Source organism: Melanotaenia boesemani, chromosome 21 (genome assembly GCF_017639745.1).
Source record: "Melanotaenia boesemani isolate fMelBoe1 chromosome 21, fMelBoe1.pri, whole genome shotgun sequence".
Taxonomy (NCBI): domain Eukaryota; kingdom Metazoa; phylum Chordata; class Actinopteri; order Atheriniformes; family Melanotaeniidae; genus Melanotaenia; species Melanotaenia boesemani.
In genome coordinates this window covers 26,695,876-26,767,717 of record NC_055702.1, presented here as the reverse complement: position 1 = coordinate 26,767,717, position 71,842 = coordinate 26,695,876, and the positions used below count along the sequence as shown (strand labels likewise).

General features: G+C 39.8%; 3 protein-coding genes and 1 long non-coding RNA gene across 11 annotated transcripts in view; 2 read left to right on the top strand and 2 right to left on the bottom strand.

Moving 5' to 3' along the window:
* Positions 1 to 7,501, top strand: part of adprm (ADP-ribose/CDP-alcohol diphosphatase, manganese-dependent) — an 11,872-nt gene extending 4,371 nt beyond the window's left edge. The window contains exon 3 of the mRNA XM_041974716.1: positions 6,594 to 7,501. Coding sequence (XP_041830650.1) covers positions 6,594 to 6,886 — 293 coding nt within the window. The 3' untranslated portion in view covers positions 6,887 to 7,501. The remainder of the gene's footprint in view (positions 1 to 6,593) is intronic.
* The window catches only part of LOC121632906, an 8,663-nt gene extending 57 nt beyond the window's left edge, over positions 1 to 8,606 (bottom strand). Inside the window, exons 1-3 of the long non-coding RNA XR_006008978.1 lie at positions 8,594 to 8,606; positions 2,828 to 2,832; positions 1 to 272 (exon numbers count right to left, since the gene is read on the bottom strand). The exon at positions 1 to 272 is cut by the window's left edge and continues 57 nt beyond it. This is a non-coding gene — a long non-coding RNA (uncharacterized LOC121632906). The remainder of the gene's footprint in view (positions 273 to 2,827; positions 2,833 to 8,593) is intronic.
* A 4,478-nt stretch (positions 8,607 to 13,084) lies between these two features.
* Positions 13,085 to 30,815, top strand: map2k4b (mitogen-activated protein kinase kinase 4b). Of its 4 annotated transcripts, XM_041973433.1 has the most exons (13): positions 13,085 to 13,266; positions 14,542 to 14,577; positions 15,839 to 15,871; positions 16,928 to 17,030; positions 19,345 to 19,519; positions 21,234 to 21,353; positions 21,436 to 21,555; positions 21,646 to 21,697; positions 21,798 to 21,925; positions 24,529 to 24,606; positions 24,718 to 24,866; positions 25,046 to 25,091; positions 27,185 to 30,815. In XM_041973433.1, exons 1-13 carry the CDS (start codon positions 13,164 to 13,166, stop codon positions 27,296 to 27,298), a joined length of 1,257 nt encoding a protein of 418 aa, XP_041829367.1. In that variant the 5' UTR covers positions 13,085 to 13,163; the 3' UTR covers positions 27,299 to 30,815. The 4 variants fall into 4 exon arrangements, with proteins under 4 accessions (XP_041829367.1, XP_041829370.1, XP_041829368.1 ...); XM_041973436.1 differs by lacking the exon at positions 14,542 to 14,577; XM_041973434.1 differs by lacking the exon at positions 15,839 to 15,871.
* Positions 30,816 to 31,296: 481 nt separating this feature from the next.
* myocd (myocardin) lies at positions 31,297 to 67,424 on the bottom strand. Of its 5 annotated transcripts, none has more exons than XM_041974902.1 (11): positions 66,624 to 67,424; positions 45,348 to 45,529; positions 43,728 to 43,829; positions 43,323 to 43,630; positions 41,657 to 41,813; positions 41,030 to 41,578; positions 40,464 to 40,952; positions 39,569 to 39,715; positions 39,149 to 39,277; positions 35,762 to 35,819; positions 31,297 to 35,096 (listed from the first exon to the last, which is right to left on the bottom strand). In XM_041974902.1, exons 1-11 carry the CDS (start codon positions 66,676 to 66,678, stop codon positions 34,480 to 34,482), a joined length of 2,793 nt encoding a protein of 930 aa, XP_041830836.1. In that variant the 5' UTR covers positions 66,679 to 67,424; the 3' UTR covers positions 31,297 to 34,479. The 5 variants fall into 5 exon arrangements, with proteins under 5 accessions (XP_041830836.1, XP_041830839.1, XP_041830838.1 ...); XM_041974905.1 differs by having other exon boundaries at positions 31,297 to 35,018; XM_041974904.1 differs by lacking the exon at positions 66,624 to 67,424 and adding an exon at positions 61,169 to 61,210.
* Between the last annotated feature and the right edge of the window lie 4,418 nt (positions 67,425 to 71,842).

Sequence of the window (71,842 nt, the reverse complement as noted above, 5' to 3'; positions counted from 1 at the left end):
TCTCCAATCAATTAGAGAGATAATTTACAAGAGGAGAACCTTCCAGCCAGTTGCCATTTTAGCTGGAGTGGACATCCCAGCAAGTTCAGGCCAAGATCAGACCAAACGGCAACACCTCAGACTCTCCAGGCTTCAGTTAGCATGTTAAATGTTAAAGTTCATAACGGTACAACTTGAAAAAAGCTGAACAAGTATGGCTTGTTTGGAATGGTTCCTGGAGAAAACCTCTTCGCTCTAAAAAGGACATGTCAGCACAGCTTAGGTTGGCAAAGCTGCCACTGAAAACAATGTCCTTTGGACACACAAGACCAAAGTGGACATAATTGGTCAGAATATGTGCTGTGCCACGTTTGATTAAAACCACACACAACTGATCAGCACAAACACCTCGTACCAAATATCCAGCACAGTGGTGATCTGGACTTGTTCTGCTGCTACAAGACCTGGACACTGTGTATTCATTGACTGACCTTGAACTACTCTGGATTCCAAAATGTTCTAGGGTCAAATAGTGCATCTATCAGAACTAAAACTTGAATAAAATTGGGTCAGACAACAGGGCAACTAATGGTTAAACTGAACAAGAATAAAGATGGTGCAGTGGTCCATTCAGTCTGGTTCAGTATATGATCTTGTAGATTTTCAAAATAAGTTCAAACTTAATACCTATAATTAAAAAAGCACATTTGGGAAAGTGTTATGCATTGATGACAAGTCCAAAAACTGTCATTTTTCTTCTGTACCAATGAATTAAACTGGTAATGAATGCATGTATAAACAAAAACAATAAGACCCGTTCTTGAAGCTACAGAGCAGGACGGTCATCGGTCAGAAATAGGGATGTGCACGACTAATTGACTAATCACTTAGCAGAAATGGCAAGCAAAGTCGACAGCTTTTTTTAAAAGTCACCGTTTTGTTTGGAGTTGTCTTAGTTGTGCAGAGAGATGGTGGCGTTCACAGCACTGAGTTTAAAGAACATTGAGGCCCCTTTGAGAATGGTCGAGCTGGAGAGGAGAGACACTCCGCTAAGGATGTCACGATTACAGATTTTCTTGGTACGATTATTGTCAAAAAAATAATCACGATTTTTATCATTATCACGATTATTATGCGTAAATCAATTTAACATGAATATATTGTGTAAAATCACCTAAATGCTCCTTATAGGTCTCTTAGTTTTATTTGTTTATATCTTTTCATGCCAAAAAAACTAACTTGTAAGTAAAGTAAAGTAACTAAGAAGTCTCAATCCAGCTAAATCTCTTCTCCTGTGTAAAGAATAAATAAATCCTACACATTAATTCTGGATTTCTCTCAGATGGAAAAGACTACAGGACCTCTTCCTGAATGTGGAAGGCTTTTTTTGTAAACCATCTTATCCCTTTTTTTTTCTTTAACATTTCTTTTCAATCTCAGTAAAGAGTTTAAAAACACAGGAAAAACATCTTGCTGGGTTTGGCTTCTAGCTGTCTTTTAGCAGAGTAGCTGCTGTTTGTTTGGGACATAAATAAAACTACAATAGTGAAAATAAATAAGTCTGTATATCTGGAATTACATGCTGTTTCTTCTTTTTTTTTTTTTTTTTTTTTTTTTTTTTTAAACTTGTCCTGTCCAGCATCATAGCAGCAAAATGATAATCTGGTTGCTGTATCGTGCTGAACAAATTTGCTCTGCCAAGGGGAGGCCTATGGGTAAGGCTCCTCTTGATAATGTGATTAATTTATTTATTTATTTACTTTGAATCACGGAATCTATGTAATCTTGCTGGACCTGACCGGAGGGGAAAGAAAAAGATGGAAAATAGCAAAAAGAGCAAAAGGGAAAGAAGAAAGGAGACAAAAAGATCACAGACAGAAGGAAACGACCCTTCAATCCACACCATCACCAGACAACAAACTGTTACACCTGTACATGAACACACCAGAAAATTTCCTACAACTTTTACAAAAACAAAAACACACACACAGAAAAAAAACAAACAACAAAACAAAACAAAAACAAACAAACAAAAAAAAAAAACAGGGCTGCCAGTCATTAAGAGTTTTTAAATAATAACCAAATCAAATCAAAAAGACATAACAGCGACCAGATACTAACTCAGGAAAAATACAAAAATTTTTTTTTTTTTTTTTATAATTATCGCTTAATATTAAAAACCCACTAGACAACTCAGTGACTGTGTCAGCATGCAGAGCATGAGAAACAAGGAGTGATCAGTGATGAAGAGTGACGAGTGAGATCATGCAAATGCGACCACGCCTCCACGGAGGCCAGATGCAGACCAGGGCCTGGGCCGGGCCCTCAGCAGCAGACCCGGAGCACCAACCCATGCCACCCCACCACAAAGATGACTCCAGCCCCACCCGAAGGGCGGCATCTTTTTACTTTAACCCAAAAACAAAATAAAAAGTAAATCCAACAAGGATGTCTTTATCCATTTGTTTGGAGGGAAACACTCTTTCTCTGCCATAGTGTCCCACTCAGGCAGCCTCTTCTGCAACACTCACAGAACAAAACAAAGCAACACAAGTGGAAACACGTGGGAGTGGTGGAACGTTTGTTTTGTTCCGTGCGGAAGTTGCGCTGATCTGCTGATATAATTAATACATAATTTATATAAAGTGAAGATTCTGAGGGATGTTTATGATTAATTGATTGTAGTGTTAAATACTATGATTAATTGTAAAATGAAATAGTTGTAACATCCCTACACACAGCACAGGGAAGGGGAGAGGGAACATTTGAGCAGAGAAAGTCACTATGTGAAACTGCTTGTTTAGCAGTGAATGTTGTGCTACTAGCTTTAGCTATAAACACCACACACCTCTGCTAGTTCCAGCAGAGTCTCATGTCTGTTTCATCACTGCTGAGCAAAGTGAAGGAAGCTAACCCTGAAGCTAGCTGCTGAGCAAAGTGAAGGGAGCTAACCTTGAAGCTAGCTGCTGAGCAAAGTGAAGGGAGCTAACCCTGAAGCTAGCTGCTGAGCAAAGTGAAGGGAGCTAATCCTGAAGCTAGCTGCTGAGCAAAGTGAAGGGAGCTAATCCTGAAGCTAGCTGCTGAGCAAAGTGAAGGGAGCTAACCCTGAAGCTAGCTGCTGAGCAAAGTGAAGGAAGCTCACCCTGAAGCTAGCTGCAGCTTCACCCAGGAATATTCACCTCTCCTTCGCCTCCCAACCTCAGTGCGGAAGTGGAAAGTTTAGGAGCTGTTTCTGTCTGAGTTTTCATCGCTAGTGGAGGCAACAGACCAGGGCTATACCCAGGCATGACCCAGGCATACGCACAGAATCTAGGAAAACTGGAAACTGCGACACCAATGGTACAGAATAAAAATTGGGAAATGCTGTGAAATGTGAGACATTTGTGCACAATCCACTATTACCTTTCACACCACGTGATATTAAAGCTGTTCGCAGAAATTAATAAAGACGCACATTTGATATAAATTCTCCTAAGAGTGCCCGCTCAGGGGGAAAAAACAGGATTTTCAGGAAAAAGGGAGATGATATTAATAAGAACCTCAACCACTAAAATATGTTCTGTCATTGTGAAACAAAAGTTCCATGTTATTAAACACATCCAGTGTTAGATGGACAGTCTGCTGCCAGCATGTAGCAGTCAGTAAAAGAAAATGTGAAAAAGTAGCTTCAGTCATTTTAAGACCCAGCAGAGCGGGATGCAGACTGGAGGCTGGAGGTCTAGAAGTGATTCTACGCCAATGAAACACACAAGAGAAGGATATCCTTTTCTTTATTTATTCTTACACAATTTTTTAAATTGTTGTCCCAATTTCTGTCCAGGCGGTCTTTATTTCACGCAACTCCTTGTCCACGTTGTTAATAGCGGTGATTGTGTCCCTCTGCACCGCCCACCCAGCTGGAGCACCCAGGGAGAAAGAAATATCAGATGTATCTGTACATATTTATTTTATAAGTTAAAACAAATCACAGGTAGCATTACTGTAATTTAGCAGACGGTTTTCACCTGTCTGGGAATCAAACTTCGGCCTCCCGCATGGGAGACGGATGTTCTACCGACTGAGATATCCAGCTGTGTGTTCTGACTTCTCTGGAATGTCTTGTGTTCTGACACTGTGATGACAGCATCTGTCACCTGCTGCCACTATTCTGCCTTTCTGACACCAGTAATGCCCACGCCTTGCCTCCCAATTAAACATTTTTACCTTTGTCAACGTGGTCCATCAGGATCTCAGTCTTACACCCCAAAAAATTACACTTCTTAACTACTTTTCACTCCAGAGCCATCATGCAAACGATGTGATGAATATATTACAGGTGTCCACCTGACCCTTTATAGCCACCATGTGGGCGTTGGAAGGCGGTCCCTCACGTGCTCTCGCTTTAGAGTTGATTCTGATTTATGAACGGAAACAAGTGTAGGACGTGCGCAGCATTTGCCTTTTGCTCGTCAGACGCCACCTGTAGTTTGCTTTGCTGTGCACAGTTTGATAAATAAGGCCCCAGAGCAGCACGGTTATTAAACCCTCAGAAATGTTGCTTCAGGAGCAAAAAGATCAGATGGAAAGACAAGGAAAATAACTGGTTTTGTTGATGCTGAACGGTCCTGTGGGTGTAGTGTTTAGCTCACTTTGCATAGCAGCCGGCCCTTAAAGCAATCCCCACCTCCCCGACCCAGTTTCTCATCTACCTTAAACAATAAAGGACACTAGAGCCCACACAATGTTAAAAATATAACAATGTCATAAAAAACACTTGTTTATGGAACACACACAATATACAAATAACATACATGTTTTACAATTTCCATTTGGAAATAAGTATTTTTTATTTCATTATTGATGATGTCATGATATCATAACTAATAGATTAATCGTTTTTGAAAGGCCTGACTAGTCGATGTCAAAAATCGTCACTCACTCACTCCGACCTGACCAAGAGGCAGCAGCCAAGGGCAACATATACACAGATGATGCATTCTCATTAAATCATTTAAAAGCAGTTCAAAACATGGCCCAGCTAACATAATATACACATTATATGAGGGAAATCCAAAACCAAATTAGAAGCAGGTACACTGATCAGAAACTATTGTTTGTAATATTTATTGGCGGTAAATAGTGGGATGTCTTTATGATATAGATAAATGAAAAGCAGCTTTCTGGTTTAGACACAAGTTGCCAACATTTCCACTTCTGGCCAGTCAGTTAACTGCACGGGCTCATCAGTGACCAAATTACCAGTTGGTTTTGGCAAAGTTTTGGTCTGTTCTGTCTTCTCAGTGATCAGAGAAGTTCAGCTTGTTGAACTCGAGTCACAAAAACTGAAAGAGGGCCCATCAGAGTAGCTGTCCATAAATTAACCTCTTTAGGAACGGCAACAAGATGGATTAAAAGTTACCTGACAGACAATTTGCGGTGTGTAGAAAAGGCCGTAAAGAAGCAGAGGACACACAACTCCAAGAGCTGGCGTCAAAACAACCTCACATAGTTGTGTCTCCACCAGAGCCAGTCTAACTAAGGGTCTGGGGCAGGACCAGATAAAGGTCATCTTACCCTCATAGTGAACTTTTAACAGAGCATGTATATGAAGAGAATAAACCTTAAAAGTGAATAAAAGCATGAGTAAAAATGTACAATGTAAAAAAGTGTAATATAGTAACAATCAGTGTAAATACAATTTATAAATGAATATAGTAAAGGAAGTAATTATAGTTGTGATTATAATATTATATATAGAGCATAATAAGTAAAATCTCTTCCACAAACTGTCAGTTTATGAGGCTAAAATGATGTAAAATGAATGTATGAATAGATATAGCAGCATAAAGGTCGACCAGAAGAAGAAAGCAGAATTTATTACTAACAGAACTTTGTAGAAATAACACACAGATAAACAGTGACCAAACCTTTTCTCATCTGCAGCATCCTCTCAAGTCTTGGCTTTCAGGAGAAAAAATATTGTTATTGAAACAAACACACAACAGAAACTATTTCCATGTTTCCACTTTTTCCTCATTTCCAGTTATTCCTGCTACTATTTACCTGCTATCCTCACTAAACCAACTCCAGCTCAGCTGCTTTGTGGCGCCACCGTGCATCAGAAACGTCTTCTTGGCTTTATTCCAGCCATAGAGGAGCATTATTTTTCTTCTTTTCACACACACATAGAACTTTCTGCTCACTGGTTGATCTTTGGCTGCTCCTGATTGGACGTTACCGTCAATCTAAGCTCTCTGATTGGTGGAAAGTCTGACAGGAAGTGGCTTCATCACCATGTCCAGGTCTAAATAGAGGTCTCTTAGCAACATAGTAGTGATAGTGGTCTTTTTATGATGACAATGCGATGAATAATGGTGTTGTCATGGATAACTCAGTCTCACGGCTGGATTGAAAAACTCCTGGACGGGATATAAATGCTTCCCTGCAAGCCCCTTAAGAGTAGGATATCAATCAGAACTTATCCACAGTTACCCACTACCATTTATGAGAAACTGTTGATAATATAAGTGACATTGCTGGTGATCTAACAGAGATTTAAGGTTTAAAATAATGCTGAAGACTGAACCAAAAGCCAGGCAGCCACTAATAACTGATTATTTTTACTCCTTGCCCAGGTCACCTCCCTGTCCACCCCAACTCCACAGATCCGGTTTGCCTCGCATGGAATTTCAACGAGCTCCTGGCTATCCTACGCTCCCACAGCAGCGTTGTGTGTTACATGGCTGGACACGCCCATGACGGTGGGTACTGCCTAGATAAAGACACGGGAGTGCACTACCTGACTCTGGACGGGGTCATTGAGACTCCACCCAACAGCGACGCCTACGGCACAGTCTCAGTCTACACGGACAGGATGGTGCTGGAAGGGTACGGGCGGGTCATGAACAGAGTGTTTATGTTTTCTTGATCCTGACACAAATATGACGGCTTATGAAATCTGATTTGTGATGCAAAAATGGATGTGATAGCAATCTGTAGGACTGGTACATACTCCTAGGAAGTCAGGGAATTTTGAGTCACTTTATAAGAAGAAATGCTTCTATTTTCCATTTTTTCCTTATTTTCATCTTAAAAAAACCCATTAAATTACACTTTAAATTATTTTAATTAAACCAGCTGTATAAATGAATACTTTCTTGGTTATATTGAAAGGCCAAAGGGAGAATACAACTTCATTACATAGAATATTTATTACACTTTTTCTATTGTAAATTTATTGCAATGAGTGATATGAAAGGCTAAATGATCATATAAAGAAAGAAATAAAAAACATTTTAAAAAAGATTATTTCTATTGGAAATGCTGCCTTTTGGATTTATTTTATTGCACATAACTGATGTTCTTATGCTGTATTTATGCTCAGCAGTGTATCATGCAGTGCTACGAGGAACAGTTCAGGGGATTTGATTATTTTACATATCTACTGCAGCTGTTGGGTGATAAGATGACGACCTCATTTGGTCCGATATGTTTGGTTTGCATTGTAAACTCAGAAACATGATTAATAAACCCCTTACATGAACTTTTATGTCCAGTTGATTGTTACGCTCACTCTAGGACATTTTACGATGCAGTCACATGGGAGACCAGATGAATATGCTGGATAATCTCTGACAATGTACACTTCTTGGCCCAACAAAAAAAAAAATTGCCACCTGGATTTAACTAAGCAAATGGGTAAGAGCCTCCTATTGGATAATGACTGCATGGATGATTGTCTTTCAGCTGCAACGAGTTGTTTAACCCCAACTGATGCAATGAGTAGCTTCTCATTTCTTAAACAACCATGTGGAAAGACACATCCTGTGGTCATGGAAAAGATGTTGGTCTGTTTAAGAAGGGGCAGATCACTGGTATCAAGCAGAGAAACATATAAGGAGATATTTATACTGAAACTTGATTAAGAACATATTAAAAACTGAAAGGACAGTGTGGAACCATCGTCTTCCAGGGACAAATGTGGTTGGAAAAAAATATGGAGAAAATCCAGTGGAAAAAGGCTTCAATTTGCTAGGGAGCATAAAGACTGGACTCTGGAGCAATGGAAGAATGTCATGTGGTCTGATGAGTCCAGATTTACCCTGTTCCAGAGTAATGGAAGCATCAGGGTAAGGGGCAGATGAAATGATGCAGTCAGTGCCTACTGTACAAACCTGTGGGGGCAGTCTGTGATCTGGGGTTACTGCAGATGGTCAGGTCTAGGTTCAGGTCTACGTTCAGCAATGGTGCTCAGATTGTGAAAGATGTTCAGGGAACAGGAGACATCATTTTCACACATGGATTGGCCACCACAGAGTCCAGACCTGAACCACGTTGATAATCTTTGGGATGTGTAGAAGGCTTTGCACAGTGGTTGGACTCTCATCTCATCAATACAAGATCTTGAGGAAAAATTATGCAACACTGGATGAGAATAAATCTTGGGACATTGCAGAAGCTTATTGAAACAATGACACAAGTGGTGCTGGAATCCCAGCTAAAGGAGGTCCAACCAAATATTAGTGTGTGACCTTTTTCTTTTTTGTAATGACTTGTTTGGGCAGGCAGTGTATTTGTGTTATGTTGCAAAATAATGTTAATTCACGATCAATTGATCAGCTCTGTGTTGTCAAACAACAAAAACACAAACAACACAAACAAACACAAAAAGAAATTGTGGCATTTATATTGAACATATGTATGAAGGCAAGGACTTGCAGAGGTAAAAAAAATGCTTCACAGTCTCTGAAATACTGGTTTATCTTTAACAAATCATCCAACAGTGATTACAACACAACCTGAAGATAAATAACACAACGAATCAATAGTTGTTAGGGAGCTGAAAGGAGACTAGCTCTGTGTTAAGGACTGCTTTGAAACCACCAACTCTGACTGTACAGAGACAAAAGCTGCTCAACATAATGGACAATAATCATTTTTACTTTTTTTAATCCCTATTTGGAAATCAGGCTCTTCATTTTACCCATCACTAGTAGATTTACCAGAGAGCAGTGGGCTGCATGTTTCAGCGTCTGGGGTGCACTTCAGAGATTAAGGGCCTTGCTCAAGGACCCACAGTGGTTCACCTTTGTAACCACACCTGGGACTTGAATCCAGGTCCTCCATACCTAAGCTAACCTCCACATAGTGATTGTGGAACTGAGTATGTTCAGTCGAGGCCTCCTCAATTTTTCTGTGATTTTCCTGCTCTCTACTGTGACAATATACTGTACCTCTTGGCAAAATATTAAAATATCTTTAATTTTTTTTTCATTCTGATAACATAAAAACCAGGACTGCTTCTAGCTATGTGGGGACCTATGCAAGATGCTGTTTAGGGGCCCCTAGTTTGCCCAGCTAGAGAGAAGCCTAACCCCCAAAAATGATCCAGGAACATGTTGCAATCTATTACGCAATATCGTTAAACAGGCTATACTCGAAACAGTGATCCATTGCCACAAAGTCTCAAATAATCAATAAAACGCCAAATATTTACTAGTCACATAATAAATAACTAGTGTTTTTTTTTCTTGTATTAAAGTAGTTGCACACTTCCAATTTAGAGGTCTATAGAACACAAAGTAAACTTAATAAATTGATGATGTGATCCTAAAGCCTGGTACACACATAACGATTTTTGTTTTTGTGCTGATTTTGCCTCTTTCCGACCTCGGATGGCAAACACCCGATCATCGTGAGATTTCCCTGTCCAACCATCATTTGGTCTGAGGTGTGTTACAAGCTGATTTGTCCCGATAATCCGCTCCGAAACGGCAATTGGGAATACTGAACATGTTCAATATTTCAGAGCTGATTTCTGAGGAACGCCGATGACTCGTGCATTCTGACTGCGTGGATGGGGACGTAATACAGAATGTAGCCAATCAGAGAGCAAGCTGACTGGGGAACAAGGAAGTAAATAAAGTTTGTGTTCACGCCGTCTCCAGTCTGTTATTTTTTTTTCAGTTCTGTATTTGTCTGTTAACAATAGGTCTAAGACCACCATCATTCCCTCGTCTTATATATCCTCTTTCATGCTGTGTGTTGTGTTTTCCGATTGTTACTATGATTCTTCTTCGTTTTTTGCCGGTTGTTGCTATGGTTCTTCTTCTACATTCCGACATTTGTCCGGCTCAGAGGACTAGATTGTAGATGAGTTGCAGGACAGCATCGTTATGTGTGTGTTGTTCTCTGATTAGCACACCACACACAATACGATCAAAACAGATTTTTTTATCTTCACGTGTGAGGTCTCGACCAGATAAAAAAATCTCATAAGATTAAAAAAATCAATGTGTACCAGACCTTAGTCACGTTAAGAGCCATTCAGTCCATGCAAAACTGAAATGGTAATTTAATTTTAGTCAATTCTCATGAAGCAGTGGATTTCCTTTTATTTATTTATTCTCACACAATGCTTTTTTATTGTTGTCCTAATTTCTGTCCAGACCGTCTTTATCTCCCTCAACACCTTGTCTACCTCGTTAATAGTTGTGATTGTGTCCCTCTGCACCGCCCACCCAGCTGGAGCACCGCCCACCCAGCTGGAGCAACCAGCAACTAGAAAGAAATATTATTTAACACTAAATAAACTGCTACCAATCTCAGATGTATCTGTACATGTTTATTTTATAAATGAAAAGAAAGGACTAAATTACAGGCATCATTATTGTCATTTAGCAGATGCTTTTCTCCAAAGCGATCCACCGCTGTGGGATTTGAACTTTGGCTTCCCACATGGCAGACAGATGCTCTACCGACTGAAATATCCAGTCACATCCTCCGATGCCTCTGGCATGTCTTCTCTTCTGACACTGTGATGAGAGCATTTGCTTCCTGCTGCCACTGTTCTGCCTTTCTGACACAAGTAATGTCCATGCCGTGCCCACCAATTAAACATTTTTACCTTTGTCAGTGTGGTCCATCGAGTTCCAGCCTCATACCCTGAAAAATTCCACTTCTTTCCTCATTTTCACTTCTGAGACATAATGCAAATGATGTGATGAATATGTATTACTGACCATTTCTAGCGTTCCCTCACCTGCGCCCGCTTTAGAGTTGATTCTGATTTATAAATGGAAACAGGTGTAGGACGTGCATGCGCACACTTTGATAAATATGAAAGTTGAAGTGCGCAGCATTTCCTTTTTGCGCCGCAGACGCCACCTGTAGTTTGCTTTGCTACGCACAGGTTGATAAATGAGGGCCCTGGAGATGTTATCTCAACCAGGTTCAACCAAAGACTGAATGGAGATCTTTCTCTCTCTCTCTCTTTTTTATGTAATGATGCAGTCAGATCCAGAATGATTGGATTCTCTGATAAAGAGACAAACAGCTGCACTAATCACATTTAATTTTTTTTCATTATTGACAAAAATGAAAAAAAAAAAAAAAAATAGACAATCTTATTTATTATCCATAATCATCTCTAACACATTTAGACCCAAAAGTATCCAACTATCAGCCCACAACCAATAACAGATAAGCGGATAAAGGAAATCCAAAATCTGCTGACTCATTGTTAATGTTGATGAATGATGTTTAAAAATTATGTTCTCACTTTCAGTCAGATGATTTTCTTATATAGCTTCCTGATTTAGTTTAGGAAGATATAACACAACAAAATTTAAGATTGGCTGTTTTAATCAGCAAAAACAGTTAACCAGTCAACACAACCAGTTAACCAGATGCTTGGCTGGAGACACTGACATCATCAACTAATTTAATAAATGTAAGGAGACAAAAATAAGGTGGTGATAAAACAGCTGTTTGGTGTTTTCATTACTGGGTTAACTGGGTCCCTTTACTCAGAACAGAAGCTCATCAGAAGCTTACCACAACTTCTACCATCCTCATCATCATCCATGGCAGCTGATAATAATAATAATAATGGATTAGATTTATATAGCGCTTTTCAAGGCACCCAAAGCACTTTACATAGTGTATCCATTATTCATCCACTCCTCACTCATACCTGGTGATGGTAAGCTACGGGTGTAGCCACAGCTGCCCTGGGGCAGGCTGATGGAGACATGGCTGCCAGTCCGCGCCTACAGCCTCTCCGACCATCTGAACATTCATTCACCAGTAATGCCGACACTGGAGGCAAGGAGGGTTAAGTGTCTTACCCAAAGATACAATGACAGTTGACTGCAGGAGTGGGAATCGAACCGCCAACCTTCCGGTCATTGGACGACCTGCTCTACTGCCTGAGCCACCGCCCCGGTGATAAAGGTCCTGCTAAGTTTCTCTACACCAATGTATACCGTTGGAAAGCCAGTTTACTTACTTTTTAAATGGAGACACATTAGTAAGGAGAAATCATTTGTGGAATGAGGAGTAGAGTTGAGTATGTGGGTTGTGCTCATTAAAAACTTGCTATATCTTCTCTGCCAATGGCGAACAGACTAAGCTGTTTGGCATTGTCAGAGAAGTTTTTGCATGTTTTTGCTTGCAGGTCATTTAGTTATTTGTTTAGTCATTTCATATTTATTCTTGGTCTTGTATTAAGTGAAATCATAAACAAATTTAAAGGACTATTTAAAATAGTATACTGAATAAATACAGTATGGAAACATAATATAGACTTCCATTTGTATCAATACCAATTCTGATCACCCCCACTTCTTTACTGGTCAGTTCCATTTAAAAATTTGAAGCAAAATGAAGAAATCATGTTGAAAAACCATGTTTAAAAATATGTTTCCCTAAACAATCATATGAATGGGAAATGTCCATTGTAAGCACTTGTGAATAGAAAACTATAATATATTCAGATCTTAACTGTGAACACATTTGTGGAATGAGTAATGGAACTGACTATGTGGGTTGTGCCCATGAAAATTTTCTTTGCCAATGCTAAACAGAATAAGCAGCTGCTCATCCCACATATACAAGTTTCTTACAAATGTGGAGCTATTAAAATGGAAATAAACAGGCATTCAGACGGTATAAAATTTATTGCCAAGAAACATAATTTACAACAAATAATTAATCCACCACACATATATTCTCTAACTTTTTTCTACTAAGTTTATATTTAGATGAGTTAAGAATTTCGGCGGCCCCTGAAGGCAGCAGCGGCACAGACGTGGCCGTGGTGCAGCTGCTGCGTTCAAGTGGCGCAGTGTCCCGTCTGGAGGCAGAGTGCGAAGTTTCACTCTGCATTGCAGCCTGAGCGCTGCTGCTGCTGCTGGAAGATAACAATGGCGACTCCCAGTCCTAACAGCAACTCCACAAGCTCCGGCAACATCGTAGGATCCACGTCGCACCAGCTTTACCAACAGACACAAAGCAGCAGCATGCAAGGTAGGCGACGGCGGCCTCTATCTCACAGTTTCCTATTTCAACTGGACCCATTAGAGTTAGTAGGAAAACAGCTTGTGGCTTCCTTGAGGCATAAACACAATAATCAGTTTAGATCGATTTACTCAGCGTTTCCGGTTGTAGCTTTTAAAATATAATACGAGTATTACACATTTGTTTATAAAGTGTAAATTCTAATTAGTACGTTTTTGCAAAAAAAATTATTTCAATTTATATTTACTACTAAGGAACATTTCTGTTCCCTAATAACAAATTAAACATAACTGAACATCTTAAATGAGACGTTACAACTTCCAAGTTCATTATTTTGAAGAGGCATTTGCGTAGCTTCCGCTGATACTAGACCGTTCTGTAGTTAGCTTTAAATAACTGAAGTGTACATGGCTACTGAGTTAGCGGGGATGCAGAAGCTCCAGCTGATTTGGTGAACCAATGGGCCTGTATTTGCTTATTCTAACGTTTTCATATCTACAGGTGGTCACCTGTTAACCGTCTCCAAAGTACATAAATACCGAAGCGCTGTCTAATACATGCACCTGATATGATTAGCATAGGGCTGCTACAAGAAGCACAAGGCCTTACCCCGAAACTAGTTTCTCTCCCAAACCAGGCCACCCTTATACCGCACCGCTGTCAGAGGCAAAGTCAAGCATTACATTTTAATAAATCTAAAGTTGGCACTTAGAATCGTCTTAAAGTCCACATTTAAATGTTAGCTCGAATCGTAGTGTTGTTAATATCAGTCAAGATGTCAGTGCTGTTTTGTAATGTGCTAGCTAAAACTACACTGTTACTATTTTTAAACAAAATGATTATTTTCGTTTTAGGCGTGTTTTACGTTTAAATCTTGGGGAAGTTGAATGTTTGGGGATTTAAGTAAGCCTCCAACGCTGAAATCCATTATCAGACAGGAAGCCAATCTTTGTTGCGGACAAAGTAATTATGTCACAGACATTGATAAGATGCTAGAACACCAGATGACAGCTTAATCATACTATTTTTATTTTTATAATAACTGGTTTTCATAGAGTTGGCTGTGGTCGTGTGATATGTTGTCATCTAACTGGGAAAAGCACGTCCTGTCCGATAATGGATGTGTGGATGGTATCTGCTGGATAACAGACATCTTTACCACTTAATGATTGCTGGAAACTTTAATTTAATAAAGTCCTGTATCTCGGGGTCAGCAGATCTGAGTTGCATTTTTTTACTCTGTGACAGATGGCTAGTATCAAATGTTTTATCTAAACCTTACAGAAACCAACACCTGCTGGAGATGTCAAAATGAAACAGGTATTCATTCTTATTATACAAGGTTTTAGTCTTCCTAAAGTTTTTTTTTATTATTATTTTCTGTTTGTTTGGGCCATATCTTGACCACATTCCTAAAATTGTTCCATATCTACCATCTTTTTTTGTCCTTTTTTGTTGTTGTTTCAGGAAGTTTCTGTTTGTTTTCATTATGTAAAAACCTGCCTTTTATTCTCTTCTCTGCATGTTTTTATGTTGTTGTTGTTTTTCTCTTCCCTAATTCCATGGGAACGACCTGATGTTGACACGGTAGACAGACCCCATTTAATGAGACACCATGGGGCAAACCCCAGTCTGGAAGTGTGCTGTACAGAAGCACAAATATAAAATGTGACTGGTTTTGAAATACTGAACAGTCCTCAGCAAGGTGTTTTAATGACTTAGCAAAGCATATAAACACAAAATCTTAGTTATGTTCCACTGTCATATATCACCTCTCATCAGCAGAGGCCCATAGCCACTTATAAACAGTCTAATCTTTTTCCTGCAATTTCAGTTTTTCTGGTCTCATACCCAGACATTATACAATGCAACAAAATAGTGTTGTACCATGTGAGATATGAGGAAATGATGGGAAATGGAGGGAAGAGTTGAATATATTCTCTCCACTGCCATAATTTAAGAAATATACTAATATCCCTGTTTTAAAGGCCCCATTAAGATGCTCACTCATAAAACACTGCTGTGTATTTCTTTTAAATAAGCCATTGAAGTGGCCAATATGAGAGATTTTCTGTAAGTTGGAGCATTATGTCCATAACTTTGAATATGTCCATGGGATGATGCATTAACTTGTTTATCCAATTTTTAGTTGCTGGTGACCAATCTGAAAAGCCTCAATGCTCATCAGTGCTTCCATAGTATTAAGAAAAGGAAAGTTTTCCTTTAGTAAACAGATTTTTAAAGTAATTACCTGCAGTTCCTTAAACCTGCAACAGACAACTGTTGGTGCACTCTCAGTTAAAGAAAGTGAGGAATTATTCTAATGGGAGAGATAAACTTGAATTGACTAAACCTCATAAAATGGATCCAGTCCTCATTCAACTGGAAATACAACGTTTCAAAAGTTGCATGGCTATGCACAAACCCACAAAAATGGGGCACTTGTTTTAGTAGCTAAATCCCAGTCGCAGTATTCTGCCCTTTATCCCATTTTCAGCTCTGTTTTCTGCTGGGATGTGTCATGTTAAATCAGACAGACCCTAAGAAAATGTAGTAAAATGTTTTTTTTTCTTTACTTCAGGGTTTCAGATAAGCCTGTCTGGAGTGCCCCAAAGTAAGCATTAGACCGGCACATGAAGCACACTGACCTCTACTCTTTGTGGGTACACTTCAGTAGTCTAAAGTGGTTTCCTTCCCTCGCTGTAGCTCAGTGAGCCATGCTTTTGTCCAGGTGTTGGTTTAATGCGTTGCATACTGCTGCAACGTGACTGATCTGCACTGATAATGAGGTCCAGATTCTTGTTTCGTGCTCAGGTATTATTGGGTAAACCAGGTGAGTGGGGGGCCACTGTATACTACTGAAACAGCCTGTGTGGTGTTCTGGTAGTTGGGGAGTCTGTCCACTGTTCACTGCTATTAACTGTCACATGATTTAGTCATGGCCAGAAAAGATTCCTTTGCACCGGGGCTTAAAGGTTGAGGGCTATGTTTGCATTTAGGAGCTGTTGGGCAGGTCATGGAGGACTCAACACTCAACGTCAGCATCTTAAAAAAGACCCAAACCTGAACTGAATCCTAATGAATTCAGCTGAACTCATTCATCTCTGAGTTTAATCAATCTGATTTGATTCTGTTTTGAATCGGAATGAAGAGCTGTCCGAGTGTTGGGTTGCTTTGACACCTGAAGGGAACTGGAAAGGTTTGAACTGACTTTGATGAAGATTTTTGCAGGGATTCCCAGTGTCGTCCTTCTTATTGCTCACCATTCTTTTCTAATAACATGAACACATGTTGCATGTCATTTGTTTGGGAGCATACAGCTATAAGAATTATCTGTTGGGAACCTCTGTATCAGGGCACTTTGCTTGTATTCAAAATGCATTTTGTGCTTTTGATTTCCAGAAGAGCTTGAGATAACCCCCAAATTTTATTTCCCTTTGTAGTTCCATTTAATTGCACATTGCTGGAAAACAAATCCTAATAGAAGACACTAGTTAAGACATAAATCTGTTAATATTGCTCATTGCTCACATGAAGGCTTATCTCAAGTGTGTACAGACGTATCCCACTGAGGCCTCTTGTGTTTAGCTTGTTTACACCAGCTGGGTGAGCCCACATTGTGGCCTGCCTCTTCTGGCATCTGGATCTCTTCCTTTCTTTGTTCCACCAGGTAAACGCAAAGCTCTGAAGCTAAATTTTGCCAACCCTCCAGTGAAACCGACCTCCAGGCTTCCGATCCATCCCACGGCTCCCTCGTTCCAGAACCCTCACATGTGAGTAAAGACTGGCAGGATGTCATAGCAGCAGTTTTAACCTTTTATATGAAGGCTTTTTTCTTGTTTGTTACACACTTGCAGCAGCCTTCAGTAACATAAAGGTTATATTGTGCTTTTTGGTTTTTCCCTCGTGTCTTTCAGAGCTTTTTTTTTTTTTTTTTTGAGCTCATGAAGGATCTGCAATTCTACAAAAACTAAAGTCCACCCCAAAGGGAGTCATTCCCTGCAGCACAAAACACCCTGTTTGCAGCCCAGGCTTTTCTCCTTCATCTAACTGCATCACCATGAACGACGTGAAGCATGTCGAGCGGCTAGTTTGACAAACGTCAGGCAAATAATTAGTTTTAATGAACGATTTCCAAGTTAAAGAAATGTGAATGAAATGGCTAAATTTACTCATACGAATTGAGACATGAGTTATGTTTCTTGTTAATAAACAATACTCACTGTTATAGAGGGAACAAGAGGCGTAGCTATACATCGACACATCGATTTATTCATCCATACAATAATGACCTGGATACAAAAATAACTTTTAAGATGCATGTTTGCTGTAATTTCCCTTTTATTTTAGCTATGATGAAGTTACACTATACTACCTTGGTTATTATAACTTGTATAAACGGTAGAAATTTGGTCTGGGTCTCTAAATGATAAGGTTTATACTATATCCTGATTTAATGTCTACAAATAGATTTTTATTCTTTTAGTTTTCCATGATGTGGAAATTTTAAAGGTCGTTATCCAGAATGCGTTGTAGACTGATTTTTGTTCAAAGAGCAGATTGTTTTTTATTTAAATACCTGATTGAGCTCAAGAAAAAATGTATATTTGGATATTTTAGTTGCTTCTTGTTATTTGACATGAATGGAAGTGATTGTGTTTGTGGTCTCTGCAAACATCCAATCCTTGTCCACTAAACTGATACTGAATATTGTATCGTGATCAAATTTCTGATTTACACCCCTAGCGAATGGCCAAAGCAACAGCTGTCTCTTAGGCTTTCAGTCACTACTGTTCATTCAGGCATGCTTCCAGTCTAATCTAGCTTTATTTATAAAGCACTTTAAAACAAACTACACTGGACCAAAGTACAGAAAAATAAAATAAAAGCCACAAATAACACTCATAAGAGAAGACACGACATAAAAGAAGTAAGATGCTTAACATGGCCCTTACCATCAACTTCTAATAACAAATACATTTGCTTTAAATCAGGTATGCCCAATGTTCACTTTCTTTTTAAAGGAATAATATTCCCTTCAGCTTTGCTGCCGTATTTAACCAGTCAGGACTTTGAAGGTGTCAGACTACACCTCTCCTGATCACTTTTAAAACTGAGAATTTTTGCTTAATTTCCAAATAAAAACTAAATTGATTTGACCTTAATTTTCTAAAATATCTGCAGAAATCTCTACAAATGCTGCAATAAGCATGTATGTTGTTACTGATCAGCACACAGAGATTCCTTCTGATTCTCTGTATCTTTTGATATTATACACTGTAGATGGTGGGATCTTCAAAGTCATCACTTTTTATGTTGAGGAACTTTCTTTCTTTAATTTTCCACAATTTTTAGACCCAGTTAATCTCAGATTGGTGAACCTCGGTCCATCTTTACATCTGAGAGACTTTCTGAAATGCTCCTTTTATACCCAGTCATGTAACTTGATGCAAATTTAACTTAGTACCAGTCAAACGCTCCTCCAGTTGTTTTTGATTTGTACCAGTTAATTTTCAAAACTTTTGTTGCTCCTGTTCCAACTTTTTCCAGATTTGTTGCTGGCATCAGATTAAAAATGATAAAATGTCTCACTTTCAACACCTGATATGTTGTTTAAGTTCAGTAAAATATGGGTTGATAGGATTTGTTTGACGGGATTGGGATTATGTAAACCACCTCTGGAAGCACCGGAAGATTCATTCAGCAAAGGAAACAAACTTGCTAAATGCATTTCCTCAGACACTAAAGGCTTGTTTGATTTTGGACTAGTTGGACATTGTTCACGTCCTCTTTTGCTTAATGAGAATCCTGTTTTGATGACAGATTGCTGCTTATTTAAGTTTGTTGTGGCACATAAGGAAATAACTGAAGACAGTATATGATGCTTAAATGAAAACGAATCCCATTCAAAAGCCCCAGCAGTGTTCCTGATGGAGTCTGTAAATGTTTCCTGCTCACAGAAGCCATTAAATATTTATCCTGTCTTTATTTATGCATGTTCCTATCTCGGTTCCACACTTTCTGTAACTTTTCTCCTCCTTGCCTGTCCCGTGGCCTCTTTCTCCCACTGCACTCTGGGTTCTGTAGAGAACGTCTGCGGACACACAGTATCGAGTCGTCGGGGAAGCTAAAGATCTCCCCGGAGCAGCACTGCGACTTCACTGCAGAGGATCTGAGAGACCTCGGGGAGATCGGCCGTGGGGCGTACGGCTCCGTCAACAAGATGGTCCACAAACCCACAGGCCAGATCATGGCTGTCAAGGTGACCCGCTGGAAACACTTAAATAAGCTGAAATCCAAACATGGCTTTCCAGAATTTCTGCACTAATTCTGTGTTTAAATGCAGATTTTTAATTTTGCTTATTTTTTGTTTTATTTGTCTTATTTTGGTTTTGTTTTTCTATAATTAATTTTTTAAGTTATTGATAATTATTTAAATGAAAATTTCTAGTTGGATGCTTTTTTTTTCAAAAGTATAAATTTAAAGCAGCCAGATTTATTTGTCCTCTAAAATACGTTTGCACATATATAATAATGGGGAAAGACTCACTGAAGGGACATGCCTGTGTTTAGCCAGATCTCTTACTGTACGTATAACGGTGCTTATTTTAAACCTTTTATGTACTGTATGAACACTAGCATGTTTGAGGTGTCTTAAGGTTTTTGCTAGAGTTGATCATTGCAAGCAAAATAACACAATTCAAAATAACTGAGAATTATTTAGCCATTCCCTGACTACCACTGACAGGTGCTTGGTGTTGGTGCACATGCGTTTACGTTTCTGTCCAGCAGCTGTGGAAAACACGTTGGTGAGGTTTTCAGCAGTTTCTCTGTCATGACTTCAGCCTGCTCTATGTATTCGCCAGCTGACTACATAATGATGTGACTTCTGTATATGACTCTGTTGTAAACTCTGTCCATGAATATGTGGTGAGAAACAGCTTTTAAGCACTGAGCCTGCACCTCTCCTACAGGATCCTCAGAATTTCATCAGTCTTGTGTTGATGGTTTTTCTTGATGGGACTGGAAACTCAGGATCAACACATTTTTTTTAAACTTCAAAAACCTTCAACCAAATTGATAGAAAACATGACTTTAGCTATCATCTTTGAAATGACATTTGAACATTACTTGAACACAAACTGGTGGACCTTCTGCTGGATGCTTCTCTCTAATGTCTCTGCATGGTGGTGGTAGACTGGTGATCTGCTAGCTTTACCTACTGAGGTTGAACTAAGGCTCATTTTTTCTTTTTTCTTTTCAAGTGTTTCTACACAGAACTTTTTGTGGTGGTTGTGTTGTTTTTATCCCTTGTTGGTCTGCAGACAGTTTAGTAAATTGGCGCCACTTTGTGGCGTTAGTCACACATTACTACCAAGATAAAAGAAGCAAGGTCCCCAACTGCAAATTATTATTATTATTATTATTAAAAATAGTAGTAATAATGATTATGATAATGAAAATATACAGTTGATATAAGAATATGTTACAGTGCAGGAAGAGGAAAAAAAGCCAAACAGGCTTATATCAAGCCTCCACCTATAACAAAACTACTCAGAGAAAAAAGATAAATTAAGTCTTTATTAAAAAAAAAAAAAAAAACTCATCAATGTAAAACTAAACATCCAAATTATGAAAACAATGCAATGTTTAAATGATTACTTGCATATATAAGATATAAATCTGCAATCAAATGACCTTCATATTGTCTTCATATTGAGAGAAAAGCTGCTTAAATTAATTTTCTTACAGTTAAGTAGCGATTTCAGAATTAGAAAATCTTGACCCACCCTAGTTTTTACAGATTTTAGCTTTAAACCATTACAACACAGGAGTGAGATTACAAATAACTTTCTGTATTCCTGAAGAATTAACCTAGAAAAGTTGGCATCAAAGGAAATGAGGCACAGCTCCTTCGGTGGGATCTGTTGGGTGTGAGCTAAAGTCAGAAATGTTCGTGTGTTTGTGTCCTGCAGAGGATTCGCTCCACTGTGGATGAGAAGGAGCAGAAGCAGCTGCTGATGGATCTTGACGTGGTGATGAGGAGTAGCGACTGTCCCTACATTGTCCAGTTCTACGGCGCCCTCTTCAGAGAGGTCCGCCGCACGCTGACCTCACCTCCTTGTTCTGAAGTGTGAATCATTGACGGTGCTAACTTTTTATTTTTCTCTGTTTCAGGGGGACTGTTGGATTTGCATGGAGCTTATGTCTACCTCATTAGACAAATTCTACAAATATGTATATTGTGCATTAGATGACGTCATTCCAGAGGAAATATTAGGCAAAATAACATTAGCCGTAAGCCATCTTTTCATGTTTTCTCCATATACTCCACCTGTTAAATAGCATAGAAATTCTAACCAGTAGGTTTAATTTTGTCTTTGACAGACTGTTAAAGCACTGAACCACTTAAAAGAAAACTTGAAAATAATTCACAGAGGTACCTTGTTTGTTTTTCTTTTTCTTTTTAAATCACAGTAATTATTGTCTCAGTTTGTGACTTTTCCCTACATGAAATTATCTCTTTTCCACTTCTCTAGACATCAAACCTTCCAACATTCTTATGGACCGAAAGGGGAATATCAAACTATGTGATTTTGGCATCAGCGGTCAGCTGGTTGATTCCATAGCCAAGACCAGAGACGCAGGCTGCAGGCCTTACATGGCGGTAAGCTGTGATGCTTCCTCAATGAAAACATTCAAATGTGGTTTTACCGACTGTACACTCACCAGACACTTTATCAGGTCCACCTTCTAGCACCGGGTTGGACCCATTTTACTCCTACAACAACCTTAATCCTTGGCGTGATAGACGGAACAAGGTATTGGAAACCTTCCTCAGAGGTTTTGCTCCATATTGACATGACAGCATCACACAGTTGCTGCAGGTTTGTCGGCTGCATCCATGATGAGAATCTCCCGTTCCACCACATCCCAAAGCTGCTCTACTGGACTGAGATCTGGGGCCTTCTTTATAAAGCTGGCATAGGTACAAAAACTGGCGTACGCCAGATATAGTCACCTTTTGGGATTTATAAGAACCAAACTTGCCAGGAAAATGTTCCTACCTCCCCGGCAACTCTGACCCAGGCGTACGCACATAATCTGGGAAAACAGGAAACGGCGACAGCAGCGGTACAGAATAAAATCAAGGAAATGATGAGGTGGAGACTCTGCTGCCAACATTTACCAGTCAGAAAAAGAAAATGCGAAAAGTAAACTTCGGTCATTCATTCTGAGGTCCAGCAGAGTGGGACAGACTGGAGCATCTAGAAGTGATGCAACGCTAATGAAACACACAAGAGGTGGATTTCCTTTATTTATTTATACACAATGCTTTTATAATTGTTGTCCCAATTTCCATCAAGACAGTCTCCATTTCTGGCAAGTCCTTGGCCACATTGTTAATAGCGGTGATAGTGTCCCTCTGCACCTGCAGGACTTCCTCGCTGCGGTGCTGCAAGTCTCTCCAGTCACAACTGCAGCACTGCCGAACCAGTCTGAACACCCAGCAACTAGAAAGAAATATTATTTAACACTAAATAAACTGCTACCAGTCTCAGCTGTATCTGTACATGTTTATTTTACACATTAAAACAAAAGACTACATTACCAGCATCATTACTGTCATTTAGCAGACACTTTTCTCCGGAATGATTTACTGTGGGCTGTAGCGTCTTGCCTAAGGTCCCAACTGGAAGGTGTTACTGTTCACCCCTGAGGGGAATCGAACTTCGATCTCCCGCATGACAGACAGATGCTCTACCGACTGAGATATCCAGCCATAATGTTCGATGCCTCTGGCGTGTTTTGCCTTCTGACAGCATCTGCCACCTGCTGCCACTATTCTGCCTTTTTGACACCAGTAATGTCCACGCCGTGCCCACCAAATAAACATTTTTACCTTTGTCAACGTGGTCCATCAGGATCTCAGTCTCACACCCCGAAAAATTCTGCTTCTTAACTCCTTTTACCTCCTGAGCCATCATGGAAATGATGTGATGAATATGTATTACTGACCATTTATAGCCACTATGTAGACGTGGGAAGGCGTTCCCTCACCGGCGCCCGCTTTAGAGTTGATTCGGATTTATAAACGGACACAGGTGTAGGATGTGCGTGCGCACGCTTTGATAAATCTGAAAGTTGAAGTGCGCAGCATTTCCTTTTTGTGCAGGAGACGCCACCCGTAGTTTGCTTTGATACGCACAGTTTGATAAGTAAGGCCCCTGGTGGCTGTGGAGGCCGTTGGAGTCCAGTGAACTCATCGTCATGTTCTAGAAAGCAGGTGGAGATGATCTGAGCTTTGTGACATGGTGCATTATCCTGCTGGAAGTAGCATCAGAAGATGCTCCACTGTGGTCATAAAGGGATGGACATGGTCAGCAACAATACTCAGGTAGGCTGTGCTGGTTAAACCAGGCCACGTTGGTACTAAGGGGCCCAAAGTGGGCCAAGAAAATACCCCCCCAGACAGCTGCTGCTCGCTGGATATTTTCTTATCTTCAGACCATTCTCTGGAAACCCTGGAGATGGTTGTGTGTGAAGATACCAGTAGATACTCAGACCAACAGCCATGTCACGTTCAAAGTCATTTAAATCTCCTTTCTTCCTCATTCTGATGCTCAGTTTTGAACTTCAGCAAGTCGTCTTCACCATGTCTACATGGCTACATGTGTTGAGTTGCTGCCATGTGATTGGCTGATTAGATATTTGTGTTTACAGTAATTGAACTTAAGGACCTGATTAAGCAGTTGGTGATTGTATCTTTGTCATTTTAGCTACATGAATCACTTTACAATGTTTTCGTTCACATGGATATTCTTATTATTTGCAGCCATTTTTCTCTCCATTTGCAAAATCTCTATAGGCTGCACAGTGAATAAACCTCCATGTATAATTCAGTCTTTGGATTTGAGCGTCTTCTTGCTGTAGCACATCCTACCAGCTACAAGAGGACTTTTTTTCAACATTTACAGCAGTAATAATTTTTAAGACACACTTTAGAAAGAACACGTTGATTTTTTAATTTTTAATTTTATTTGTTCTTAAAGCCAAATTGACTAATTTTAAATAGATGAGGGAAATACAAATATCCAAAGATGAGATGTGTAACTTCTGGTCTTAAAGCTGTTTTCATTTTTTAATAAAGCGCTACCATGACAACATGTGCTGAATTTTGATCAGTTTTAGAGATCTATTGTATTAAAGAGTCTGAACTACCCTGCGGGATTTGATGCAGTTTGTTTTTTTTTTTTTGTATGTTTTTAGCCTGAGAGGATAGATCCTAGTGCTTCCAGACAAGGTTATGATGTCCGGTCTGATGTTTGGAGCTTGGGAATCACTTTGGTAAGACTAAGAACTTAATCTTTTATCAAGAATGCTTGCCTTTTTTATGTCTGAGCCCTTTGGGCTCAGTAGAAAAGCCCATCTGGAGCACCCGTGTGTGTTTATTTTCAGTATGAGCTGGCCACAGGAAGGTTTCCGTACCCCAAGTGGAACAGTGTTTTTGATCAGCTGACACAAGTGGTGAAAGGAGAGCCGCCCCAGCTCAGCAACTCGGAAGAGAGGCAGTTCTCCCCCAAGTTCATCAACTTTGTTAACCTATGGTAAGTGTAGATCAATGATTAGCATTTCCAAAAATTACATTTTGTGTAATTGGGCCCCAGAAACCCCTTCCACTCGCCAGTTTTCCTCCAATCAGATGGCTCTACAATCAATCATTATTTTTTAAGATTCTTGTTTAGAGTGTTATACAATAATTTTTCTTTTGAATGTTTCTATCCAGCCTTACAAAGGAGGAATCAAAAAGGCCAAAGTACAAGGAGCTTCTGGTGAGTTATTTTAAAACTTTAACCCATAAGAGCCCAACGTGACATGTTTGTCACATACAGTTTCTGAGACATTTTGCTTCAATTTGTGGTATAAACTTTGCTTAAAATCCTGTTGAACACAATCTGATACTTGTCTTCTGTCCCCTAATAGATACCCAGCAGCAGAAAACCACATTATAATATTTTTAAACTATCACATGGTAATAAATAGTAGATATACCCACCCCCAAAAAATGTTAATTTTTTCTTACATTTTGTTAAAGGGCCAAATAAAATTTACTTACCATTTTTTCATGGGTTCGGGCCTTTATGGGTTAAAGGACATGATGAGTTGTCACAGTGGAGGTTGATATAATTAAAAGTTTAATTTTTTTAATTTTTAAAATTTCTGTCAAATAATCATGAATTAATTATAATTCTGTTAACCTGGGCTTTTGGAATATGTGAGCCTTTTTGTAAATTACATTAAAATTACTATTGCTTTCCCACATTGGTGCAGTCAAGACACGTCGTTGTTATCAGCCTCCGTTTCAGACATTTAAAACTGGATTAATTTGGGAAGAGAAAGGATTTCCTCAGGTCTTAAAGCCATAAATAAGTCCAATATTTGAAACATTCAAGCTGCAGTAGATATTTTTTATTTAACATTGTATGTTTAATAGCAACAGTCAAGCTAATGTTCCCGGTAAAATTCACTGATGACCAAGTTGTATCCAAAACAAATCTAAAAGAAAATTATTGATGATCTGCCCATGCTTAATTTGATGTTTGAGGACATATCTGCCACATAGAAATAAAATCTGTGGGGAAAAAAGGGAAAAAAGTATGAGACTAGAGACTAGAACAGAAACAGAGGTTAGCTTCTCAATCAAATGTTAGCTTTAGCTTAAAATGCTAAGTTTATGCTTATGTTTATGCATTAATGACTTTTTGTTATTAAGAATGAAGTTCTTAGAAGAAACTAACCTCTTAGCTGCAGGAGTCAACATTCAGAAGGCAAAGATTTACTCTTTCGCTGTTCCTATTTTCATTAGCTGCTACCTTGGCTAGCACTAAAGAATAAAGGTGCATTCTGGTTTTATCAGGGCTCAGTTTAAAAGCATCTTTAATGCTCCAGAGAATTTTTTTTACCTTTTTTATTTGACGGGGACAGATGTATAAATCAATGCTTTATAAAATCATACAAAGTAGATTCATGCAAACAAGTTTTTAGCCAAGGCTACTTTGCAACCCATGTCCCTGGTTTTGAAAAAGTGCCATTTTGAACTGGCCTGCCTGCAGTCTAGACCTTATACTCTAGATTTTATTTATTTTATTTTATTTTTTTCATTTAAATTATGCGAAGTCCCTAGAAATAACCAGCATCATACCTGCAGGTGAGACATCTCCATTTTGATCAGCTTTTAGCTCGCCCGTTAACCCTCTTCCCTGCCTCTCCAAACTTCTAGTTCTGTCCACCGCAGGTAAGGTTCAGACTACTCGGAAATCCCACAGCACCTGTAAAATGTCCTGTGGTCACATTAATCGAAATTAGAAATTCTTGTTGGATGCTGCATTTTCCAAACTAAAGGAGGAGAGGCAGAATCTGGTTGTTAGCGCTCAGTTTAAAAGCATATTTCTTTAATGCTGTGAGGATCTATTAGTACTGATGGAACTAGTGACTTGCAAATCTGGAAAAACACTATCGATTCTGACGGTTATATTAATGTTTTAAATAAAACATTTACTCCCATCCAAAAAGGCCCTTTTTCTGGGAAGACTTTGCATATTCCAGCAAAACAAAGCTGGACTGTATACTGTATCTATTACAGCAACATGGCTGGGTGCTGAACCAGTTTTTGTTTTTATGTTGCTGCCATCAAATTCAAAATGAGCAGATATATTTTTATGAAAGACCAAACTATATCATCTTTATGTTTTCTTTGCTGTGTTTTAAAAAATCTTAGCATTAGCATTGCATTTAGTTATATTAACTTTTTCCATGGTATAGGATTTAAACTATATCAATCGTCAGATTTGCCAGCTTAACTAAGGAACAACGATCACTTTCCTGACTTTAGTTGCCCTGAAAGTTCCTTGTATCTGTTCCCCAGAAACACCCATTTATTCTGATGTATGAGGAGCGCTTTGTGGACGTCGCCAGTTACGTTTGTCGCATCCTGGATCAGATCCCCACTTCTCCCATCTCTCCAATGTATGTTGACTGATGCCAAGGACCAGTGGGTGGGACACTTTGTGATGCAATGCTTGTCATTTTACTCCCCAGAGTTACAGTAGAATCACCTGTTTGTTCACATGTTCCAAAGAGCAAAGGAAATAAGTCCAATTTGTCCGGTGCAATGTTAAGAATATTAATAAATAAACTTTTTCTCTTCCCAACACCTCATTTAAAAATCCCAAACTATTATCATCCATTTTCAACCAGAAAAACTTGAAGATGTAACATTGTGTTAGTAAATTGCAATGCTTCTTTTTATGTGAGAAAAGGAAGAGAATATACTTACATGGAAAATATATATACTTGAACTTGTACACAAAAACAGAGTCTACCAAATAAGACGTTGTGGAGCTCATAATGTATGAACAAAATAGCCACCTAAGGGATTGTACATTGTGGACTGTATGTATGCATAAGTGTGTCACATCTAAAGTGTTGCTATGTACTGATGTATACTGATAGGCCTGCTGTGTAAACACACACACTTTAAACGCAGTATGCTGTGAGCACCTCCACACATGATAAATTACTGAGTATGCAAAAGTGTTTCTCTCCAGAAAGTTCATTGGTTTGGTAGCATGGCTTTACTCCATTTATTGTTTGTCCCCCTGGCACCAATTTGCAGTCTCCAACTGCTTGTTTTGATTCTTGATTGGGACGATTATTTAAATTTTTTTTCTTGTTCTTATATCTAATGGTGGCCTCAGTTTATATCTTACATTGTTTTGTTTGAGTCACAGAGCTAAGCACATGGTTTTCCAAAAACCTAACTCCCTCTTGGTAGGAAGCTAATCTTTTGGTAATATTAGAAATTGATCTTTTTTCCATGAAAATAATCATACATTACTGCAATTAGATTACATTGGCTGGAAAAAAGTACCCAAATTTCGTGTTAGAAAAAAAAAATTACATTGACCTGTTAGATCAGATGTAATCTGCCACAGCAGTTTGGCTAATTTAACAGGGATGACATAACATACTCACTTTTTCACAACACATGAAAGAATATTATATTTAGAAAACTTAAGAGACAACTGCTCTCGTAAAAAGTTTTCTATAAAGACAGAAGCATCTTAAGAAAGGTGTACGTCCACTGAAAATGCTGTAGTATATATACCAGGCCTGTAGGTGGTGCTGTAACACTGCCACAGAAATACACACACAAAAAAACGTGAATAAGACATGGCACGTGTGCATAATGTTGTGTGATGTTAGCAAGTGTAAAGAAGGTGGCAGAGAATTGAGCTAAAAAGAGACATGAATTTTACAGATTTTGCTGTAAAGGGCGTGTTCTGCTCAGTAGCTCTTGCTGCATGAATGCAGCAGTGTAATCTGCCATTGTTACTGTTGCGCGTGCGGGTTAAGGGTGAGGTGGAGTGATGGCGTCATCGGTTCAGGAAAGATCTGTTTGGGTGTAAATAAAGAAATAAAACGGCTGCGTTTTCAGATTTATTCACTTATGGATCTGATTTAAAAAATTTGCATTTACGCTGAGAGATTCGTTAGCTATTTTAACAGTGACGATATAAGATGCTAAATTTTTCTTAACAAATTATGTTAATAAGCTTTAAACAGGTTGCTTTAGTACTAGGCAAAGGTTTGTTTACATTTGATAGAAGCTAATGCTAATTAAAGTATGTTTTGATCCAGAAGGAACCAAATTATTCCATGAATAAATGAATTTTTCTCTAAATGCTTAGTTTTGTGACTAAAACAAAATGATAGCACACATGAGGGACAAACTGGAGGGAGTCCAATGCTACGATGCCACATGTAAAGGTTTTATCGGATATCATGTCCACTGATGTAAATGTATATGTATATAGCCATGCTAATCTGCTGTTCTCGGCAGGTTCCACTCAAATGTTAAGGCTGTTTCCTGAACATAGATGATTAAATCATGCGGGGGAGGACAAGTGGGTGGAAAATGAAAATGCTTCATTTTGAGAAGGAGCCTTTACTCCTCCTCTGCGCTTGTCATAGCACTGTACAGTTAAACTGATCACAGATCCTCCATGCTGCCATACACAGACAAGCAGCTTTGGTCAAGTTTTGTTCTGGCAAGGGTTTTGTGTCCCAAAAAGGAAAAAAAAAGAAGAAGAAAAAAATGTTAATGCTGCTAAATCACATATTTTCCACTTCAGCACTACATCAGTTACTACTCTTGGCCTTCGCATGTTCTTCCGTGATTTGGCATGTCTTCTTGGCTTGCACTGATGATGTTTCCACACCAAAAATGTATTATGTTCGAATGCATCTCCGTAGCCCACAGCATACTCCTCCAACTGAGCTCCTCCATTAGTAATGATTTGCTGGGGGTTGCCATTCTGAGGTGTGTGAAGGGGATGCCGTAACTCTCAGACTTGTGAGATATACTCATTGTCATTGACTCTCAGAAAGCCACTTCAACTAGGTAGGCTCTGAATGGAAAAAAAACACAAACACACGACTTGGCTTTGGCTACTAAACCAAACAGTACTTCATGTGACGCTGTAGGGACAGGTGACTTAAACGCCTTTTTAATTTGTGTTTTTCTTTAAAAAGATTACCACTAATAATGTGATAGTCTCCCTTGTTCCTGGCTTCACCTGTACTGCACAGTAAATCTTTGGAAACGGCTCAAATTAGCAATTTAATAATCTAATTTTTAAATAGGAAATTCTTAAAAACAGATGGTTCAAACGCAGGAAGAAATGTGACCATGTGAAGTAATATCCATTTCAATATATCTTGCATGACAATGAGCAAAGAATAGAAAAGGTACATGTTATCAACAGTCTCTGCAAGATTATGATAGGAGTCTGTTGGAATATCTGTTAACTTGATCTGGAAAATATATTAAAATAAAATGTATGATCAGTGCTTATCAAAGTCACAGTTAGGATCTTTTCCAGTTTCAGCTAACTCTTATGGTAAGAAAAAGTTTCCACTGATATGGAAAAAAAATCCATGACTTAATCAGCATTAGGTCCTGTGTTGTTCAAGCTGTAGTGAATTTAGAGAAATCCTCCATGTTAAATTTACAGTATGGCTCTCAACAGCTGTCAGCTTTGTTAAAAAATGGCCACCGTTGTGCAGGGGGGGGGGGGTCCAGGGTCACTTCTTAATAACAGACATGCTGAATACTTTTGGCTTGTTCTGCAAGATAAGACATTAGAACCAGGTTGTTGGAGATGATTTATAGACCAGACAGGATTCTCACTGTGGAGACTTCTGTCAGCTCTGTTCTTTACATTTCTATCTGTAATGAGAAAATGGTGCAAACCCACGAGAAAGTCAGCAGACGGATCAGTTTCACTCAAAATTGTCTCCAGGTCTGTTCTGTTGTCACGGTTGTGGTTCCAGGAAGCTAACTTACCACTGGTGGACATGAATCTCCAGGGTACATGTTGTAAAAATTGCAATTTACTAGAATGTTTATATTAGGATATAAGGTAATATTAAGGGCAATGAATATTATATTGTATCTTTATCAAGGGTTATAAATAAAGTTCCCATGGAAAAGACTGATAACCTGTATTGTGTGCTTCTTGTGAATTAGATAAAAAGAGAAATTATTTTGCTGTCATCATCTTTCTGTAGTATACAGAAAGACCCCCCTCCCTAAAGATTTGCTAAAGACTACATCAACATCAGGCGCTAACGTTGACCACCACCCACGGTTTGATGAGACTTCATGCTAGTTCAAACAGAAAAACTACTGAACTTTAGCAGGATAGGTGACGGCTGCTTGAGCTAAGCCAGGGGTAGCCAACGTTGGTCCTCGAGGGCACCAATCCGGCAGGTTTTCCAGATTTCCCTGCTCCAGCACACCTGACTCAAATTAAATGGATCCAACAGCCTATAAGGATCTCCACAATGACTCGTTAGTTTAAGTCAGGTGTGTTGGGGCATGGAAATCTGGAAAACCTGCCGGATTGGTGCCCTCGAGGACCAACGTTGGCTACCCCTGAGCTAAGCTAACAGGGGAAAGAACATGTTTCACACAAGACCATTAAAACTAAAGAGAGTTCACTGTGTGCTTTGGTCTAATGGGGAGAAAAAACATCACATGAACGGTGGTGGCACAAAGGGCAGAATTTGTGACTTTCAAGTTGGGCCATGCTGGCCATTTCTCCTGGTTTAGTATAAGTTATGCTAATGTGTTGCAGGCTGAGTCTTTGTAGTAAGTGGAAAGACATGAAACAAGCAACAATTTTCAATCATTTTCATGTGATTCATGGCACAAAAAAGTGTTTATTTCCCAAAATGCCAAGTTTTTACATGTATACAGACTGAGCAAAAGCTGAGACCTTAAGACAGGATTCACATAAACATGATGTTCAACAGCGACTGGGGTTGACTTTTGGAATTGTAGCGATAATCAGCCTCAAGCTCGGGCACATGATCTGTCAATCAGTTTGATTGGCTGGCACAAAAGTTGACCTCTTTTCAACTTTATACTGCAAGCTACATTAACAAATAAAGCAACAGAAACAAAAGTCACAAAAGTTGGCAGCACAAGACACCACCCCATTAAAAACATCTCTAAAGCCTGAAGTCTGCACATGTGAACCATGCCTTAGTGTCTGAGTCCAAATTTCTCATACTAGGCTATCCATTACATATCTTGCCTGGCTATGGTGGAAGCTCTGTGTTAACATGAAGCATTCACAGTTAAGATCAGAATATATTACAATTTTCTATTCACAAGTGCTTACAATGGACATTTCCAATTCACATGATTGCTTAAGGAAAAGTGATTTAAGAAAACATGGCTTTTCAAAGTGGTTCCTTCATTTTGCATCACATTTTTAAGAATATTGATTAGTAAAGTAGTGGCAGTGATCAGTTATGGTCATTTCTTAGGAAATCAATCAGAAAGGAATGTCAGCATAAATACAGGACCAAGTACAAATATAAAATTACTAAATAAATAACTGATTGACCTGAAAACAAAAATATAAAAATTTTCAAAGTGGCATATATAAAATATAAACTTAGTCAGTGAATTAGTGTTTGGAGGATTATTTCTTTGTTGTAACAAAGCTTTTCTACTGTCAGAAAGCCTGTTTATTTCTTTTTCGAAGTGGGATGAGCAGCAGAGTTGAGTACGAGGACTTCCATGAAAAACTTGCCAAATCTTCTCTTCCAAAGACAAACAGCTGATTCTGCTGCTGTCTCTTGTTTGGTGTTTATTGGAGTGGAGGATTGTTGTCTTAAAAGAAATCAGACATGTTGGTAATTTAACAATGTCATCATATAGCCCTTCAAGGTTCCACTCTACTGTGGATCACACTTTTAAGCGACTATAATTAATTTTATTGAACATTTGTGGAAATAAACATGCCTGAGCCAATCTCGGTCACTGGGTTTTGGGTAGGTAGGTAATGCCAAAATAAATGTTTGTTATGCCTTTTCTATTTAAAGTTATGTCCATTTCACAAATGTTACAAAATTATTAACTGTTATCTCAACTATTTGTTAAAAACACTGATTATTCTTGTTAAAATTGTCCAAAGGAAAGAAAAAAAATGCAAAGAACATTTGTTCTTAATGCAAATTTTCAAGGGTTAACAAACAGGGACCTTGGGATCATTTGGAAAATCCGTACACGGCCACAACAGCCTGGTAGCTCTGCATGCTGGTCACCAGCTTCGTCACATACTGCTGTGGGATCCCACTCTTCAACCAGCCTCTGTCACCAGTCAGACACTGTGGTACCAACAGTAGCCAAGACCCCAGAAGTGGGGTTGAAACCCTGAGGATAAACCCCTAGAGATGAGTATAGGATAGTATAGGTATAGGATCGCCACTAGTTGTAGAATCTCATCTCCATCTCTCTCTGCCTTGTTCTTCACTGTCCCACACCATCACACTGCCTCCACCGATAGCTGTGACCCAAGCAGTGCAGCTTAGTGTGTTTAACCCTACAAAATGTCAATAGACATAATCACACAGATGCACTTTCCTTACAAATGTGTCATCATTTAGATGGGAAATGAACATACTTTTCAGCTGTATAAGATTTATCACCAAAATTCACTGTTACAACAAAGTAATCCTCAACCAAACACTAAATTACTTACTTTTTGTGCCACGTTAGTTAATTATATATGTATATATATATATATATATATATATATATATATATATATGTATATATATATATGTGTGTGTGTGTGTGTGTGTGTGTGTGTGTGTGTGTTATAATTATAATAAATATCATTTGTCTTGTATCTAGATTAATAATTGTCAATACTTTCTGGGGATAGTAATTTGACATAAAAATTTTAATATAAGGGGACAATTACATAGAAAATGCTATAAAAAGCCTTTGTAAATAAGGCACAGTTTGTCTGCTGATTAAAACTGATATGACCAAATATTTTCAAAGGCACCACTCTTTCTCCACGATGTCTTTCTGTGGATAAATATGCCAAATAGTGAAAATAAACTTGTATAAAAAAAAGTTCTAAGGTATAGTATCACAACCATTTCTACACACGTATTCTAAGCTCAAGCAGACTGTGATAAAGTGTGCATGAAGCTAAAGTGTACTGCAAGTTTTTTTCTTTTTTAAATAATATTTACTACAAATGATGAACTGATTAGATAAAATGCTTGGTTTGTGGTGTGTGTTCTTCCATTCCACTGACAAAGTATTTGGCTGTCAGCTTGTCAGTACATCTAGTTGTTGATATTTACAGTATGGCCTTTTGCTAAACGATCCAACTCAACATGTAATTCCTTTCTAAGTTTGTTTTGCGTCTTTTTTTTCCAGTAACACAAACAAAGACTCAAAAAATATACAATGATTGTCAAATTGTGTCTTCAAGTCTAGGTGGTGTAACACTGATACTGCATAACATGTCTGCATAAAGTCCTTTAATCAAGTCCATACAGAAAATCCTTCATATGTCCATGGCAGCTGTGCGCATCGTTGTCAAAGAGCACCTGGTTTGTGCGTTCTGGACACGACAACAAAACAAGAGCATTATTTCAGCATCACGGACAAATCAAACAGAATTCTGTGGTATGTCTACTGATTTATCCGTCAACCTTCAGATGTCAGCTAAGTCTACTTCATGTAACATTCCACCGTTTTTCAGCAAAGACAAAATCTTCACACTTGGGCTGGAATTAAATGGTTCTTTGGTGTTATTGTTACTGGTATCAGCAGTGCTGCTTTCACCAGTGCTCCAGATGAAGGTCCATGGCAGAGTTCAAGTTAATGGCTGTTACATCCAGGAACTCCGTGTTAAAAATGCTGGGTACACTGGGCTGAGCAACGCTGAAGGCAGAGGCGGAGCTGGGCGGTGTCAGGTCCAGCCACTCCATCGTCTCCCACGGCGTCTCGCTGAAGGTCATGCTGACCATCCCCTGCACCTCGGGGACAGCGGATGCCTTGCTGCCAGTGGGCGACAGAGGGGTGTCCATTAGATCTCTGTTGGTCAGATGTTTGTCCTGTTGGGGATGATGAGGGTGACAGTGGCGGTCTTGAGGGCTGCCGAACCTTTCAGCGTCTCTGTTCCCTTCGCCTTCCTGGCTCCGGTCCTCGGCAGCCATATCAAGAGGGGGCACCTCCCCTCCCCGGCCGATAGGGCTGCCCAGCAAAGTCTGCAGGTGGCTCTCGGTGATGTGATTGGCCGTGTGGTCATAAAGGAGGTGGTTGGAGGATGGGTGCTCGTAGTGTCGGTGGAACCGCGGGATGAGGAGGCCGGGACACCCTGGGGACACAGTAATGTGAGGCACAACTTTGGTTACAGAGGACCTCTCCCTCTCTTCTCTGGCGTTAGCTGGCATCTCTTGAAGAGAAAGAGGAGAGGAGGGAGGGTCACAGCAGGTACTGGAACTGGACACCATTATGTCTGGTAAGACTGGCTGTTTTCAGATCCCCTTACTACATACTACACATACTAAATAGTACTTAATACCATTCTATGACTTTTTTAAAATTTATTTATTTTTTATTTTTTTAGCAAGTATCTGGTTTAGAAAAGCATAAGTAAACAATGACATAGCTCAGTTCATCTTGTTTAATGCTCATAAAAAGTTTTAATTCTGCATCTTTATCAAACTGTAGTTATATAGAGGGGTGAACCCTACTTAAATTATTTAGAAGAGTAAGCGGCAGTCAAATGAAAGAAAACTATAAGAAATTGTCAGATATCTTGTATTCATACAGGTGTTTACAATTATGATAATGATTGTTATAATAAATGAAGAAATGGATTAAATTTAGCAGTTTTGTTGGTACTTTTCCCATACCATAGATTTGGCAATTGTTTGTGTACTAGTTGCATAGTACAATTTGGCTAAATTAGTACTGGTATATTATGTAGTTTCAGTCACAGCCTCTGATTGACAGGTCAGGTTTTTGATCAGCCCACTTTTTACTAATAAATTTGCACCAACTTGTTTGTGCAGGGTTGTCCTGGAAACAAATCTCACTAAAGGATTGAGACCTTACCTCCACTTTCTATCAGCACATCCAAAAGTTCATCCATTTGCTGGCTGCGGGTCAGTTGCTGTAATAGTAATAAAGATAAATGATCACCAGTCAGTGCTTACCTACTAAAATTTATTCCAATAACATTCAGTGACAATACAACTATAAAGACCCTCCAGAAGAATATTAAGATGTAAAGCCTCATTTATGCTCCATGTTAAAAACACATGCAGATGTAGCCTTCTTTTGTCTTCTTCATCTTTTACGGGTGTTTTTCAGTCCGTTGTCAGAGAGCTTGTGGATGCGTACCCTAGATCTGGTATGCCCACCTCCGGTCCTTAAGGCCCACTGTGCTGAAGCCTTTTCATGTTTCCCTGCTGTAACACACCCGACTCAAATTAATGGCTCAACAGGAGACTTGTGCAAAGCTTGATAGAGATCTGTTCAGTTTGAATCAGGTGTGTTGCAGCAGGGAGACAACTAATACCTGCAGGATAGTGGGCCTTGAGGACAAGTGCTGTGGATCACTGCCCTATTTGTAGCAAATGGTGCAGTACCACTGGAAAACCATTAGGGGCGGTGTTGCACATGGATCAGCAAAAGGAACAGAGACGAAGAGAACATCTCAGTGTATTTAATGGCCACACAGACCATGTCAGTCTACTGTGCTGTCTCATTTAATGTCCCTTTTTGAGAATGTACATTATCATGACCTCCACCGTCACCATGTTTGCTACGGTGGAACTCAAAAGGCAACTCCTAACTGCCTCCTAGTGCAGTGGTTTCTTGAAGACCCTCTTCATGCAACTACCAGAAAGCTGTGGACCCCCCGCCCCACCCTAAGCTGAAACCATGCTTGACTTTATGCTTTCATTAGCTATCGTCTCACCACAAATGATGTATGAGTCCTGTCCTTCGATTAAGCCGAAGTAAAGGTAACTATCAATGTATAGTCTTACTTATTGAAAAAAATTCTAACAGGGACGAATCATCTGCACTGCAACGTTCCTCAGACATGTTTCATTAAAGGCAGTGCAGGAAAAAGATGAACTACTCCACTTCTGTAGCTCCAGTGGCTCACCGACCTCACCAGACGAAAACCGATTGGATGCAGAAGGTGTAGCCTACTGACTAGCTTAGTTTTTATTTTTGACTATGGATATACATTTTAAGATGTTGTATAGCAGATTTTGATGAACCTCATTTATTTACTTTGGGACCTGACTTCAAAACTTGTGTTTACAGGCTCCTAAAACGCCAGTTCCATGTGAACAAACGTCCTAATGATAAAAACGTTAAGTGAATACACCCTAACTCGTTTCTGTGTGGATGCAGCCTTAATTTAATCACACAGGCTCTCTACAGTCATGGCGTCATGGAACCCAGTGGTGTCTGGGGATCCTTTGGGGGGCCAGGGAGCCCATGTTGGAAACACCACTTTCATGGATCCATTACTTAACAACCATGCTAACAAAAATTATGCATGGGAGTGTGTGGGCTTAAACAATTAACATCCGATAAAGACATTCCTAATTACATACGTAAAGGGAGCATAAACCAGTTATAAGCTGTGAAAGAGTTTCCTCAGCACCAAAATGGGCCAGGAAATCCTCCATCCATAGATCCTGGAAGTGGCTGTTGGAAAAACTGGAATTACACTGCAGCACAGTCTTTCTGAAGCATGCCAAGGCTGTATAATCTGCATGTTTTTGCTAATTGTATTGTTGAGGTTGAAATTTATTGTTGATCAAATATAGTGCTCAGTCAAGCCAAAATGTTTTGAAACATCAAGCTAGAATATATAACTGCTTTAACTGAGTTTATTTAAAGATTAAGAAATGATGGAATATACAGAAATTAAGTGTGCATAATTATTTGACAACTAAATGAGTCACAATTATTCTCAGGTAAAACAAACTGGCAGCAAAAATATATGAATTTAACCTTTTAGCTAATGAATGACCAGTAGCTATCAGTTTTTTATTAGCTATTGTTGACCTTCCATCCATCAAGTCTTTCAGTTTCCCAATCTGCTCTACTGCTCGTAGACCCTACTAACTTTGATTTAAGCAAGATGTAACTCAAATCAAACTAACTCATCTGCAATAGCAGAAGCCTCTGCAGCTGTATCAGGGTATTTAAATGGGAAAAGTAGTAGAAAAGGGTGGTTATGTAACTGAGATAGTGACTGTTACTGTATAAATAAATTTGTAATATAACGCTTGTAAAGCTTTGAGAGACTGACAAGTCAAGACCCTTCAAAATCTCTGTGAAGCAGCTGGACACGCATCTGACGCATGTCTGATGTAACGAGGCCTCGGTTGATGTGGATTTTTGGCAGACAGTGTTTGCAACACTTTTGCTTCATGTTGATACAGAGCCGAGCAGACCGGCTCCGGCAGAACTTCCCCTTAAACATAGTCTGTGGAGGATATTGAGAAGCTGCATGCAGAGCAAACAATCAGTGCTGCCACCTGGATTATGTTGTAAAACATTTGTCCTGTTGGCTGCAGTTGGGAAAAATGAGTAACTAGAAGTATTAATTAATTACATTACAGCACTGGTTTGAAAACCTGAGGTCTCTCACTTTGGGAATATTGAGAAAAGATGAGCAAAATGGACCAAACTCTGCCAAAATAGCCATTCTGGAGACCTTGCCTGCAATGTCTATAGTTAAACTTCTCTAATTTTGCCCTGCTTCACATTATCAGAGTTGACCTTTGCAGAGACAATGCTTTTATATTATACTGTGATCTAATTGAGGGTTAGAGCTACAGGGATATTTATAATCATCCTGAAAGTGTTTGTGGCAAGCCTGAAATGTATTTAATCTGTGCAATGTGCCATTTATTCTTCACCAATAATGCATATACTGATGTCTACACATCTTAACAGACCTTATAAATAGGCACAAGACTCACAGAGTTGAAAGTTTAAGCAGATTTAGATGGTGTCCAAGACTCTGACTGCTAGTTAACATTTCACACAACCCCCTTAAAAAATGAAAACCAAAAAGAAAAAAGAAAGAAAAGAAAAATCTTGTTTTAAGATTGTAATTGAAGTGAGGCAGCAGAATGGATTTGTCTTACTTCTGCATTTAGAATAAATGAGTTAAAAAGTCTTTATAAAACATCATAGTTAATTAAGATAGCAACACAAAAATCCATGTTTTCCCCTAAAATTTAGATGAACCAAACTATAAAATCTCTACTTTAGAGAAGAGTAGAAAGTTCATGCAGTGGACAAAGCGACTGATGTAAAGGAAGAGATGCAACACAGGTGATGGACTTCCAAGAGACAAAAAACAAGAGAAGACACAAGGAAACTGAAATTACAGCAACGCCACAAGGTCAAATGAAATCCCTGGCCAGCCATCTCCATTAAGTTTCAGCATGGATTCGAGTTTACCTGCTTGACTGCATCCTCATAGCATGGGGGCTGTCTTAAGTCAGATGCATCTGAATCTGAGCTACTGAAGGCGGGGGGAGAGGCCTGGCACTTTTGGCCAACATGCCGAGGAGACGGCAATACTGACATCTATATGAGAAATAAGTGAAAAGTGACATTAGCATTTTGTTGGGGAGCTTACCAAATTAGAAAAAGAAAAATGTTTGAATAATCTCATCACATTAAAGATCTAATGAAAGATGGGTTGGCGTTGTGTTGTGGAAGGAAAATACATGTGGAGGAAGGAGTATGAACCTCGTTAACAAAAGACAATAACACACAGAGACAGATCACGAATGAATGGAAAAGAGGAAAACAGTTAGGTGGATGTGCGTGGATTCAGTTGTGATGTGAAGTTTGTTATGTTGACATCATGTTTACCTTTGGTTGCATATTTTGGCTCTCAGTCTTGGTGGAGCCGTTATGGTTGAGGCCACAATCAGCTGGGCCAGGAAACACTGCCTGGAGGCTTCTTTGGTCTGGAGGGAACGAGCAGTTCACCTGCTGGCTGCTGCTCCTCCGCTGCATCTGCAGTCAGCATGTCGAAACGTCACACAAAACACAAAGATGTACTGAACACGAGGGAAAACCTACAGTAAGATTTACATTTTTTTCAACATTTTTTTAATTATTCATTTATTTTTATTTATTTTGTGATCATTTTGAACGTGTTCAAGCTTGTGGCATCATTTGTTTATTTATTTTTAATATTTTTAATAACTCTTCTTGTGGTTCAGATTTGTTAAAATCCAGTGTATTTTATATTTTATATTCAGTTGATGCATTTTGCACCCTTTGATGATTTTAATGTATAAAAATGGTCACACTCAAAACTGCTATAAAATAATCAAAATTTTAAATTAATTTTTGATAAATAATTAAATAAGTTTAGACCTGCTCAAAACTTCAAAATAATCAATCAGTTTTGGGATTTTTAATTGTCAGTGTGATTATTCATAAAAAACCCCAGAAAAGATGGATTATTTTCCATAAAATAAATAGTATAGAGATGGAGCTTTGGTTGTGATTAGAGTCTTGCATATGTCAAAGATCAGCAATAAGACTCATTGGAGTGCATTAGTTTTTTTTAATGTCGTGTCAGGTACTCTGGACACGTTTGTGACCATAATTGCTCCACTGACTTCACTTAAAACTACATACTTTCATCTCACTCTCATTACAGTTTAAAACAATTAATTCTGTAATCTCAGCATTTCATTTGAAAGAAAAGTAAAAGAAAAACAAGCCAACTAAACTCAGATAATAAACATCATACCTGCATGCTGCGGGCTCTGCTGTTGCCTTGGTGACCACAGCCGTCTCTTCCCAGTGGGGAAGACAGCAGATAGGGGTTATTAGGAGACGAAGGCTGGGAGCTGGTGGAAGGTTTTCCGATGGGGGAATCTTGCGGGGAGCACTGTGGACTGAGGAAAGCAGACATGGTGGAGGGGCTGCCAGAGGAAGGGCCTGTGTCCATACACTGTGGCCCACCAACCCCCCCGATATTTGGGATGGGGTTGTTGCAGTGTCCCATGTCCTCCATGCAGCTGCCAGGACTTTTGAGCTGTTTGGGAGAAGACAAAGGGCAGCTGGAGCATAAAGACATGGGCTCCTGCTTGACTGTCACCCCGAAAAAATGTTGTCCCATCATGATTGGAGACGGCTGCTGGTGTAGCATGGAGGGGTGAGATGGAGGAGGAGTGTTGTCCTGTGTGGCTCCATAACAGCGTTTCCTCTTGTGGAGCTGCATTTTCAGCTCTTCAACCTAACAATCACAACCACAAAGGTAAATCCATCCAGTTGTGACTGGTTTAAAACATTATAAATGCTAAAATGACCAACCTGTCTCTGCTCCTGATGCAGCTTCCATGTCAGCTCTTCAATCACCTTCTGCTTCTCCACCAGCATCTTATCTTTTTCAGCTTCCAGACCATCCAGACCTCCACCTTCCCCTGACCTCTGATTTCCCCCACCCAGCCTGCCGCTTCCTCCTCCTCCTCCCCCCTGGCCGTCCTCCATGCCGAGCTGTGCCGGTGATGGCTGCAGAGTGAACTGTGTTGGCGAGGACATGGGCACGTCACTGAAGCTGTCAGGGAGTGAGCCGCTGAGAGACAGGTCTGAGGAGGCCGGGGAGATGGGTGGGCTGGAGGAGGTGCTGGGGTAAGGGTAATACCTTCCTTGTGAAAGAGTGCTGGAAGATGACGGGGACTGGTAGGAAGACAGGGACCCTGTGGGCGTGACAGGGAAGGTCAAGGTGGTGATATCGGTAGATCCCGTGGGCGAGGCGTCCACGTTGGTGTCCTTGAAAGGCCGGAGTCGCTCAATGAGGGCAGTCTTGGTGCCTGAAACAGGCATGCCACGAATACGCAGGTGCTGCCTGAGCTCTGAAACCTTAAAAAAACAAATTAAATTAAAGAAGTTTGTTAGGTAGAAAAGATCGTCTACACTTTCATGTCTGTTAACACTTACTTTGAGGTCGTCCAGATTAGCTGGCAGGGGCCCAGGTTTGACAGACGAGATGTTGCTTTGGTTGGGAAATGTATTCTTGACCGGAGAGGAAGAGTTACTGTTGGCTGTGCTGGACGGACCATTGGAGCTACAAGCCGGTAACTGTTCACTCACCGCTCTGGAATGGAAAGTTAGATACAGAGTAAATTAAAGCACACAGAAGAAGTCAAGTACTTGCATGCTGCTTCCAGCTTCTAACATGGTTATCAAACCTAAAGAAATAGTGGGAGAAGTTGCCACAAGTTTTATCACAACGTAATATTATGCTGCCTGACCATAGAAACAGTCCCCACCTTGATTAATCTAAGCAAGTATATATGAGACCCCTATTGGATAATTAGTGCATGGGAAATGTTCCTTCAGCTGCAACGAGTTATGTAACCCCAACTGATGCAATGAGTAGCTTCTCATTTCCTACCTAAACAACCACGTGGAATAGATGTTAGTCTGTTTAAGAAGGATCACATCATTGGCATCAAGCAGAGTAAACATCTAAGGAGATGCCGAAACTACTAAGTTTTTTTTAATGTCGTATCAGGTACTCTGGACACGTTTGTGACCAAAATTGCTCCACTGACTTCACTTAAAAATACATACTTTCATCCCACTCTCATAACAATTAATTCTGTAATCTCAGCATTTCATTTGAAAGAAAAGTAAAAGAAAACATTTTAATGATCGAAAAATTATTTCACGCTTCCACCCACAAACAAATCCCTCTTGATGTGTTGAATCTGGTGAATTATGAATGACACAATTATAGCATCGTTGATTATCTGCCGCCATATGATTGTATATTTTTGTAAATGAGTTTATTACACCACCAGATGAAGTCAAAAATAAATTTGAGATTATGTTAATTGAATTTGTTCTTAAAGATTCCCCACTCAACTCTGCCTTGCCCAGTTTTATAAATGTGCTACAGACTTCAGCACAACAAATCCCGAAATACTAATGACTGGCCCATCGGTCCCAGTTGTATTAATGGTTAATCAACAAACTACTTAAAATGGGTTAATAACTGTCCAACATAAAAACTGGAAGAATGTGTGGAACCATCGTCTTAAAGGAAGAAATGTGAGGAATGATAAATGATGGTGATGAGCGATTACTTTAATATTTGGTGAAATGAGATGGAAGAAAAACAACAGTAGAACTCAGGCTTATGTTTAATAGTGAAAGCAAGAACATTTCCACATGATCAATGTGAAGGAAACTCAAGGGACTGGGACTGAACAGCTGTGTAGCCATAAGAAAACTACTATTCAGTGAGGTTAACCAGAGAAAAAGGCTTCATGTTGCTAGGGAGCACACTCTGGAGCAATCCAAGAAGGTCATGTGGTCTGATGAGTCCAGATCTACCCTGTTCCAGAGTGATGGAGCATCAGGGCATCAAGAAGAGAGGCAGATGAAGTGATGCAGCCATCATGCCTAGTGCCTGCTGTACAAGCCTGTGGGGCAGTCTATGATCTGGGGTTGCTGCAGCTGGTCAGGTCTGTGAATTATTCTCATTTTTATAGTGTTTGATGTGGAAGAACTGTATTTATGTTGTACTAGTTCATTAAATGTGGCCTAGCTAAAACAAAATAACGAAACAAAAACAACTAACATCATGTCCATTACTTACTTCTGGGCCTGTGGGTGAAGCTGGTAGCTGAAGGTGGGTGGCCTCTGCTGACCCTGGGGCTGCGTCTGCTGGGTGTGTGTGTGCTGTGACTGCTGCGAATGTGTGTGAGCGTGTTTCTGCTGGCTGAGGATCTGCAGCTGCAGGAAGAGCTGCTGCTGCTGGAGGAGTCGGGCGTAGGCCGAGTCCATGGGCGGAGGAGACTTCTCTGCCTTCTGGTCCGGAGGAATGTACTGGTGGTACTTGAGCTTCTTCACTTTGGGCTTCACATCTTTGGGCTTCTTGTGCCGGTTCTTGTCTGAGGTCTTGGACTGTTCAGGAAAAGGAAAATGTGATGGACTGAGACTAAATGAATGGATGAAATGAATAAAAGTCAAAAGCAGGATGGAAGTTGAAGAACTGGCTGACCTTGACTATAGCAGGAACTGGTATTGGTGGTGTAGACTGGTTGTTGTTGGCACCTTCTTCCTTGCCTTGATCAGGGGGGTCTCTGCTTGCTTGTACTACAAGCTGCAATTTTTATAAGGATGTCAAGTTCTCAAATGACACAAATGAAGCTTCTTTTCTGCTGCATTATATCTGGTTTGGTAAAATCATTGATTTATTGTTAGTATGCTGTTATTTACCCACTACTTTTTAAGAAGTAGAAATAAAATGTGTGGAATAAAAGCCAGTGAGAGACATTCAGCAAATGATCCCGACAGGCAGGATTCAGACTGGAGACTCAGTGCATGTGTTTTTCCCAAATCTTCCAAAAGTATCTTATCCAAAGAGCCCAGCCTCACTCATGTGCACTTTATCAGGTCCACCTTTTCAATTGCCTAACACAAAGCAGCATCAAACCAGGTATTTTTTTATTACTTTATTTATTATTATTTATTATTTATATTTTATACCTGCTTTCAGCTGGGAGACAGAAGTTATTGAGTCGGGGGGGCTTATTTTGGTTTTAATATGCATGAATTGAATTGTGCTTAATTTTTTTTATCTTGTAAAGCACTTTGTATTGTCTTTGGTACGAAAAATGCTTTATAAATAAAGTTTGATTGATTGATTGATTGAATATCTAATCAGGCATGGTAGCAAGTCAATACATGTGGTCATGTAGACATGGTGAAGTTCAAACTGAGCATCAGGATAAGGAAAAAAAAAGGGATTTAAGTGACTTTGAACATGGCATGGTTGCTAGTCTGAGTATTTACAGGGATTTTCACACACAACCATCTCCAGGGTTTCCAGAGAATGATCTGAAGAAGAGAAAATATCCAGTGAGCAGCAGTTGTCTGGACCAGAATGTCTGGTTGATGTCAGCGGAGAATGGGCAGACTGGTTGGAGATTTATACCTTTACTTCTCTAGCTGTTCAAACCCTCAGGTGGACAGTTGTAAAACTAAAATTTTGAACATTGTGAACGTAAAAAGTCTTTAAAATCTTTTTCTGTTATGAAGTGATTTAATTTCTTTACATGTTTAATTAACTCTGTAAATGGTTTTGCTGCTGTTGCCTTAGATTTGGGATCTCAGTCTGACTGTCTATAGTTTCTTTACCAGCTGCAGTGGTAATATCTTCAAGATTAATAATTATTTAAGCAGATGTAGGAACTGCTTTCAGGAATCCAAGTTAAATATTAACCTACAAAAATGCTCTTGTATTTACATTTTCTCTACAAAAGGATAAAAAACAATGCTTTCTGACTGACATGACACAGAGAAAGTTGATCCCATTGTGGAGTCTGGGCCTGTTCTTGGAGACATAAACAGCTGTGTTGCGGTGTGAATTTGATTCAAGTGACCGTTGCCGATAGCAGCCGCTTGAATGAGGTCATCTGACTGAAAGGTAAGCAGTGGGGATATAGAGGCAGTATGTAGGAATGTGACACCTGCCGAGTTCAATTCAGTCCAATGGTCATACAGAGGAAGGGGGCTGCAGTTCACTCTGTCACCACAGGAGGGCAGCAGAGGCAAAGCAGTGGAGGGGACAGACAGAAGTAGGTGACAGACAGAGCAATATTAAATGTTTTATTTTTACCTGTGGGCTGGTGAGAGCAGGTGAGGAGGAGGAGGAGGCCGTGCTGCCCACAGCCTCAGACGAAGGGCAGGCCGATCCTTGGGACTCATCACTGTGGTTCTGCTCTGGAGATAGACTCTCGCTACTGCTGTCCTCCTCAAATGCATAGGAGTCCTCTGGTTTAGGGAATTTGCCATGATTTACTGTAAGAAGAACAGGAAAGATGGGTGGGAGCGTCAGTGAGGGATCATCCCATTTACACCTGATATAACTGGGCAAGAAAGCATTTAGATCAGTCAGATCACATTTGGAAGACCATCCGGCTTGCGTTGTGATCACAGCTCAACCGTACAACCACCTTCTGAAGACAAGAACCCACCTGAGAGGTTTACAAACAAGGATGCTACCTGCTAACACAAGCAAAACAAGCAGTAACTGTAATATTTAATAAGAATGGCAGCAGAACTAGACTTGGACAACTATATGTGGAGCATCTAAGCCTGCACAATACCTGTCAGGAATAAAAACCTTTGCAGCCACTGGTTGAGTTTCTTTTACATTTTCTTTGTAATTGTAATAAAATTTGAAGAACATCTTAACTTTTGGTGTTACGACCTGGCCCTGCTAGGAGACATGAGGCGTAACAAAGAGCACTGTAGACAGGTGGTAAAATGGGAGCTATTATTGTCACAGGTAACAATGAGGAACAATACAAATGATGGTGAATCACGGGTGAACAAAAAATTGTCCTACTAACCTACGATATAAACAGAAAGTGAAGCTCCAATAGCTAAGCTTTGTGAATTTGAAGTATGTCACTTCTTGACTAATAGGGATGTTGCAAATGGTATTTGTAGTGTATACCAAGCAGGTCATCATTTTTTAAAAAGAAAAGGTTTCTGATAATTACACGTAGATTTGTTTGTTTGGACTTTTTTTTTTTTGTTTTGAGCACATTGGAAACTAAAACAATGTTTGCTCAGAAGTCTCCCAAATTGTAAAAGTGTCTCTTATAATTACAGTGTTTTATTCAGCCTTAATTTTAATATGTTGACTTGTGATCCTTTAAAGCAGTGTTGAGTAAGAGTTCTCCTGATTTTCTGAAGTTCCTTCAATGTTTTTCTTCAGGCATTGGCTGTATTTTTTTTTTTCTTTTTACCTATTTTCCATCCAAACCTTGACTCGACTTTGATAAGGTGTTTAACACTGACCTATGAATCACTGAAGCACAAAATGAGCTCCTAACTTAAACAAATTTGCAAAGAACCATTTCTAAGTTGCATGTTCAGGCCTTTACTTACTAGCAGCCTGTTAAAAAGATTAAAAACTTGGGATATATTGACAATGTTGACAGTTTGTCCCTAAGATATTTGAGAAAACTGAACAAAGGAAGAAGTGTCAGGCCAGAGAAGCTATCTACTGCTGATGCTAAAGTTCTTTAGGAAACAAGAACAAATCCAGCAAAGACCTGAACCAGGACCTGAGGGATGCATCTGGACCTTCAGCTGATCCATCTACTGTTGGTTGAAGCCTCATCAGAAATGGTCTCCATGGAAATGTGGCTTTCAAGAAGCCATTCATAAGGAAGGAAAATGGCGAGAAAAGGCTGCGGTATGTCACATGACACAAGAACTGGACTGAAGTTCAGTAAGTCATCAGGTCAGATGGAGGGATGGATCCTCCTCAGAATCTGAACCTCAACATTACTGATACAGTGTGGGATCATCTGGACAGAGAACAAAACAAAAAGCAGAAACTTTGGAAAGTCCTTCAAGAGGAAATCTAGACAACTATTCCAGACGACCACTTAAAAGGGCTTAGGTTATAAAGCTAGTAATACATAATATTGACTTTCAGTTACTTTAGTACTGTATACTGTAGTAAAGTAGAAACACAGCTTTTTGCCTTATATACTGTATTCCCATTTATGTTTACACACATCTGAATAAATTGCTGCACATATTCACTATTTCCCTCACAAGAAGATGTATGTCTAAAAATAGATCTAAAACCCATAATGACTCATTCTGAGTTTCTTATGTTTTCAACATGGCTCCCATCATGGTCTAACTACATCTTTGAAACCTTTTTCAACACAAGCAGGAATTAAATGCAAGTAGAATAACATTGATCTTCAAATCAAAACTTGTCTTAATGGCTTTATTGAATCGTATTAAGAAAACAGAAGAGTCAGTGGTACTTTTGCCCTGCGATCTGCAGGCTGGTTGCAGGCTGCTGCACGTTGCACACAATGTATGAGGCCACAAGTGTTCACACACTGTCACCGACACCTTGTGCGACACTCAGCTCGAAGGTGTTACGCTGTACGAGTGAGAGAACACACGGACACTACCATCGCCGCTGCTCCTCATTGGTTGCTCTGATAGGGAGCACATCTTTGATTGGAGCAGCTGAGAGCAGCTATCTAACAGAGCTGAAGGGACAGAGTCAGGGGAAGGAGGTGGTAAATGTTGGTAGGGGTAGGGGTATAAGATTTGCCTTTTGTATCCACACATGTGACAGCCAGGAACAGACTCTGGCTTCAATCACAGTACCAGGCCCATTCCGTGCAACTCAGTGACCTTGCAATATACCCAAACTCTCACTTCCAAAACTCATCACACAGCTTAGTGTGCAGCATGTCCTTCATGCCATTTCCTCCCACCTGTTCATGTTTAACTCTTAGCAGTCACACACACTTTCCCTCCCTCTTTCTGTGACTCTTTAACATAATTTGATGTCAACATGAGATTGAGTTGGCACAATTACAGGAAATCAGCATGTTGCATACACTTCCGTTTCTCAAGTGACTGGTTTTAGAGGTCATGCTGTTTCCAAAATTATAGAACAGAGGCTGAACCAGTCGTTGGGGAGTGTCGAGTATTTAGATAGAAAGCTTTAAGGTGAGGGGTTAATGCTGCAGGCAAAGGAAGGAGAGGGGGGCTTAACTGCCTGCCTCTGTCATGTAGTTTTGTAGGTGACACACTGGAGCTGGATAAAGCAGACACAAAAGGTGGGGAGGGGGTGGTAGGTACAAATGTGCACACAGGTATGCCCACACACACCGGGAAAAAAGGATGCCCTCCAGCTAAAACACATTTCTTAAGAAAAAGGGTGGAACCAAATACAGCTGCAGCTCATCTCAAAAAAGGGATGAGCGTCTCCTCCTGCACAGAGCAGCTGACTGCAGCTCGCAGGCTCCTTTACGCAACATGTTTACTGGAAGCTCAAGGGGGCAAACATAAAACTGCTCAAACTTCAGAGTCTGAACAACACCACTTACACTGCCAAGAATGATACAGAAACAGCGAGTAGCACGTTGTGAGGTTAAAACAGCATGAAGTCAGAGCCATGAAAGTGGAACAGCTCAGATCCACAGCTTATTCATGGCACTGTTAAAAGCTTACATGCTGTACATTTCTTTAAATCAAACACTGGTGGGGGTGGACATCTCAAGAGGGCTCCCCCTAACACTTAAGTCCACAACGTAGGTCTGTAAACATTGACGCCAAAGCACCTCTTGTTGAAGATAACTGCTTTTGCAGAGTAACAGAGGCATTTTAAGGAGATTCACATTAGTCCTGAGAAATTCGTTGGAATAAGCATGATTAAAGCGAAATATGTGAAATGCATTCTTTCTGCAAATAAATAAATAATTTTCCCTGCCAAGAAATTTGGATTACATGGAGGAAATGACAGGAAACAGGTAATTTCATTTAAAGGAGGTTAAATTCTTGGCATGTTAATTACTTTTCCTGCAACTGAAAACTGTATTTGTAGAAATGATTCTGCTAATAAGAAGCAAGTCGTTTGATAAAAGCTCTAGACAAAAGCGAGAGAGAGAGAGCGAGAGAGAGTAGGTAGTTTAATTGTTTAACATTTTCCAAACATCAGAACCATAAGTCATCCGTTTCTCAGTTGATGAAGACAGCTGCTGGTAAATGTGCATGATTTTAAATCAGCTACGCCATGCATGCCCCTCCGATGTTATAAACCCTCCACATTTGGTCAAGTATTAATAAAAAATCTGAAAAAGCAACACTAACAATGGCATAAGCAGCAATAAAATCTTATACATTTCCAACTTAAATTACTAAAGAGAAATGCAAGGATGAAATAATCCTAAATCAACCTCTAAGGTTTTGACAACCAAAATGTTAATGTATATAACAGTAGTAATTTTTTTAAAAATAATTTAGCCTAGGTGACTTAATTCTTCAAGGTATGTCACATTACCTATTTTGTTTATTTACATTTTTTGTATCATAAAATGTTGAATAATTACATTTAATATTTGATAAAGTGTCCATAAAAGAGCAACGGGTAACCCTGCATCTACGCTTATAGTTGGTGCTCATTTGTAAACATAATGTGATTGTGTTGCAGTCCCGCAGAGCTGCCATTAAAGTGTAGTGCTTGTTTAAGCAGACATCTCCAACAACGTACTTTCAGTTAATCAAAGTTTTTCTTCAACAAAGAAAAAACATCTAAAACTACTAAATGTGAAGTAACACAGGTAAGGTGTGTAAGACTACATAGCAGCATCCCTCTGCTGATACCTGACATTATGAAGGCATGGTCGAGGGGAATCATATTCTTTTGGACCAGCTGGAGGGGCCTGGGCCTGAGGGCCAGCTTCTCATTCAGGTCCTCAGCTAGTCGGGCTCGCTTTAGCCACCTCTGGGCTTTAAGAGAGGAGCAGTCAGAGGTTGGGTCTGGATAACACAGAGCAGGACCACAATATCAATAACATCAGACAGTAGTGAAGTATCCTGCAGTCATGAAAAAGGGTCAGCACACTAGCTGGAGTACTACTTTGAGGTGTTGTGGCTGTTTTGTATATTTTATCCAATTACAGTTCAGAAATTGTCCAATTTGACCTTTAAAGACTTGAAAGAACATCTGTCAGTGAGGACATGAAGTGATGAAGCACATGATGTTTTATTTAGTCCCATTCTTACAGTAAACAAATCTCAATGTGCTCAACAGAAAGGAGCTGTCATCCTCACATGTTGTGTTTCATAGTTCCCCACACATTCTCCACGAGGAAAGGTCAGAACAGCAGGCAGGCCAGTTCAGTACCCTCCTCTTCCTCAGCCACGTCTTTGTAATCTTTACAGGATGTTGTTTTTGCATTGCTTTGTCATAAATTGCATGGATGTCAAAATATGATTTTGAGGCAGAAAATGTTCTCGAGCTTTTCTGGACTGAGATTTGCTAAGAGCATAAATACAAACCCAAACCATCACAGACCCTGGCTTTAGGACTTGATGCTGAAAAAGTTTTTATGGTCTCAAAAAAGAAAGAAAAGGTTCCGAGCACACACAAAATAAAAGAAGGATCTGGAATAATGATTATTTCATCACAATATGTATTTCCACTATATGATGGTTCATCCTAGATGCCTCTGTGCCCAGAGAAGTCTACACTGCCTCTGGACAAGGTTAAGATGAGGCTTAATGTCCACACTAATCCTTACTCATGTACATCGAAGTTACATCGACTATTTTCATAAATGAATGGAAGTGATTCATCATGAATCCATCTGAAGCTTGCATTCTTTCTCTCTATATTCTGAAATTTTTCCTGATTCCTCAAATGGTTTATTGATAGTCGGTAGCTTATTGTAGAGGGAGAAATATACAAATCTGATTACATTTGAGAGTAAGAACAACACAAGCAAGAATTCAAACAAGATGGACGTCATCATTAAGTGGTAGTCAGACTGCTGTGAGTCCAGTTGGACCAGGTGCTGTCATGTAGTGCTAGAGGCAGTGCATATAATTTTTTTTCTTTAGGTTTTTGTAAGTAATTTTGTTTAATACAAGATCACGATTTCATTGAATAATATCATCTTGGGCATAAGTGCAGCAGCTTCTTCAGTACTTGGCTGAGCCAAAGAGCTGGACAAATCTTTCTAACTCATTTAGTTAAGCTAAGTGTGGAAATGCTCCTTAAACAACTGAGTCTTTAGCTTGCTTTTAAAAGTAGATAAGGACTCTGCGGATCGGACGGAGTTAGGTAGATCATTCCACCACTGGGGGACAACAGAGGTCTAGCTTCTGGTTTTGCACCACGTTATTGTAGGAGCACTAGATGTTTTTTGCTGGCATTAAGGAGTGGAGGTAGACCGGAGCCATTTGGGTTATTGTTTTGTCAGCCAGAAGCAGAGCTTTGAATTTGATGCGCTGCAATTGGAAGCCAGTGGAGAGCGATTAGCAGCGGAGTGACGTGAGCTCTTTTGGGCTGGTTGATGCCCAGACGTGCTGCTGTGTTCTGGATCATCTGCAGAGGTTTAACTGGGCATGCAGGCAGGCAGTAAGGAGTTGCAGTAGTCAATGCATGAAATGCATTATAATAAGAAAAAACCTGCTTGTTCTTTGAACTGAAACAGACTGAACCATGTTCTAGATGCTATGTTTTAAAATGTTCACAAAATGTAAAAGAAAACTGAACGAATATGTTTCTCTTTGTAGACATTAAAGTAATAGATTTTCAACTTAGTTATAATAAACAAGTTAGTACACTATGACTTTATTGTAATTACACAACACACCTTTGGACATCCACATATTCTTCATTAAATTAAATTAAGACATTTTGGTTGTTAGAACAAACAAAGTCAACATTTTCTTTGTTACAAATGTCTTACACATTATTTCTGTAGTAACATTTTATGTAGCTACATGTATATATATGTATATTATATGTATATTTCATGTATTGGCTCGTTGATCACTGAATCGATTTATCCACATAAAATCGATATAATGATGTAGATCGAGGAACTGATTGATTTCAATATATCAATTTAAATCAAATATATCAATGTAGATTGATGCATCGTTGCCTCCTACAGTATAACAAAGTATTTAATGAGTAAAAAACTGTGCTGACCTGTGAAACTGCCACTATGAGCATATTCATTTTGCACAACTATTAATTTACATATATTATAGTTTCCTTTAACATGATTTCTTTTTTTAAAAACAAAAACTCAGTTTTCTCACTCCCGTCTCAATATTCTTTACTCCATCTTCTGTCCTAATTTCCAAATTTCATTGTAGACTCAACTTTACTTGAGTAGTTCCTTTAACTTATCTCCTTTTTTTCATCATCATAATATTATCAGTGAGCACGGCAAGCATTCAGCTGTCATTTCCCCATGAATGCTACTTCTTTCTTCCTTCAATAATCAATATTTCTGTTTTAATATGTGTCCAGCTGCTTCACTCCCGCTGCAGTCAAACACCTTGAGTATTAGAAAAATAAATGGAGAGGCTGTAATTAAAGGGTTGCAGTGGGTGAGATTTCCCTCCTTCTACAATCTGTCTCAGTTAAATCCAGGATAAATAATCAGTGCCGGCGCTAACCTGGCTGAGCCTAGAATCTACCCACAACTCTCCCGGTGCTGATCACCCGGCAGCGTGGAGGGAAACCAAATCAGTTTGATTATCTGAGTGAAAGAAAGAGAAACAGCACTTTTTTGGTCAAATATCATTTTAGTGGGGGATTTCTGAGGGATGGCATGGGTTTAAAGGCTGGAGGAAAGGAAAGATATTAAGCTTCATGCTGGACATCCTAACGTGGAGAATTACTGTAATAATAAGGTTTTCAAAATTAAGATTAATGTGCAATAATAAGCATTTTAAAACTTCAAATAAATTAAATATTTGGCTTAATGTCTTATTCAAATTATACTCAGAGGAGCAGCCGTTATCAAAGGAGGATGAATGGAAGAAAACGAATAGAGACGAAAGGAGTCTAAATCAAGATGGGGAAAGAAGAGTTTACAAAACTGAATAAATAACGAGATAAAAGAGATTAGACTATTTTTCAATCAATGGAAATTCAAAATGTATAATTCTGTATAAGTTTGAATTGCCTGAAATGCATGCTGGGTGGATGGAGCAGAGAATGAATAACCAGGGAAGAATGTAGGAAAAAAAGTAAATAAATGAAATAAGAGAAAGATAAAATAGTAATTACATTAGCTAAAAGCAACAAAGACAGTGAGATTGAAATAATATGAACAGGAAAAGAAAAGAAATATGTAAAAAATGTAAGGAAGATAAAAGGAAGAAAAACAAAAGGTATTTCAGAGGAAGATTGAAAGAAAAAGGTGGAGGGGGCTGATGAAAGCCTGCAGGAAGGAAGGGAGTGAAAGAAAGAAAAGACTTCTCGGATGGATCATCGGATGAAGCTGTGAATAAAAGAAAAGAGAGAGAAATGAAGAAACTCTGGAAATATAGAAGGAATAAATCTGCACAGATTGTGGGAGGAGAGTTAAATTTACAATCAAAGGTCACTTTAACAGGTCTGCCTTCTAGTACCAGGTTAGACCTCCTTTTCTTTCAGAACTGCTTTAATCCTTGGTGTGATAGATTGAACATGGTGTTAGAAACATTCCTCAGAGGTTTTCTCCATATTGACATGACAGCATCACACAGTTGCTGCAGGTTTGTCGGCTGCATCCATGATGAGACTCTCCCGTTCCACCACATCCCAAAGCTGCTCTACTGGACTGAGATCTGGTGGCTGTGGAGGCCGTTGGAGTCCAGTGAACTCATCGTCATGTTCCAGAAAGCAGGTGGAGATGATCTGAGCTTTGTGACATGGTGCATTATCCTGCTGGAAGTAGCATCAGAAGATGCTCCACTGTGGTCATAAAGGGATGGACATGGTCAGCAACAATACTCAGGTAGGCTGTGCTGGTTAAACCAGGCCACGTTGGTACTAAGGGACCCAAAGTGGCCCATGAAAATCTCCCCCCCACCATTGCACTACTAACAGCCTGAAGCATCTGGATGTGGAGCTGAAATGGAGACTCATCAGACCAGCAACGTTTCTCCATCTTCTATTGTCCGGTGTTGGTGAGTGTGTGTGAATTGTAGCCTCAGTTTCCTGTTCTTAGCTGGCAGGAGGCACCTGGTGTGGTCTTCTGCTGCTGTAGCCCATCTGCTTCAAGGTTGGACGTGTTGGATGTTCAGAAATGCCGTTCTGCAGACCTTGGTTTGAACCAGTACTTATTTGACTTCCTGTTGTCTTTCTTTCATCTCCAACCAGTCTGTCTATTCCCCTCTGACCTCTGACATCAATCAGACATTCTGGTCCAGACAACTGCTGCTCACTGGATATTTTCTCTTCTTCAGACCATTCTCTGGAAAATCCCCTTTCTTCATCATTCGGAGACTCAGTTTGAACTTCAGCAACTTGTCTACATGACTAGATGTACTAAGTTGCTGCTATGTGATTGGCTGATTAGATATTTGTGCCCAGTTGAACAGGTGGACCTGATAAAATAGCCAGTGAGTGTATGATCTAGTTTTACAGCATGCATCCTGTGTTCTTCCTCACAGGGAAAGTTGGGAAACATTAGCTGTCAGTTATGATCATGTTGGCATCATTGTGTTTCGAACTTGGTTTAATGTGACATCACCGGGACATGTGGAGCTTTAGGTGTGTTTAAACTGTTTCCTGAGAAAAACCACGCTGATCTGTGGCTCTGCTGGCCAGCATGAGCTCAGTGTAACATAATACTGTGAGTACGAGCCAGCTTACAGGCTTTTAAACATACAATGCACTTTAAACTTATCGCACTACATATACCCGCTGACTGTATGCATCAAATGTAAACACAACACTGAGGGGTAAGATGAATGGTGCATTAGGTGGGAATCATTCCCCGTCTTGTTTCCATCCAGCGAAGCTTCAAAGTACTTCTGCCGTAGACGAGAACATTTCAAAGCACTAGCAGGAAAAAGCACAGTTAACCCTCTGCTAAAACTCTATTATCTTTATGAGGAAATATTAGATTGTATTGTGTGTGTGGAGTCAGACCTGTAGCCAGCAGGCAGACAGCGCTCCTATGCAGGCCACACGCCAGTCGGGCCAGAAAGGCTGGGGCGGATTCTTGAATAGTCTAATAAACACCAGATGTTCCCTGGGTAATATATACACAGACCCTGCGCCGTGTCCATCTCCCCAGCAGGAATAACACAGCCAGGCAGAGCCAGCCAGCATCTGAAGGATCACATCTACCGCAGCAGCAGCAGGAGGAGGAGGATACTGCGTTGCTCTCAGAAATGTCTTATTTTAAGGGCGTAGACATTAAATGTTGGGAGGACATTTTCAAGAGTGATAAGAAACCCACTGTACTAAATAACAAAAGTTCCTGCAACCTCTCTTCCATCTGTGCCACCGCCTGTAATCAAGAGATAAACAGCCAATTCAAATGTCTTTTTTAAAGGAGTGCTTGGATTCCCGCTGGCCAATCGCATTTCTCCGTGCTGCCTTATCTGTGACAGACTCCTAGAAACTGATAGGGCCTTTGCCGGGCCTCTGGATTCCGTTCCCCTGCACACTTACCAGCGGTTTATCTGGACGCTGGAGTCTCTGTGAAATGGCAAACGGTGCCAGAGATATCATTCAACAAATCCGTGGTCTGCAGTCCAAGTCCCCCACAGTCCCTCCCTGTCCCCTTGTTGTTCCTGCATGCAAGACACCAAAAAGAAAAACTGGCATTTCTCTCTGCTGCGCCCATGTTTGCCAAGATGACACAGCATTGCTTTACAGTAACTGGAATAGATAAAATAGCAGTTTATAAGAGCTTATCTGCAGCATTATGTCTCATACTACTTTATCATGAATATGTAGAATTTATTTCTCATGTGCCTTTGTGTTGGCAGTTGAAGCTAAACAAAATATCTGCGCACATGACAGCATCACCCTGACCTGAGGAACACGGGAGGCTGTTAATCGTAGTAACAGTGAGGATTTAGGGGAATGCTCAGCTCGCTCAGGTCTACGTGTTCTCATCATGGTGACTTATGTGACATTAAAAGAACAAAGCCTCTGCCTTGCAAATGGTGACTCGTGCTGCGTGTTATCGTGTTGGGGCATGTTGGAGCTTCTGATGCTGTAAACAGGTACGCTCCCTGTGAAGCGGCAGAGAGCCTCTCTTCCAGCAGCAGAGCATTCCTGAGCGGTCACTCTCCGACCTGTCTGCCTGCTCGCTGGCTGCAGGCGCCGTCCGTCTCTCTCTCCCTGCTGGCTGCATGTATCCACCTGCTTACTGCTACATTTGGATTTATCCATCGGCAGAGTATGGGTTGGCTTCGCTTTAAAGCCTCTGACATCTTAATGGTTAAAATCTTCACTGCCTCATTCTGTTTGTCTTCAATCTTGCAATGGAAGCCTTTAGTTCAAAGACAGAGATACAAAGACGACTTCATTTCAGTGGTTCCTCAGTTTTACAGTAAACCAGCTCCTAGTTTGGGTTCAGAAAGCAGACACCCTTCAAAATTATAGGCTTCAAACTCTGCTTTTTGATAAATCTTAGAGTTAGGGCTCTTTAGCTTTTACTCTCCATGCTATGACATTGTTGTCATTAATTTGTGTTTCTCTTTTTCTTTCTCATCAGGTCTCTCGTTTGGCGATATGCTGCTTGTTGACCCTTCTTTCCTGTCCTCTCCACCTCAAGATGGCTGCCTTTCCTGGTTCTGCAGGAAGTTTTCCTTCCTGTTTTTCCTCTCAACTGTCTCCTGGTGCAGCTCAGGATGGAAAACTGAATCACACAGAAGATTTGATGCAATTTATATGAATATAGTTAATTTAAATCTGATTAATGGATTTGTTTTACCTGGATTATAATTAGACTTCAATGAACGGGATTAAATTGGACTTTCTGTAAAAGTGCCGTACAAAAAATCTGAATTGAATTGAATCGTTACTGGGAGGGAGACGATTCTTTCCCAGCTTCTCACATCTTAAATCAGAATCAGTTTGTATCAGATTTCAGTGACCAGGCTTCCTCAACATGCATATTAATTTCCTACCTCTCTTTATTGCCATTATAAAGAGAAGAAATAGGTTTTTGCAATACAGTAGTGTATTTTACCGAAAGTTTGTTCTCTAAATTAGACGTTATGAAGCTAATTCCAACCTCCAAATGCAAACTAGTGGTGATAATCATTGGGAGTCCTTAACTTGTAAGATGTAGCTCTAGTTCAGTTCTCCAGGCAGCATAATACAATATCAATATCAATTCAGGGAATATTGATATCACAGATTCTGCCACAATTCTACTTAGATTCGATCCAGGATGCAGCGATCATTATGGGACCATATAACACGCTGATTTAACACAATCACTTCCATTCATCTCAAATCACAGAAACATCATAAATAAAAACAGACAGTACCACAACGATCTCATTTACATGTCATGCAGTTTGTTGGACTCAGGAACCTGATTCATGTGAAGCACATAAATGATGCTCCCCTCAACCAGATGTGTTGTCAAAAAATAATCCTGACTGGGTCAAGAGAACCTACAACTAAATACCGTCTGAACTACAGCAGGGGCAACATTTGGTTTTGTTTGCTCTTTCTTTGGCTAGTTGGTCAAATTAATGTTAAAGTCTGCACTGATCGATAATTGACATCGTAATTAACAAGTACATTTCTTGTGGATAACAAGATAAAAGCTTATGATAACAGCTTAGTTAACAAGTTAACTGAAATCTTAAGCATTTGGTTAACGTTCAGCTTATTGTTTCTGGATTAGGACCTGTAACATTTGATGTTTTGGTTCAGTTTAAATGTTCCAACCTCAAGGTGTGTGTTGCATCTCTATATGCCATTTCCTCTGCAGTTGTATGAAGTTAGCAACAAGCTGATGGAAAATAGAAAACAGAGCTAATAGAAGAATGAATACTAGCAGTCAGATGGCTGGAAACTCAGTTTCAGATGCTTTATTATTATTCTTAATCATAAAAGTTTTTCTGTCTGTGCTGGATGAACAAATCTAAATATAACATTTTGTCTAATTTGAACTGTTCTGCTACCTCCTTAATATTTACATAGCAATGTAATCCTTCTTTTCCATAACAATGGAGGAACACATGTTAAGCAGCAACACATCTTTTAAAAATCCAATACTTACAGAGGCACAGTAAAAGTTAAGACATTAGCTGTGTCCCATCCAACTAAAAAGGTACATGCATTTTATATTCATTAACTGGTTTGGAGCAAGTAAATGTGCTGTGTCCAGTCATCACAAAGAGATGGTGTAGGCTCGTAGTGCATGGCTGAGACTAAAAACACGACAACTTAACATATGCGATGAAGACACAAACAGTTTTGGCCATTTAGACTGTGATTTTTACGTGTATGTCCAGAGTGTAGAAATAGCCAACGGGATCCGGTTGTTTTTTAAAACTGAAAAACAACTCATAGAGCAGGTATTCGCTGAACTATTGCCCCTATTGTGCATCTAACACAGGGTGCCCAAGTCCAGTCCTCAAGAGCTACTATCCTACAACTTTTAGATACATCCATTCTCCAACACATCTGAACCAAAAGAATGGCACATTACTAGCAGAGGCTCTGCTTGCCAACAGGCAAACCAGGCAAATTTCAGAAAGGGGCCTTCAATGGTCAACTGACTTTGAATCAAAACAGAGCAGAGACACTGTGGAGAATTTGCAATGACAGTGACGGACCACTACAGAACTCCCTAAAGGGTCTTTCTGCAAGCAACTGTGCTTCTTATGTAAACAAACAGGAGAGAGCAGGTTTATAGCAATGTTTTCTATCTGGCACTGACAAAAGAAAGATAGAAAAAACAGGAAGATTAAAGAAGAGAGCAAGACAGTGGTAAGTAGTGCAGATAATCCAGAAGTTAATTTAGCTCAGAGCAGCTCAGTCTGTCCTGATGACTACCTGCATGTCACCAGGATGAAAATAAAAACAGATAACTTGAATAATACCAAATTAAAGCTGTCAGGTTCAGCTTAACTGTTAAGCTAAGAATGGTAAATTACAGAATTCATAGAAAAGATATTTGATATGTACTACTAAAGTGCATGGATGGAAGTTACTGCATGCAGGTGGTGTTTATATTTTATTTTCCATGTCCAGTTGGCTTCATGCTTCTGAAAACAACTTATTAATGGGTCATAATGCAAGTTTCAGGACATAGTTTAATCTTATGTATTGGAACTGCATTGAATCACATTGTCCCTGTTTAGTTAAATGAAAATAGTAAATAATGAAGTAGAAGTCAGTAGAAGACATGAAAGCTGCCGAACATTTAAAACTTGCAGTTAAAGAATTTAATGCTGTAACAACGCCTTTAAAGATTAAATTAACATGTTCCCTTCATTGTTATAAATATATAATATCATAATCAAAGGACAATGAATGCTGGCTGGAGGGGCCGCCAGATACCTGAGAATCACCTGGTTACCAGGCCTCTGCAGAGCTGATGACAAGCGGATGAGAGAATTCAGCCATTTGATTCAGGTATGTTGGCGAAGGAAGGCTTCAAACAGCTGCAGGACAGTAGATCTGAAGGATGGGAGTAGGGTACCCCTCATCTAAAACATTTATGATTCATATCAGTGTCTGTATCTTGCTTTGATTTCTGATCTAGTGCTTTCATTAACAAGCCACCACGTCTTCTTAAAGAAGGTTTGATGGTACGAATATGTGTAGCACTGCAAACCACAGCAAATGAGTTTTACACCTGCATACAACGGCAGTTTACCAGTTTTGTCACTTCTTGGTTAGGTTATTTAGTTACATCACTTGGTCAAGACTGAAACATTTCTAGAGCCCAACAGTTCCCATGTAGTTGCTCTCAGGACCACTTTTATATTCTAAGCATGACTTGCTTGTATTCAGCTGAAGTCACAACCACCTTTTTATTTCTGTGTAACAAAGTGCCGTCAACGTAGCTCATTTTGTGTGTGGCAAACCTTTTGTTGGGATCAAAAATAGCCAAGGCAAAGCATACCAGAGTTTACAGGGGTCACCTGGCTTGTGAATGATTTTACTTCTCTGTTAGCTGCTGACATGTTATGGCTAAATTAAAACTCATGGAAAAATAAAGCTGTAGCTGCTTTCTTATTTCTTTCTGCATTAATAAAGTTGATATTATTTTACTGAATATGTGAGCTGAGTTAATTTTACCTTGAGCTAATGTTGCTTCGTTCAGCAGGAAGTCCTATCAATCTTCATGAGGAAGACAACTGAAGAATTTAGGCCATCATAGCATAAAACACTGTGTCATGGTTTGTTTACACCAAAGACACATATCAACAATGCTTTAAAAACACCATGATGTGTATTTACATGAGCAAAAACTATGTAGGATTTATCTTAAAGGGCTGATCCCTCCTTCTTTAATTCATTCACACACAAAGAAATTATAGGTTTCCAAGATTTTCCAGAATTTCACCTACTTTGCGTAGAAACTCATCTGAAGCACCAGATCTTCTAAGATATCAGAGACCTGAACTGATGGATATTTTCTCTAATTCAATAATAATAATAATAATTCAAAGCTTAAAGCTTTCTTGGATAACATATAAGTATCTATGTATTCGCAAAGCTCAACTTTAAGGCATCTAGTGCGTGAACTTGCATCTACACTGAAAACACTCAGATGCCTCGTATCGTGTCTGCATAGCGTTACACATTTAGATTTGTCTGATCATTGTTGAGCAATGGTCTCAAAGTTTTGCAAAAATAAAAACATAGCTGGAAACATGAATATTATCACTAGAAAAATAGGTTATTTAACCTTTGAATTCAAGTATTAAGTACTTTAAGAACCACCAAAGAAAGCCATTCATTCTTTGTATCTGGATAAAATCAGAACATGTTATTTTCCAACCCAGACAGAAGAAATCTAAATAATCTTATTGCTAATTAAGCTGAAGTGGCTTTCTTCCAGTTTTTCCTTCTGTCTGACTCGCTGCAGATGAAAAGCATGTAAGTGGAAGTGTGTGAGTGAGTACATGTGTGACAGCTCAGTGTTGGAAGGCGTTACTCACGAGGCATGATGCCTTGGTCTGCCAGCTGCTCTCGTGTCCTCCTCTGCTGAAGTCTTAACTGTAGCACTGAAGTTTGGGGGATGGAGAACAGATGGAGTGAAGAAGAGAGGAAAGAGATGTGAGGAGACAGGTGAGGGGCAGAGAGAAAAAAGCAGGAAAAGACTGAGAACCCAGCTCACATTAAATGCAGTTTCAGAATAGTTTGAGCAGCTGTTGACTTTTTTTTCAGTTTCACCTCACCTGCAGGGCGAAGCTGCACATGCAGATCTGCAGTTATTCCACATGCATGCTATCATTATGTACGCATGCACGTACGCATGCATACACAAAACAACGCTGCTTGCTCACAAATATTTCTGTGAGCAGGATATAGGGAATGATAAACACAGCTCCTGGCTTTTAAACAGATCTGCTCAGCAGTGTGTGGTCCGCAGCATGAGCCCACGGTTCTCCCTGCTCTGTGTGTGTGTAGAAGTGGTCTAGGTGGGAGCTTGAGGTCATAAACACAGAGCCTCCTCCATGTCTGTTGGTCTGCATGCGTCTGTGTGTCTGTAACTCTCATTTCTTTCTTTGTCTGTGTGTGTTTTCCCTCCCTTCTGTTATCTGAAGGTCCCTTGGTTAGATCCTGGATCTGACACACAAGTATGAAATGTTCCTCCTCCTCTGCAAGACCCTCATCACTTTCTGCCTGTCTCCACTATTGTTAATTATCTTGCTCAGGTGGTTTTTATTTGCGCAGCTCTGGCTGGAATTTTGCATTTCATGAATTTCCTTAAACCTTCTGGGTTTGATATTAATGAACAGCTGTCTTAAGAGTGTATCAGTGAGCACGGGCGCCACATCATAGCACTCTCATGGGAGAGCACCTCTGTTATGTAATGCCAGGCCCTGCCCTTCATCTAACATCTGCTTTAGTTTACAGCAAAAAGGGGTTGTGATGTGCCGGTCGCAAACACAGGCATTAGTTGCTGACTGGAAGCTGACCAAAACATGTAACTGATCCAACTCTCGACATCCACGACAAGAACAAACACCTACCTACATGCAAGTTTGGTCTCTTGGTTTTGGGGAAAAAGTGAGGACAAAAAACTCTGTAAGCTAATTGATTTGAATCAAACTTTCAAAGTCCACCTGAGGTTTTAACCTAGTTTAACCCATGATATTTTTATGTGTTGGAACAAACATGAGCAAAATCAGCTGACAATGCTATGGCTTTGGGTTTCTTCTTTAAACCTTCAAAGCATCACCCTAAATCTTCGAAAAATGAGTTCATACAGCCAAGTTCTACATAGAAGACTTAAGAACCCAGTCTTGACTTTGCACCAATGAAAACTAAGGCAAGTCAAAAGAAGAAGTTCCCAATCCTTTGAGCAGATGCTAGATTCTGTAACTTAAACAGTAATGACTGTTAACACACAAAGCATGCTCAGAAAAGTTATGTAGTCAGTTTCCTTCATTATTAGTAGTACTGCAACTTAAGACAAAAGGCAGCATTATCAGCTTTTGGTGTAGCATGGAAGCTACCACCTAGTAACTGTGGTTGCTACTGACTGTAGATGCTAGTTACAGTCCCCCCCTTTATGAATTTTTATACGCTACTGGAATAGATTTTTCCTCGCAAATGGAAGATAAAGTGTTGCTTTATGGCTGGGCTTCCAAGAAATCATCTTAGCAGCTAGCATAGGCTAACCTAGCCAATAATACAGCCATGGCAGTAAAGATATTTTAAATTAGCATTATAATACCTCCACTAACACGGTAACTTCTTTAATTTAGTTTCCTCATATTGAAAAATCTGAATATAAGATAGCAGAGCCTAGCAGAATCAGAGCAAATATGGAAGGAAAGTGTCATTTGCTGGTGGGCAGAGATTATCATATTCGTGTAAAAATATAGCTAAAATAGGAGGGGAAATGTTCATGGGAGGTTATTTCTTTCCTGCTCAAAACTTCCAATTGTACAATTTTGCCATAAAGAATGAGTTTTTTTTTTTTTTTTTTTTTAATAAACTTCTGTAAAGGGACTTTGTGCACAGCTTGATTGTTAATGTTTGGTTAATAGAAAAACACACTTGTTCTCCCTCATTTTAAGACATTTAATTGAACCAAATCCTAAATTAAACTCTGCAGTTGGGGCTCTGCTTCCAAGCTGATAAGAAGAAGTCATATTTCAGTCAGGTAGCAGCTTTAATGTTATCCATGCATGCAAATTTTTGTCTAATTTTCTTGGAAAAAGCCAGGTAACAAATCAAGTGTAACCACTTTGTTATGTTTACTGGCAGTTTATCAATAACTGTGCCTGAAAAAGCATAGCAGCTGCCACAAAATCTGCTCTTTCTCCCAAAAAATCTCTGCTAGGACCAAAGCGTTGCCTGTTCTGATTGCAGAGAGCGAACATGTTATAGAGAGGGGAGCCGAGCCAGGATTTGTAATCACAAAACCACACACTGCTTCTCTCACTGTTGACTCTGAAAGGGAGGACATTTGTTTCAAACTCGGGGTGTCTTGACAACAAAGGACATACAAATGGACAACAAGTGCGCGAGTGTTCAGATTGATGTTGTAAATAAATGATCATTTGGCCTGCTTTGTGCTCGGGAAGCAGAGATAATTACACAAACCAACTGAGTGATATTCTGATTTAAAGTCCTCCTGTGCCTTACACAAAAGAAACAGGGTAATACTAACACCTCACTTTTACACTCAAACTCCAGCGACTTATCCAAGAAGACTGCTTACATATGTCACATGTATACTCTCAACTTTACTCAGCACAGGCCGGAATGTGTTTGCGACAGATGTATGAGCATGCCTGTCTAACATCTAATAAACATGTTTCCTTAAATGAATTGGGTTTGTTTTAGGCTAATACTCCTGCACAAAGTGAAAATCCACCTTAAAACAGAACTCACAAATCTTATCTGGGTAGTGAAGGACAGTCAGACTATAGTGAACGTGAGCCAGAGGCGGACTGTAGGACAACACTCCACCTGACACAGTGTTGGAATAGATTTGATCATTTCTTCTTTTTATTTTCCACTTTGGAAGGATCTCCGCTGAGTGAAATGACCCAGAATTACCTAACAGACATGAAAAGAGCCGGCTGATATCTCTAGATGATGAAGAAAGAAGCATTAATACTTTTTTTGTTATACTTCTTTGTGTAGAAAATACACACACACACACACCCACACACACATATATATATATATATATGTGTGTGTGTGCATGTGTGTGTGTTATGAAAAGCAGCAGTTTTAATACAACAGACCCACATTAGTACTTGTAAAAGTGTGTTTGGGTTCTTGTTGATTCAATCAGTCAATTTTTACTCGATCTCGTGACATGTATTTAAATATTTCTTTAAAACGTGCTCAAGAAAAGACTAAACTAATGAGTTAGGTAAAAAATAATAATAATATATTTTATTTGTTGGCGCCTTTCTTGACACTCAAGGTCACCTTACAGGATAAAACACAAGAGTAAAACATAGGTGACATTCTTTTATTTAACTTATTTACTTATTTAGCCAGCTGCTGTCTTGTATTTTTTTCAAATTACTTTCTTATTTTCAAAAGCCATATCAGTGACTATATCATATTTAGATAGAGGGATAGAAAGACTTTACAAATACTCAACTTTTCACATCTAATCTTTAAAATTTTATCACATCCTTTTTTAGTTTTTCCAATAAAAACTTCAAGTTTAATGGAACTATATAAGAAATAATGTGTCAAATGCTTTTTGAAACCACTGCATGGAGCAAGTTTTGAATAAATCGGTAACATGAAAAATATCTTTACCACTAGTTTTCAGTAGCTACAAGGCTGTTGGAGACGTGTGTCGTCACTGAAAGCAGGTGTTTCATGAGGACAGCATCTGTTTATGGTGCTGCTTTGTCACTGATTTAACTTATATTTGATTCACTGTAATGCAATAGGGGTGCGCTTAATAGCGCGGGCCACCGCCGTTTGAGCCATTAATCAAATCAGCCTGAGAACCAGTCAGGAACACGCTTGCAAAACGTTCCACAGTCCGCGGGGAGCTCTTAAATGAGATCTTTATCTCTTCTTTTAGCTTCGGTGAAGCAGCGGCAGTTCCCATGGCTTTGTTCAAGCGTGGCGTGGTGGAACAGGAGCAACAGTTGGCAGTTTTCACATGGTGCTGAATGTTACTCGAGCTGCTGCAGCATAAAGAAAACTGTAAATCCTGCACAGCCGCAGCGTCCTAGACTCCCCCTGTCATCAGCAGTTATCACATCGAGATTTACAGGCAATTTCACTTCTCTTACGCACAATAGTTCCCTCATGCGCTCATAAATTCAGCTGAAGCAGTTACATTGGTTGCTACATGTATCACCCAGTGTTGAGACCTCTGTAAAACTCAAAAGACAGTATCTGTACATCTGTGCTGTATTATCCAGTTAGAGCACATGGGTTAGAGAAACACAAACCCTGAGCCACCTTTGTGAAAAACCTCCTGCTGAATGCAGCAAATCCTCCCTCTCATGGTCCCAATAGTGCAGAGGGTCATTTCCCAGCCTGCTGATGTGCTCTAAACAGCTCAGAGGAAAAGCGTCATTTAGCCGGCCATCTCTGGAACGCAATTACAGCTCACAGACAAACTGGAAGTATGAAGCAAAGCCACTCTGGCCGGTAGTTTGCACATCCAACCTCTGCTTTTAGAGGCCTTTACTGTCAATAGAGCTTCACAGTGGCTGCTGTTGCCACTATCAGTTATATTTTCCTCAGGGAGGTGGCAGTGTTGGTCAGACTACAGTGCAAACACACATTCTCAGGCTCACAGACTCCATCTCAAAATAAATTAAGAAAACATGAATTTGTGAAAGAGATAGATGATTGCAAAGCTCCAACATCACACATGTACGATGGGGAGTTTAAATCTGTCAACCCTCTTTGATTTGCTCATGTGCACACTGACTTCCAGTGCAGCCATATTTAGATAACCTCTGACCCCCTCTTCCATGTCTAATCTGCTGTTATCAGAGAGAATAGGAAGCCTGGTTGGCCTCCCTCAGCAGCTGCAACAGCAGGTTAGCTGCTGGCAGGAAACAAGTGCATCAACCTGCCCGAGACATCCTACTCACATGTTGCAGATTTACTTCAAAGCACACGACCAGTTATAAATCCATCAAACAGGGACGAGATGCTGTTAGGCTCAGCAATTGGGATCATTTCTGACTTGTGCTGGCCTCCTGCTGGTGTCTACTGCACCATCACATGCCAGCAGTAAATTGGACACACCTGTCGCTTGGCTGAAGAGCACATTGTGAGTGTCAACACAACCCATCCACAAAGACAGATGAAAGACATAATGTATATATGATTGCCCATATATGCCAAGTGTTGGCAGGAAAAGGGTTTGGAGAATAAACAGAGCTGTACAGAGAAGGAGTTCGCTGATAAACAGAGGAGAACAAACTTAGATGGACTTACCTGATCTAAATTTGCTTCGTATCAGTATGGAGTGTTCAGAGCCCAGAAGAGTCATAATGCTTACAGTACAGTTCCAGTGTTCAAAAGTTGCAAAAACAAATCAAAAGCGCTTGAGAAGTGGGACACACTTGGATCCTGCGGACCACCTCTGGACCCCAAACTGAGATGAGACAGTTCTGACCCCGGCTTCCTCATCAATAACTTTAGAAGAAAGTGAATTTAAAAAAATACAGCACTGTCTTTCTTGTTTTCTTTCTGTCAGGCTGCAGACTTCCACTCTGCCTGCTGCTGCTTCCCTCTCTTCTGCTCTCTCCAGCAGTAACTGATGTGTGGGTGTTTGTGCATCTGCGGGGCCGACGAGGCTTTGGTCCCATCTAGCTGAGAGCTCTGAGCGGGGCCGGGGACAACACGCAGAGATATGCCCTACTCAGGGAGGGGCTAACCGGCAAGGGTTTCCTCCAAACCCCGCCTGCCAAAGCCCAGAGGCAGAACAGGGTTTGGCTGATGACTTCTTTTTCTATTGCCACCAGTGTAAATATATCTGCCTATCAGCCCAGCTGACTGTCATTAGAGAGTGGAGGGGGAGCGGAGGAAAGAAAGATCAAGATAGAGACTCTGAAGCAGATAGCAGAGCGGCAACACAACCAGGAGGGAAACAGCTGCAAAAAACAGGAATCACAACCAGTTCCACTTCTTGTCTGTGTACTGAAGTCCATGTGCACTGGTAAAAGTGAAAGGTTCCTTTAAGAGGCAACACGTTTAACCTGACACATTCTTGTAAAAGCTAGATGAATGTGTAATTTCCACACACTAATCTGGGGGTTTACAGAGAATGATCTGAAAAAGAGAAAATATGTCTTGTTGATGTCAGAGGTCAGAGGAGAATGGGCAGACTGGTTGGAGATGATAGAAAGACAACAGGAAGTCCAATCAGCACTGGTTCCAACCAAGATCTGCAGAACAGCATCTCTGAACACACAACACGTCCAGCCTTGAAGCAGATGGGCTACAGCAGCAGAAGACACACCAGGTGCCTCCTACCAGCTAAGAACAGGAAACTGAGGCTACAATTCACACACACTCACCAACACTGGACAATAGAAGATGGAGAAACGTTGCTGGTCTGATGAGTCTCTATTTCAGCTCCATGTTCAGATGCTAGGCTCAGAATCTGGTGGAAACATCATGAAAACATAGATCCATCCTGCCTTGGATCAATGGTATCTCCTTCCCCTTCAGACTGAGTATCATTGCTGACCATGTCCGTGCCTTTATGACCACAGTGGAGCATCTTCTGATGCTACTTCCAGCAGGATAATGCACCATGTCACAAAGCTCAGATCATCTCCACCTGCTTTCTAGAACATGACGATGAGTTCACTGGACTCCAACGGCCTCCACAGTCCCCAGATCTCAGTCCAGTAGAGCAGCTTTGGGATGTGGTGGATGCGAGATTCTCATCATGGATGCAGCCAACAAACCTGCAGCAACTGTGTGATGCTGTCATGTTAATATGGAGAAAAACCTCTGAGGAAGGTTTTCCAGTATCTTGTTGGATTTATAACAGATAATACAAGAATACCAGTTCTGGTGGAAAAAGTGGTCCAACCTGGTACTATAAGGTGGACTTGATGAAGGGGACAGTGAATATAAACTCTATTCTATCATAGAAAGCACTTAATGTACTTAGATTCAACTACAAAGAATGGACACAGTAACAATTCTGTAAATGAAGTCTGTTAAACTTAAGTACATGAAGGGTTTTTTATGGTCCTTTCAAAAGAAGAATGACAAACATTTTAAGCCTGAACTTGTTTATGACAACCACATCACTGATGAAAAGCGAAAGCTTTCTTGCACACAAAGCCTCCATTCTGTCTAAACATCTGTCAGCTTGTCTTTTTACACTTTTCATTCATTTCTTACACAACAACCGAACAGCCACGTTGGCTCGGCCACCCAGCAGCTGAGACGCAGGTAGTTTACGTTATCAGCCTGTATTTCAGAAGGGATCCCCTCCTCCAGTTTCCACATACCAGCTGAACATTTGTCTGAGTTGAACTAAGCTCTGCGCCTGGTCTCCTGTGAGGTGGCGTTCACCAGCTGCACCTCCTGTATGGAGCAGAGCCTCGAAGATGTCTGTCAGCGTGGGTTGTCAGCTGGCCCTGCTAAGGATTTACTGATGCTTATTTTTAGGTTTGAATGATTTATAACAGTTGACTCAATGTTTGAAAGTAAAAGCATATTAAGAGTGTATAAGTGTGGTAGAATGGCATGTAATCTTGTTATGAAGCAGGTGTCAAAGTTCTGGATATCTGTTGTTTTTAGAGGGCTGGTGTCTCTCTAAAGCCAGATTAAAGGCTTCAGTGATTAACACTGACGATGGAAGGCAATTGAAACCGTGAATTACAATGCATGTCTGAAAAACCAGTCAGACTTCCTGTCAGGATGCTATGCAAAGGCTGGTCCGGTACAATCTAAATGTCATGTTTGAGAATAAACTTTTGATTATTCTTATGAAATACTTAAAAAAAATTCTTATATGTAATTCAAACTGGTCTTGGATTAACATAAATCTTTGGAAGCTGAGAGTGAGTTAACTATTTTGTTATCTCGAAATAAGAAGAAGATTGTTTTCTCGAGATAATTGCAAAAAGGTCAAAAAGGTGAACAGAAAAACACATCTTGCTTCAACTCACTGTCATAGATTCCGTGAGAATTACCAATTAAATTAGGTGGTAGCCACTTATTTTCAAGCTCACCTTGATCTCCTGATTGATCTGGTTATCTGGTTATCTGGTTATCTGGTTAGGGGAATTACTCTGGACATGTCCTACTAAGAGGAGACCTAAGGGCCAACCGAAGACTTGGAAAAATCTCAATGCGCCTCTGGAAGAAGCTGGAAGTTCTGAGGATCTCTGGATAGATAGATAATCAATTTTAAGGTCATAAGCAGGTATTGTGTGATTTGTACAAATCCTTTTCTTTCATACTGAGTAAGAACTTTAGCTCCAATGATAGTCAGTCACTGAGACCTATGTCCAGCCACAGCTCGCTGCTTCTTCCTCATTGCTATCCATTTTAATCTCCTCACACCATAAACACTGCTTGGACTTTGTTTCTGAGCAGCCCCTACACACACCAGCAAGATGCACACACCAAAACATGTAATATTTTAATCTAATAAATGACACCCGATGTGTTTGCTGTTGGTTTGTGTGCTGACGTTTGTCGGACCGAGCTCCATAAATCCGTGCAATACTCAAGTCAAATATTTACATAGAAGTTTCTTGGGCTGCAAATCTGTCCTGGAGTTTGCAAATGCATTAGTGTTGTGTGTGCTGTGAATGAACACAGACACAAAAAAATGACACAGGTGCACATATATACACACAACAGTCCGGTGTCTTAATTAGCAGGTGAAAGTGCTTAAAGGGAAGGTCTGTCAGAGGGTTTGACAGTGTACACACAGTGTCTCGGACAGATTCCTGAGGAGGTCACCCAGCCCCGGCTTAATCCTCCCCTTTAATTGGGCCCCATGTCAACGGACATGACAAGTCTCATCTGAACTGTCTGGAGCCGAACAATTTGTGTGTGTGTTGAAACTACTCATACACCAATTAGACAGAACTGAGTGCACATTTTGTACATTATATACAGTAACCCTGCAGATGGATGACCAGTGATGGTCAGACTCATTTTCCTTACAAAATGCACATTTTTTTCTTTTTTTTTTTTTAGAAAAAAAAGAAGAAAAGCCTCTCTGATGCAATAACTTAAACATCTTTGTCTGGACCATTATAAAAAGCGACATTCCATAAAGCCACAGTTCTTGTTTATTGGCTAACTGTGCAGACGTGTAGATCAAAAAATGACTGTTAGTGTTTTGTGTGATTTCTTGTGTTTTAGATAAAGCAGATGTTAGAAGCTAAAATGGCCAAACTGTAAAAAAATCATAAAAATTATGTCTGTACTCGGCAAGAGAATTGGAAACAGTATTTATATACACTGTCTGGATTTTTTGGACAAGACTGTCTGATTGTCATTGCCATCATTTCCAGTAAATGATGGATCAGGGGCACGTAGAAACTCTTACTGCTGACAAGAACAGTCACATAATCTAAATGCTTTGAATTTCTCTGCTTAAATGCCATGCATGGAATCCAGCCTCAGCCATTTGCCTGAGAGACAGTCACAGGAGGAGGTGTACTGGTATGCCCTGACCAGTCCAGTATGAATGGAACATGTGCTGGACACGGCGAGAACTGTATCTAAGCGCCTGTAGCAGCTGCTATAAAGGAGATGAGAGGCAACCTTTTATCTCCTTTATCCCTTTAACGCTTCCTTTCATGTTTCCTGTCTGCATCCAGGACATGTCCTACTAAGAGGAGACCTAAGGGCCAACCAAAGATGATGACAAACCTTTAAACCAGTTACAATGATTATTCTCTTAAAAAAGGAAATCTATCAGTTACTTTTAGAATCAGTTGATTCATCTAATGAGTTTTATTGTTATTATTATTATTTAGTTGATCTGTTATTTGATTCAAACTTTGGTTAGTTTACCAATAATAACCATAACCCGCATTAATCATTCAAGCTTTTATTTAAAGATTTTCTCAAAAAAGAAAGAAAAAAAAAAAAAAAAAGAAGAAGACAAATCCCAACAAACAAAAGTGCCACAAAGACAAAAAAGGATTTTACTACAGGATTTTGGAGATTCAGGCCGGGCAGGGAGAGAGGCAGTAAACTTAAACATAATTTATGGATGATATTGTGAACTTTCTCATTAAAAACTAAATCAAGGATTTACAGGGGACGGTTAAATCCAGAGGGGGTTTGGTGGCTTGAGAATCATAATTAACAGTGAGAGCAAAGTTTTGGTTTTTCAATCATTCAAAATGATTAAGCCAGAATAACAAATTGATTTGGATTAAGCAATTGAATCCTTAGTGTAGGCTAATGTATGTTTTTTTTTTTAACATTTCAGTTTTACATTGAGGGACAATTTTCTGAAATTGTTCCACAATTTTTAGATCCAGTTTGTCTCACATTGGTGAACCTCTGTCCATCTTTACATCTGAGAGACTCTGCCTCTCTGAAATGCTCCTTTATACCCAGTCATGTTACTGACCTGCTGCCAATGAACCCAGTCAGTTGTCAAATGCTCCTTTAGTTTATCAATTACTTTTCCAGCATTTTGTTGCTTTTGTTTGTGT

What these genes read in the sequence shown, in the direction of transcription:
- myocd (XM_041974902.1), bottom strand. Translation starts at nt 66,678, where the DNA reads ATGACTCTTCTGGGCTCTGAACACTCCATACTGATACGAAGCAAATTT. An exon ending in GCCAAAATATGCAACCAAAG is followed by an intron (nt 39,278 to 39,568) that starts GTAAACATGATG and finishes TTTCTCATATAG; the next exon opens with ATGTCAGTATTGCCGTCTCC. An exon ending in ATGAGGATGCAGTCAAGCAG is followed by an intron (nt 35,820 to 39,148) that starts GTAAACTCGAAT and finishes TTACTATTACAG; the next exon opens with CAACTGACCCGCAGCCAGCA.
- map2k4b (XM_041973433.1), top strand. Translation starts at nt 13,164, where the DNA reads ATGGCGACTCCCAGTCCTAACAGCAACTCCACAAGCTCCGGCAACATC. An exon ending in ACGGCGCCCTCTTCAGAGAG is followed by an intron (nt 21,354 to 21,435) that starts GTCCGCCGCACG and finishes TCTCTGTTTCAG; the next exon opens with GGGGACTGTTGGATTTGCAT. An exon ending in CAAAGTACAAGGAGCTTCTG is followed by an intron (nt 25,092 to 27,184) that starts GTGAGTTATTTT and finishes TCTGTTCCCCAG; the next exon opens with AAACACCCATTTATTCTGAT.